Source organism: Cucumis melo, chromosome 11 (assembly GCF_025177605.1).
Source record: "Cucumis melo cultivar AY chromosome 11, USDA_Cmelo_AY_1.0, whole genome shotgun sequence".
Taxonomy (NCBI): Eukaryota; Viridiplantae; Streptophyta; class Magnoliopsida; order Cucurbitales; family Cucurbitaceae; genus Cucumis; species Cucumis melo.
The window spans coordinates 18,862,392-18,934,480 of record NC_066867.1 but is presented as its reverse complement, the minus strand read 5'-3'; the positions used below and the strand labels follow the sequence as shown (position 1 = coordinate 18,934,480).

The 72,089-nt window shown below is 32.9% G+C and overlaps 4 protein-coding genes across 12 annotated transcripts; all 4 read right to left on the bottom strand.

The window, feature by feature from the left end:
- Window positions 1-5,335: 5,335 nt before the first annotated feature.
- Window positions 5,336-13,832, bottom strand: LOC103490538 (meiosis-specific protein ASY3). Of its 4 annotated transcripts, none has more exons than XM_017045034.2 (11): window positions 13,584-13,831; window positions 12,877-12,939; window positions 10,817-12,331; window positions 10,548-10,674; window positions 9,398-9,520; window positions 8,840-8,903; window positions 8,543-8,692; window positions 8,408-8,466; window positions 7,676-7,810; window positions 6,132-6,223; window positions 5,336-5,602 (listed from the first exon to the last, which is right to left on the bottom strand). In XM_017045034.2, the coding sequence occupies exons 2-11, from the start codon at window positions 12,889-12,891 to the stop codon at window positions 5,546-5,548; spliced, it is 2,337 nt and encodes a 778-aa protein (XP_016900523.2). In that variant the 5' UTR covers window positions 12,892-12,939; window positions 13,584-13,831; the 3' UTR covers window positions 5,336-5,545. The 4 variants fall into 4 exon arrangements, with proteins under 4 accessions (XP_016900523.2, XP_008448304.2, XP_016900522.2 ...); XM_008450082.3 differs by having other exon boundaries at window positions 12,850-12,939; window positions 13,584-13,830; XM_017045033.2 differs by lacking the exon at window positions 13,584-13,831 and adding an exon at window positions 13,053-13,324 and having other exon boundaries at window positions 12,850-12,939.
- A 25,743-nt stretch (window positions 13,833-39,575) lies between these two features.
- On the bottom strand, window positions 39,576-40,852 carry LOC103490536 (uncharacterized). The gene is made up of 3 exons (XM_008450080.3): window positions 40,530-40,852; window positions 40,233-40,461; window positions 39,576-40,147 (listed from the first exon to the last, which is right to left on the bottom strand). The coding sequence occupies exons 1-3, from the start codon at window positions 40,692-40,694 to the stop codon at window positions 39,726-39,728; spliced, it is 816 nt and encodes a 271-aa protein (XP_008448302.2). The 5' UTR covers window positions 40,695-40,852; the 3' UTR covers window positions 39,576-39,725.
- Window positions 40,853-42,343: 1,491 nt separating this feature from the next.
- On the bottom strand, window positions 42,344-46,450 carry LOC103490535 (probable serine/threonine-protein kinase At1g54610). Of its 6 annotated transcripts, none has more exons than XM_008450076.3 (9): window positions 46,161-46,447; window positions 45,243-45,998; window positions 44,827-45,111; window positions 44,361-44,678; window positions 43,962-44,189; window positions 43,767-43,861; window positions 43,478-43,589; window positions 42,916-43,380; window positions 42,344-42,821 (listed from the first exon to the last, which is right to left on the bottom strand). In XM_008450076.3, the coding sequence occupies exons 2-9, from the start codon at window positions 45,705-45,707 to the stop codon at window positions 42,615-42,617; spliced, it is 2,175 nt and encodes a 724-aa protein (XP_008448298.2). In that variant the 5' UTR covers window positions 45,708-45,998; window positions 46,161-46,447; the 3' UTR covers window positions 42,344-42,614. The 6 variants fall into 6 exon arrangements, with proteins under 6 accessions (XP_008448298.2, XP_008448299.2, XP_016900553.2 ...); XM_008450077.3 differs by having other exon boundaries at window positions 46,229-46,447; XM_017045064.2 differs by having other exon boundaries at window positions 45,243-45,993; window positions 46,229-46,447.
- A 7,990-nt stretch (window positions 46,451-54,440) lies between these two features.
- LOC103490534 (probable serine/threonine-protein kinase At1g54610) lies at window positions 54,441-57,586 on the bottom strand. The gene is made up of 7 exons (XM_008450073.3): window positions 56,687-57,586; window positions 56,318-56,602; window positions 55,920-56,237; window positions 55,601-55,828; window positions 55,332-55,432; window positions 55,132-55,249; window positions 54,441-55,028 (listed from the first exon to the last, which is right to left on the bottom strand). Exons 1-7 carry the CDS (start codon window positions 57,107-57,109, stop codon window positions 54,738-54,740), a joined length of 1,764 nt encoding a protein of 587 aa, XP_008448295.2. The 5' UTR covers window positions 57,110-57,586; the 3' UTR covers window positions 54,441-54,737.
- Window positions 57,587-72,089: the final 14,503 nt, after the last annotated feature.

Sequence of the window (72,089 nt, the reverse complement as noted above, 5' to 3'; positions counted from 1 at the left end):
ATCATTTTGGTAGTGGCCACTGTCATCTCGAGTTAGTATAAAAACTAGGCGAGACGAGTTTAAACGTTGCTAAATTGCATTTTGTTCTCTAAAGAGAAACTTTGTATTAATACCAAATGTACTCTTATTTTGAAAATCAATGAACTTATCTCATTTCACACATGTTTGCATTCTGCGTTTTAAACTTTATTGGTGGTACTTATCTCCCCTTACTAGACACTCAACAATTACCTCAAGGGAGTTATGGGTTTAGGGTCTAGGCGGCCTACCTCCCCTTAGCCATAGAGAGTGACCTTGTGACGGGGCGTGAGAAAATGATACACGATCGTGTAGTTCTTTTTAACAATGGAAAAAAAAGTTTCGTGTAATTCTTCTTATAAACAATCATGATAAGCTATAGTGTAGGAAATGATACACGATTGTTAGTTTTTTTAACGATGGAAAAAATGTTTCGTGTAACTCTTCTTCTAAATGACCATGATACACGATTGCGTAGGAAATTATACACGATTGTGTAGAAGATGATACACAATCGTGTAATTCTTTTTAATGATGATAAAAATACTTCATGTAGTTCTTCTAAACGATTATGATATGCAATCATGTAGAAAATGATACAGAATCGTGTAGGAAATGCTTCAAATCTAAACGACTGTTTAAATCATATTAAAGACCTCCATCCTCATAAGACCTCTCCCTCGTACGGGATCTTCCCCCTTTCTTGCTTTTTCTCTGAATCTGGATAGGAAAGCATATGAGATCCTATTAAGGTGGAGCAGGTCCTTCCTAGCTTCCCGGGAAAAAAAAAAGATCTTTCTTACCGAAGAAGACAGGAAAACATAGACGATAAAGAAAAGCTCTCTGTATTTCTTGCTTCGCCCCGAGACAGAATCCGGTCAGTAAACGACCTTAATATTCTAGAAGAGCGACTGTAAGAAAAAAAAAAGAAAAAAGGAAGAAAAAAGGAAGATGAACAAAAATAGAAGAAAGAAAATCTTAGAAGAAATCTATATTTTATTTACCCAAAAGAAGATGAATAAAGTAGTTGAAGAAATCTTGAATAAAAATAAAAATAGAAGAAGAAAGAGCTGAAGAAATTTGGTTGAGAAGATGAATAAATTGCAAAAAAGAAGAAGAAAGAAAAGTGACGAATCATTCGCAATATCAAGAGCAAATATGAAATTTATGAAAATTTTCGACCGATTTCATGGGCTTTTTGATTTTATTACACTGACCGTAAAATTTTTTTGTGTTTTGTTATATTTAAAAAAACTAACCATAAAAAAATGTTGAAATCAAAAACAATAAACTCTTGTTGTTTCAATTGTGGATCATTGGGACCTAAGCCTACATACACCTCCTACTAACTTAGAGTTTTACTTGTATGTTGGATTTTTGGTATTGTAGAGAGCTTTTGGAGAAAGATGAAGTTTCAGGGGTTTGTTAGAAGAGAAAACATAATGGGATTTGTAGATCTTTTGTTTTTTTTTTTTTTTCCAAGAAGAGATGAAGGCTAAGAAAAGTAGTGGCTATGGAGGTTAGAGGTTTGGATGAAGAAGAGGGAGTGTGAAGGTTGTAAAAATCTTTAGGACTTTTTTTTGTGTGGCTTTTTTTTTTTTTGTTTTTTTTTCCTGTGTTGTGCCCCATGGATGAAGAAGAATAAATTATTTGAGGCAAAAAAGCTGCTTCAAATTGCTAAAAATTCAAAATGGCTAGTTTTTTTAATTTGAAAATAATACTAACCATTAACATTTATCTCAAAATGGCATGGAACATCTAACAACCAACACAAATTTTAAAAAATTACCACATTTAGTAATTCCCCCATTTATCCTAATTTGTCTAACTAATTGATTTAGTTGTTCTAACTAAAGTAGCCAACAGAACTTTAGAAGGTTAAATAACTTTTTTTTTACAAAAGTTGGTTAATCACAAAATTAAAAAATAGCTAAATTAAGGCAAAAATTAATCTATCAATTGAATTAATTTTAAATAAAGTCGAACAAAATTAGGTGGCTACAGGTGTATCTTTGTATTCTATCGTATTTGTATAAGTGTTTGTATTTTATAGTTAATTTCCCTTGTATATATATCTAAAATTGACATAAAAGTGAAAATTGTAGGACCAGAGAAAAACACCCATTGAATAGCTCAAAACTTGAGTTTAGTATAATTAAAGTTTCATTGGTATATCAACCACACGTGACACATCGGATTGAATTTGATTTAGTTTAAAATTAGGGGTCTTTTAAAAAATATAACAAAGTGGCAAAATATTTACACTCTATAGAACAATTCCAAAAATAGAAAAAGCTCACAGGCTCATAATGGAAAATACTAAAAATTCTCTGTCAACAACACGCGTAATATATTTGGTACACTATTTTTTAGATTTGACTGTTGTTTGGTACACGATCGTTTGATACACGATCGTTTAGATTTAACTATTATTTGGTACAGGATTGTTTAGATTTGGTTACACTATCGTTTATTTTGGTTACACTATCGTTTAATTTGGTTACACGATCATTTAGATTTGGATAGCCAAATCTAAACGATTTTTTTAAAAAAAAAATTGGTACTCGATTGTTTAGATTTGACTTAACAAATTTTTTCAAGATTCTTTTAGTACACGATTGTTTAGAATTGCCTAAACGATTTTTTAAAAAAAAATTTTGGTACACAATCGTTTATATTTGTCTACACGATCGCTTATTTTCACGGCCATTTTTTTTTGTACACGATCGTTTATCGTTTACATTTGATTACTCCAATCTAAACGATTTTTTCAAGATTCTTTATATACGATCTTTTAGATTTTGCTATTTTTCGTACACGATCGCTTAGATTTGATTACCCAAATTTAAACGACGTAAAAAAAGGAGAGGAAAAGAAGAAAGATGATAGGAAGAAATCATAGCAAAAAAAAAAAAGAAAAGGAAAAGAAGAAAGACGATGGAAAGAAATCGCAGTGGAAAAAAAGAAGAAGAAAAGAAGAAAGATGATGGAAAAAAATCGTAGCGAAAGAAAAAGAATAGGAAAGAAGAAAGATAATAGAAAGAAATCGCAACGAAGAGGAGAAGAAAGATGGAAGGGCAAACCTAAAATATTTAAAAAATGGCTAACTTCATGGGATTTGTTACACAGGTCGTAAATACTTGAGTGGTTTGTTATATTTATGAAAATTAATCTTAAAATTATCAAGCTTCCATGACATTAATTCCTTTCGATCTCCAAAGTCATAGTGTGGGAAAACTTACGGTATTCTACCTTTATTAATTTATTTATAGGGAAGTTTTCATAAACATAACAAACTACTAAAATATTTACGGTCCATGTAACAAAATCTATAAAGTTAGTCATTTTTTAAATATTTCAGGTTTGCCCGTCCGTCTTTTTATTCCTTTTTGCTGTGATTTTTTTCAATCATCTTTCTTTTTTTCTCTTCTTTTTTTCCGTTGAAATTTCTTTCCATCGTCTTTCTTCTTTTCCTCTTCTTTTTTTTACGTCGTTTAGATTTGCATAACCAAATCTGATTTCTTTCCATCGTCTTTCTTCTTTTCCTCTTCTTTTTTTTACGTCGTTTAAATTTACGTAACCAAATCTGATTTCTTTCTATTGTCTTTCTTTTTTTTCTCTTCTTTTTTTTTTTACTGCGATTTCGTTCCAACGTCTTTCTTCTTTTCATCCTCTTTTTTTTACGTCGTTTAGATCAGGGTATAAAAAATCTTGGAAAAATTCATTTAGATTGATTTAGACTGAAGTAACCAAATCTAAACGATCGTGTAAAAAAAAGTAAACAATCGTGTACCAAAAAATCTTAAAAAAATAAACAAGCATGTAAACAAATCTAAATGATCGTATACCAAAACAATCCTGAAAAAATTCGTTTAGTCAAATCTAAGCGATCGTGTACCAAATTTTGAAAAGAAAATCGTTTAGGTTTGAAGTAACCAAATCTAAACAACCATGTTACGAAATCTAAACGACCAAATTTAAACGATCGTGTAACCAAATCTAAACAATTGTGTAATAAAATATAAGCGATTGTATAACCAAATTAAACGATAGAATTGAAAAAATAAATCGTTTAGATTGGCTATCCAATAAACGATCGTGTACCAAATAATAGTCAAATCTAAACAATCATGTACCAAATGTATTACGTACATGGTTGACGAAACATTTTTAGTATTTTCCATTGTGGGCCTGTGGACTTTTTCCGTTTTCGAAACTGTTCTATACAGTTTAAATATTTAGTCACTTTGTTATATTTTTTAAAATACCCCTTATTTATATTTCATTAAATAATTTATTAACTAATTATTTTATGAATCCCACGTAATCCTCAAAATGGTTTATTTGGCAAGCATAGATTGATGTAGTATGAAAAAACTTCCAACTACTGTTATACTAGAAATTTCCTTGTGGCAATGATAGTGTATATTATGTTGAAGTTGAAAGGAACTTTGAGATTGAGTTAAGGGTATGTTGATGTCATTGAGGAAAGAAAATAGAAAGAACTCAAATTGTTATTATCCAAAATTGATTGGATTAGTTTAAACACACTTCGGATGATAATGTTATAAGAAAATGTTCTTTTGTTTGAACCTAAAACATATAAGTATCAAATAATATTCAAATGATTTCAAATTCATCTTGTATCTTCCATATCATATTCACAATTCTTTATTTATAGTCCACATAATGATCACTAGGATACTTTGACAAATTGGCCAGCTCTATTTTTAGGTTAGGAGCTATTATGCTGAATTGTGGCTTCCGAATACCAAGTTTTCACGTTCAACAAAATTTTGGATTTCCTTTTTCTAGACTAAACATATTTTAAGTTCAATTTTTCATGTTAGCTTATGGTCCATTTAGGGTTTCTTAGAACAAACTAGGCTAGAAAAGAAAGTGGGGTTTGTACATCTCCCTCTAATCTCTTTCTCACACATAAAAAGTCCCCTGAAAAACTATAATTAGGTAATTAGGTGTGATACATGTGTAGCTCCTAATGGGTTATTTGTTTCTTGAGAATCAAAGATAGTCAAAATGTACAAGCCTTAACTATAAATGTCTAGCATGCTTTAAATAACTATATTTTTCAGAAAATAATAATTATAAGGATGTACAAGAAACCAGCTGCAGCGACATAATCCAACTACTCATCCCATGAAAAACTTATATTCCCACAAAATAAACGGCCCCTTAATATTTTCCTTTCAATAGTTATAAAACTATGCATGAATTAGTGTAGTAAACAAGAATCAAAATAACTAGTTTCAGAATAATCTAGGCTGCACTGATGCGTGTAAAGAATTAAGAATGCAGATGATGTTAAACAAGGATTGTAAACAAAATACAATTTTAGAACATTTAAGAAATTAGGTTAAGAGTAGAGCTAGAACAAAGAAAACGTAAATAAAAAGCTAAATCGCTAGCTGAAAAAAGATGAGGAATAGTATAATATGGGAGAAATGGCTCTCTAGGCCATACACAAACTCACTAACTGTGCAAAGTAGAATAGGTCAGTTTAAACATACTATTTCAAGCACATTTCTATTACTTGTTTCAGCTGCAGTATCTTTCCTCTTCCCGACTGCAATAAAATTGAAGGTAATGAAGGTATATGAACTTCTCCGTCATGATTAAAACAAAAGTTTTATTCAACAAAGTACCATCATAATAAAACAAGACTTTGTCGAGAATATTTGAAACCAAAAAAGATGGGCAACAATTCTTAACTATACACATGAAGTATTATTATGATCACCCAACGTATCTATACACTCAACATGCAGAAAGTTATAAAAATCAAGTTAAATTTTTATGTATGATCTTTACACACTTAAAGTAGATCGATAGTATATTTGGATTTGAATTTCAATATCTTGAAACTATCAACCTTTTAAGATTTTCACAATGGCGGGGGCAAAACACCCTGAACCATATTAACCCAGTGAAATTGTTTCATTCAAAAGTATTTTCCTTAATCATAGTTTCAAATACGTTCTAAATAGCCAATTTTTCTAACATAATGTGAACAAGGGACGCATATGGCAATGATTTGCCACCCCAGCATGAAGCCAGAAATTTTCTTGAGGGCTAAATTGAAAATGAAAACATACCTTCTGGATAGCTTCAACTCTCTTTTGTGCATCCTTGAGTTGCAAGTCAACTTCTTCTTCCACTTGCATGAGATTATTACGATGTGATGCTTCTATGAATTTAAAACACTGTTAGAAATGTGCCCAGAACCTTCAAATTTATCTAATTTTATATATAATGATCCAAAGGAGGACAACTATTTTGTTTCCATCTGAAAAACAATGGTCCACATAATTTCCAATAGAATACTTTACTTCCACCACATTGAGCTTCCATTTAGTTATAATTTACCATGTTCCAATACATGTTATTGAATTAAATATGTCAAAGACCAAGAATAACTAATCCAATGAAAGTGCTGCACATTGCAGCCGCAAAAGGAAAGAACCTTCTGATAAGCTCTATTCTCGTAAACTATTATTCAGTTTTGTATTGCATATTTTATATTTCTCCATACATCCTCGTGGAATCCAATCGCAACATTTAAATTTTGAATTGATTCTATTGAAAATTTAAAGAATTCAAGACTACAATAAATTAATCTCAAATAATTCAAATACAATACCCTTTTCTAAATCAACGAAAATCCAACTACAGAATTTGTTGCCTTGTATTTTCTCACTCTAATTATCAATTACTAAATTTTAACCACCCCATCAACAAACTCAATTAAAAACTAATTAGCCGGTCCATGGTCCAACCTATCACAATCCTATAGTCCACCAAGATGGAGCAATGGAGCTTTGATGCTTTGATGCTTTCCTTCCCAAATAACTTCTATGTAATCCAAAAAACAAAATTCCAAAACGAATAATTCCTTGATGAAGACCGGAAATGGAAGTAATTGGAACTCCTTCAACTTCAATGTGACCATCCATATTTCGAATACTAGATTATCCATAATTCAAATACCAGATTTATCTAATACAATGAAATGGATATTACTTAAGACTTTTCCATGATCCTAACACATCCTGAGGTCAGGGGAATATAATTTAGTCCCCAGCCTTCAGCATTTCAATGTCAAAGAATGGACATCATAATCCAAAAGGAGAGGGAGAGCTCCCAGAGTGAAAAGAAAATAGAACTATCACTGTATGATTCCTCAGTGAGGAAGCGTGATTCCCCAACTTTAATCCTTCCAAAAGCAATTGTCCCTCCCGTCACCCACTAAGTAATCAACGACTTGAGAAAAGAAAGGGACCTTCTCAAAGATTTCCTTTGATCCCACTCATGATCCATTCAACAGGGCATGGTCTATAGTTGCTCATAATGACCTTATATCAAAACATGCGAGGAAACTGCTACAACTATTTAACTAACAAGGCCTCATTTCATCCTTAAGCTGCCTATGTTTAAGACCAAGATCCATTGGCATCATCACCACCTCCTACCTCACGAAATGAGAGTTTTTCCCTCACCTCTCTTTCAGGACCCCAAGAACCAAGAAAGTGTCAGAGCCCTAAATCATAGATAGTGAATAGAGGCAGAAACAAATAGGTTAAGCATATGCAATGCAGTTTCATGTAATTGCAAAAATCTAAAGCAACATAATAGATCATACTTTTCTTTTCCATAATTCCCTTGAACTCTATCTGTTGTGCTTCCAATTCTTGTAGTGCGTTCCTACAATCCTGGAGATGCTGATTCACCTCTTCCTTGAATTTTTTATTAATACGCTTCAATTGTTGTTGTTGTTCTGTGAACATATAGATAGAAAATGGTTGATCTACCAAAAAAATATAAAAATTACAAAATTTTTGATGCTCAAAGATGGAACCATGCAAAAGATAGCAAAATTACTCTACACAACAAGATGTAAAATTGATCTCTAAAAGATTTTTAAACATCATAATGCACAGCCACTAACTGTAGCAGAGTTTATAGAAAAATTTAGGTCAAACATGCCGAATATACAGATGTCTCATTTCAATTACCATCTTATACGTTTGGAGAGTTAGAGATAAACAGAATACTTGATAACATTAATTTGTGTAGCTGGTAAGTTCATTTATGAGCAAGAGGAGTTCATGATTTATAAATTTAGATTTTGAAGTCAACGCTCGAGTTTGAATATGTTTGAGTTGGTTATCCAAGCAAGGGGGAAACCAACAAATCTCATTAGTAATATTTAGTCCAAGTGATGAGCATTCGCCCCAATAAATGTCAAGTCCTGAACAAGATTCAGTTCAGAAAAAGCTTCGAAACACAGTTAAATAGAACTATTTCATAAATCTAATTCTACCAAGAAAGAGATTGACATATGAGTTAAAAACCCATAATATGATTTTGCTACCTTCAAATTTTTTTTCTAGATCTTTTCGTCTTGATTTACCAAAGCTCAACAGCTTTACCCTGAAATACAGTCACAAATCATTGAAAAAATTGTTATCTTGTAAAGAAAAACCAGAAATATGAACTGATGACTTACATGTCCATTTGAACTTGAGACTGTACATTCTGCAACTGCAAATGAATACTCTCGGCAACTGACAGTAGCACCTTCGAAGACTTTTCAATTGATATTGACAATATTTTACTTTTCAGCTTCTCAAGCTCTGAGAGAAACAGTTTTGCCACCCTAAATAGAAACAGAGGAGAATACATATAGGATTTCACTTGATACATTTCGTGTTCTGATTTTAGAACCCCCCCCCCCCCCAAAAAAAAAAAAGAAAAAAGAAAGAAAGAAGAAATAAAAAAAAGAAACTACCAGCGGTGAAATTACCTTGCAAGCCCATCCTCTTCATTTGGGACTACAATTTCATCAGGCCAACTACTTTCTCCAGGCCCTGCCCATTCAGACAGTTTAATTGATTGTTAGTTTTCTTTTGTGCGCTTGTGTCTACATTTCTAGACAAAGATCTTTAAGCATAAATATGCAAACACAATGCTGAAACAATTAAACATGATTGTGATAGAACATCAAGAATTTGTGTTCGTTTATAAATGATATAAACTTCAACGATTACAAGACAGAATTGATAATCTCAATTCTGGAATGAACTGGCAGAAAAAAAAATAAGAACTGAAGTATAATAAAACTACCAGGCCTTTCCTCTCTCTCAAGGAAGTTTTGCAGAAAACCCTCACCAAAATGATCTCCCCTCCTTTCCTCCCGCAACTTCCCTATTTCACTCATTTTTCTCTAACTGTGGTCCCAGTCCTTAGTGGTCACTCCCCCACTCACAAGTGTGCTAATCCTTCTTCTCTCTCCTACTATATTTAAATTCAATTGAAGGTCTAACAGATTGATAACCAAAAATCACGTATAGCAAGAACATACCCCTGAAATCAAATTCATGGTTTTCTACATTACGAGCCCTCTTTGTTGGATGAAACATAGACTTGAATTTCTTTATGTCACCGATTTCTGGAAATGGTGTATCTCTTTGACTTGAATCAGCATCTATAAATGAAAGTTTATATGAATGAAAAAAAATGGAGATAAAATGGAAAAAACAAGCATCATTTCCCGAATATACAAAGTCTTTGCACATAAAGAAGAATGATTGGTACACAAGCTGAACCTATTAACTAGACATAATGTTGTTTTAATATTATACGTTGATGTTCAGATAAGTTTGTATATATGGATCCTATCAAGGATGCAAGATATATGCACAGTGAACTACGAGAACTAAGACGTGGGGGCATACAAGCCAGGTCTCCAAAGAAGTTAATAAAAACAAAATATTTGTTACTTGAGCAAAAGCTTGCTGAATTAACTACACATACAAATCTCTCTTTTTCTTTTCCTCCCTCTTTTCAGTTAGAAACGGAGCTTTTCAATTACACGTGAATATCAGAAGAGTCGAAGGCTCTAAAGTTCATGCTTTCTTTCTGCCATGTGTGATCCTTGTATCTTTGAATGGTGGATTTTGTGATCCCTTAGGTTGAAGAAAGAATAGCTGCTGGTTTCAAAGTAGATGCCTAATCTGTCAAATTTTATTTGAACCTCTGATTTCAAAGAAAGTGTTAGATGCCTTAACCATAAAGTTATGCTAATGTTGCTTGTATTGTTCTTTTTTAGAATATTGTAAAATACCTAATTATCCTTTACATCAAATGGAGAAAATACACTTGGAGTTTCAAATCTCTCATTACTCCCATTTTGTCTTTCATTGCCTCAGAAGAACCAAACAATTTAAGTTCTTATATACAGCTCTGGAACTTGGAAACCTCACACTTACAGGTTTGTTACATCAACTTGCCAACGGAACCAAACACAACTTATGAAATTACCTGTATCTGTATGAGCAAAGCTAATTCCGATTTCAGAATAGGAAAATCCATGAAACCAAAGCATCAGTAAGTAATGTTTATCAAGCAGGATATAGTGTAGTGCAGATGAATTTCAATATAGAACCAAGTAACAATGACATTGAAAGTAAGCTGTATAGTAATTTCAAAGTATAACTAAGAAATAGAAAAACCTTCTGCAGAGCTTTCACAGCTGGCATCCTCAGATGATGAATCAGACAACCCATAATCTGCTACTCCTTCGGTTAAATCAACTGATGCTTTCTTGAGTGGAGATTGGCCAATCTCTTTATCATCTTTCTGAAGGCCAACAAGGAAAGAAAAAATATAGAGACATGACAATGAGGCTCAAAGATTAATGCTAACAAGAGACTTGCAAGGAGATGATAGTTGATAATAGACATAAACCAGTAACCAAGAATACTGAAAACTTTGGTTTTACATCTGATCTGTCACAATCATCTTCTGAAGCCCGCAGCTTCCTGAAGCTAGAAATATTTCTTGTAGAAAGTATTCCCTCTGCTGACCCAGGACTTGAAGATTCACAAACTACTTTATCTGCTTTTGGAGTTGAACTAGGTGAACTGCAGACAGGCGTTTTCATTCTAAATGTTGGACTTTCTGTATGACTCTGCAGGTCTACACCCTTATTCAGCAGTGCATTGTCAATGCCTCCTTGTTGACCATGACCTGGTGGGCTATGAATATTCTGTAGTGACACCGTTTTGTCCATCTGTGGCAATTGATTGAATCCCTTCCGTTTGTCTAATTCAACGATTACATGGTTAACCGGGGAGCTATGAAAACCCTGAATTTCTCTAAAAGAAGAGAGCTTTTCTTGAGGCATCAATTCTTCAATCCCAATCGGTTTAGGAAAAATTCCTATCTTCTCTTCCTTCCGTGGAAAGAAAATTTTTCGTGGCTGAAGTTTGGAACTCTTTTCACCACTCTTCTTTCTAGGACACTTTGATGAAGCTCTGTTGGTAGCAACATGAATTCCTTCAGACACTCCTTCAAAGACAAAAACATTTCCTTCTTGATGTTTCCCTTTCTTGCCCAAAGGGGTCTTAGATTTTCGGGACTGCACAAAAATGTGAGATCTTTTCCGTGCTATAGAACGAACTATTGGCCTCTTCAAAGTCTGGCCCGAATTTTCAGAATCAGTTTCAATTGTATCTGAATTATGTTTGACTCCGACAACTCTATCCTGCTTCTGCACAACGATTTCTTTGGTTATTAATTGATCGACATTTTGCTCATGGTTTTCACATTCAGAGCGTTGTTGATTAGGTACAGAAACAGTTCCAAGTATCTCCCATAGCTTCATTTTCAAAGTTTCAGTTCTATTTTCTGATTTATTTGGTTGATCCTCAATCACCATTTTATCTGACCGAACGTCTGCCATGGTTGTTGCAAATGCAAACTCATGCAACTTCTCATTGGTTGTATCCCTCACTCCTTCCATTTGACAGTTGGCCTCACCAAAGTTCTTCTCCTTGCTATTTCCAGACATGAACATTGAGCTTTGGTTTGCAACCGAAATAACAGAATATGTAGCTGGAGGCTCCTTTAGTCCATGACCCTTGTTCTGCCTCCCACAAGTCATCGGAGAATGGAACACTTGTTTTGCTCCACTTGGAGTCTCCATGTGGGGTGCATTTCGTCTAAGGGATTGAGTAGAAACCCATGGTGAACTCAATTTTTGAGGAGCTTCTGATGATTTTGATTTAACATCAGTACCCAAGGTTCTTGTGTCTTTCTCCTTGCAGCTCCCCTGCATGGATTTTTCTAAACAGGAAAAAACAACTTCTGCATTTGGCACCATGGATTTTTGTTCTTTTTTGCCTCTTGATCTCCCATTGGCTGGTGACTCTACCATAACACCAATTGAGATCTTCCTTGATTGGCTTGAAGGATGAAAATTGCTACCAAAACTCCGACAATCGCTTAGTTGATCCTGCAGTGTATGTATGACAGCATGAGGAGATGAGATTGCAATCAGTCCCAGTAATTAATCCTCATAAGTCTTAATGTCTTTACATTTATCGTTTTACACAATCCCTAAGTGAACTCAAAATTGATGAACTTAAAAGTTGCCAAAAACTAAAACCATAAGCAATGATGTTTAGGATCAAATAACTATTTGATCAACATTTACCACAAAAGTAATATGGATACCTACTGCTTTGCTTACAAGATTCCACAAGTAAAACCTAATATTTTCTGACGACAGAAATACTTGAGTTTGCTTTAATCAATGACCAAAAAACATCCGATGGGCAAAAAGAAAAGAAAAGAACTCTCTGAAATAAAAAGACAGCGCAATCTTAATTCTAGAATCGATACCCAGTAAACGTATAGAAAATAACAAGTCGGTAACATGAATGAGCGAAATTTTGTAATCTAAAAGGATTATGAAAATTGAGTCCGCAAAAGAATTGAATACAGAATACAACTAAGGATTTCACCGCTTACATCTCGTAAATTCGGCTGCCTACCAACCTTCGTTTCCGTCATTTATTTCTTCTGGGACAAAACCAAACAGACAATAATTGCTGACACAATCTGTAAAATATCAGCGAGAATGAATTTTAGACAAAAGAAATAAACATCAAATATAAGATATGAATGCCTCCATTAGGTTTTCAAGGAGTGATATATAGTTCGAGATTCACAACCTTCGAAGGTCGTAAAATTTATTCGATTTCCAAAAAAAAAAATAGCCACATCCATCAGTTCTAATTATCGGTTTCACAAGAGAAAATGGTGCCAATCTCGTTTACAAGCGGAATAAGGTGGAGGAAGATGGTGGAAACAGTGGTTATGTGGGGGGAACAGAACGGCTTACTATCAACATACACAAGAATTTTCCACCAAGAACGTTGCAGTTATGACCAACATCTTAAATCGAAATAGCTCTCAAGGACTTTACTAAAAACAAAAAATAAAAGCACTGCAAACCAACATGTACATTCGCGAATATATTAAGATCACTCTCCGTGGTGCATACAACATGGAGATTGTTAATTTTAAAATCAAGTAAAGTAAAATGATGAATGGAAATCTGAAGTAGTGCTTTGAACTTAACATCTTATAATGATAGGTCGATCATCGGAACTTCTAGCTTAAGAATCGAAATTAAAAAGACGTAATAAAATGGTGGTGGTCTGAAGTAAGAAGGGGACTCTGAAGAATAGCAAATTGCTTACAGCTTGATCGATGCTGATTAGTTGATTACTGGAAATCGTTGAGCTATGATGAGAAGAAATGAGGATGAAGAATCACCGCATTCGGTGGGAAGGGGCGGAGAGATTATAGTGATACGAAGAAAATGGTGAAGGGGCGGGAAAGGTGAGCAGGAGGAGGCGCGAGTTTGGATGATGGAATCTGGGTTTTCCAGTGGGCCCTCGAATCGTTTATATATGTTTGTGTAGTTCAAATAATGGACAGTAGTTGGAATAAATTGTAAAAGAGATGAGCCATCGAATTGCTACGTATTAAATATCATGCCCATTATATGGTTATAAATTTAAGTGTTATTTGCTTGTGATTTGTCATTTTCTTCCCCATCCAACTCCCATGCCATGCAACGTGTCTTGAAGACAAATTGGGGAAAGAAACTATAAAACAATTGATATGGTCATTAGCTTGTTGGAGTTGGATTGAGATTTCCAAGATTACTGGCAGTTTTTCTCCATTGATGCATATAATTTATTTGTAGCTTCAATCCAAAGAAAACGAAAGAAAGGGCATGGAGAGAGTTGAATTCACACTTTATCGTCATAAAAGTTCAATAGCGCTATTTATAAAACTGTACAAGGAGCAAAATGTAACCAATGTAACCAAGTATATTAATTATTAAAAGAAAAAGCAAAGTTTGTGATTCCCTCTCTCAATATATATATTCTCCTTTCTTCATCGATATATCTTTTCTTCTCTTCTTTTTCTTTTTAAATTTTTTCCACTATTTTTATAAAAGAATCTGAAATACAATTTCTCTTCAATCTATCAGAAGGATGAAGTAGAAACGAGAAAAATTCTGAGGAAACAATGTTCCTATGTTTGATCTGATTTTTTTTTTTTTAAGGTATGTTTCCTGTAAATTCATTTTTGTTGTAGATATTATATCACCTGATGGTGAAATTGTAGATATTATCGATTGTTCAATTCACTCTAGTATTTTAAGAATTTTTTACTTTCCAAAGTTAATGAAATATTAAATATAAGGATGAACTTAGGAAGGGTGTAGTTTAGCAAATGCTCCGAGGTGAAAAAACACAAGGAAAAGGTTTTAAAACTTGGGGCAAAGTTGCCCCAAGATCACCACAAGTTTTAAAAGTTGGGGCAAAGTTTCTTTGAGATCGGGGCAACTTTACCCCGAGTTTCAAAATCTAAATCCTTCTATTTTTCATCTCGGGACATCTTGAGGTAACTTTGTCTCGAGTTTCAAAATCTAAATCCTTTTTGTTTTCATTAGAGGGCATTCTCTTGACAACTTTACCCGAGTTTTAAAACATTTTCCTTCTGTTTTTTCATTTTAGTGCATCGCGAGCAAACATTGCATTACTTATTCCTTGGAAAAGCTAATAACATTTCCTTCCTGCAAAACCAAACAATAGTTAGGTTTTCCCCATTATTGATCAAATCTCAATTTTATTTTATTGTACCAAATATCTAATAGGCTTTGGTAGCATATTTAATAATATAAGAGAGTAAAGCCCCTTTGGTTTTTATGTGGGATTCACAACATACCCAACTATATATATAGTTTGACACGTGAAACTATTTCTATCATTTTTCTAAAAAAAATGAATAGTTGCAAATATAACAATTAGACAAAATATTAATATATATAACAATATTTTTTAAAATTTATAAATATAGCAAAGTTTGGAAAAACCTATCACTTATAAACCATGATACAAATATTGGTCTATCAGTGTGATTAGACCATAAAAGTCATGGATATATTTTGCTATATATTTTCACTTTTTCTAAAATGTTGTTATATATTTAACTATTATTTTTAAAATTGATACTCATTGTAATTACAATAATATAATATATATCGCTTTTTTTTTAATGATATGATTCAACAAAAATAAATTAAATTGAAGATTGAACTCAAATATTGCTTAATATAATATAAAGGGAAACCTAAAAGGAAAGGAGAAGGAAAATGTAAACATGAATTTGGAGTTTAATGCATGAGATAGTGGCTATATTGAATATTCTCCGATACTTCCACGGCGTTTGTAAATTGTAATATATAGGTTTCCTTAAGCTACAAAGCATGGAGTGGAGAATATAGTGGCACTGAGAAAAAAAAAAAAAAAAAAAAAAAAAGGTGGTCACATGCATGAATATAATAATAATAATAATTAAAAGTACTTGGGTTCAAAATTTAGTTGGGGGGGTGGTCGGAATCGGAAGGTCGGGCGGAGGATGGGTTCAGGCCTGACTGCTGCCCGAAACTCCCATTTCTGCTTCATTCTTGGGTTCGTACACCAATTGGTTTAGCCTCTCTATTAGTTTCCTTCCTCCAAAGTCGTACACCACATCTTCAATCTACTCCATTAATTATAACCCAAAAAATAATAGTTCCATTTTTGTTAAATTCATTCATAATTCAAAATTCTTTTTGCAAATAAAATTCCAAATTGCAGTATCAAATTATGGTGGAAAACAACTACAATTTGATAACTATTTACTTTCTAGGGTTTTAGCTTTTCAACATAATTAAACTTACAAAAATAAGTTCAATTAACAATTTGTTTGTTTTATTATTTACTTTGCCAAAATTTTTAACACTAAAAAACAATGTAGTTTTTGAATTAAGACTACATTTTGTTATTAGAATTACATTATTGTGTTTAATTTAGTATGGTAGAAGACCAACATAAATTTAAAGTAGAAACCTCAGTACAAAATCATATATTGCTAAAGAAGATATGAGGCTTTGTTGGATATGGATTTGGTTTCCGAAGAATTAACTTGTTTCCTAGCAACGAAGGTTCGTTTTAAAAATTAGGCTATTTTGAAAAAAATTAGAATATTTGATGACTACTCAAAATATATTTATTTTGACTTGTCTTTTAAACAATTTTTATCAATAGAGTTTAATTAAAAGCGAGTTTTTTGAAAAATATTTTTTAAGTATCAATCCAAACCAGCCCTTAGTTTGGGTTATAATGATATACATCGAAAGTGTAAACTATTTTAGTTTTAGAAGGAAATAGTAGAATAGAAGATAGTATTAAAAATATTGTAAGAATATATACCTCAGCATGGAGTGAATATAGGATTGTGTCATCAAGAAGAGAATAACTGACATTGATGATCTCAGCTCGTTCCTCATTAAGGATACGAATAGTCTCATAAAACATTGAGCGATCCTCCAACCCAGTCTTTAAAACAACCTCCACAGCAGAGCCCATCTCTTTAATTTTCAATTCAGGTACATTCCTATTCTGGCTTATCGACAATGCCGAGTATGACGAAGAGGATGCCGTCGAGGACGATGCAATTTTGGATCTTCTTAAATATCTCTCCTTCTTCTCCTCATCCTGTTTCAGCTTAATCTCTAATGATTTGATGTAATTTATTGCTGCCTCTATCTGGTCTGTAACTGTCCGTGGCAACTGATCCTACAAAAGGTTTAGTGAAGAAGGACCAATAGATAATGTAATAATATATGGAGAAAAGAAAAGAAAAGAAAAGAAAAGAAAAGAAAAGAAAAGAGAAAGAGAGAGAAAAAGAATAATATGAACAAACATTTGAGTGATGGGATGGGAGAAGGGAATTCAATTTGGAGTAGAGAGATTTCATTTTGTTTCTGCGATTTTTCTCAATGACCTTTCTTTCCATGATCATAATATTTAATGATAATATGATTAATTAAAGAATGAAATTTAAGAGAGAAAGAAATGGAAATGAAGGGGAAGATGAAGGGGGGGGGGGGGGGGGCAGCGTGACATTTAAAGAAAATATGGATCTGGGAATAATTGCCCTTTTGGTGAAACTAGTGAACACACACATCACGTGGTCGGCCATAATGGTTGAAAAATCACAATGACCCAACAGTGAAAATCTAGGCCGTTTTCTGGGCAGAAATTACTGGACACTTTCTTTCTTTCAATTCCACCTAGTCCCATTCATTATTTCGTTTTTCTTTTTGTGCTTTATTTCCTTTTTTATGTTTTGTATGTGTTTTTCAGGGTTGTTTTCAAAATATATTAAATATGTATTTACAAATAAAAATTAGAAACTTATGATGCAATTAGTTATGGAAGACTTATTTTTCAAAAAAAAAAAAAAACCAATATTATATGGGACCCAATGCTTAAGCATTAATTCGACTCACAGTACGTGCAATTTTCAAAAAGGGGTATATTGGGGTGGTCAAGTCAACGTTAAAACTATAGGTTGAGTATTTCAATCTTGTGTTTAATATTTCTTTCATTAATTGGATATTTATTAAAAGTTTAAATCTACATCTATTATGATATTATACCTAAAATTCAATTTTATATTTTATATCATTTATTTTTAAATAAAAATAAAATTATTTATAAAATATAGTAACAAAATCTTAAAGTCAATTAAAGAATGTGACTAATTTTATTATAATAATTTGTATATAAATATTTTTAATATTTTAGTATTTTTAAAAATGCTTAAAAGAATATGTTATTAAACTAAAATCAAAATTTCCACCTTTCAAATACAAAAGGGAGAGTATTTAGAAATTCAAATTTTAATTTCCCATGCAACCGGGCCACAAAATTAATTATTTTTTTAAATATTTCAGGTTTACTTCTCTGTCTTTCTTTTTCTTTTAGTGCAATTTTTAATTTTTTATCTCTCTTTCTTCATTTTCTCTTCTTTTTTATTTTCGCTATGATTTTTTTTCATCGTGTTTCTTTTTTTCCTACGTCTTATATTTGGGCAACGATTTATTTTTATTGTCTTTCTTATTTTTCTCTTTTTTTTTCGTAACAATTTCTTTTCGTCGTCTTTCTTCCTTTCTTCCTCTTTTTTTTATGTTGTTAAATTAAAGTAATCAAATCTAAAACATCTTGTAAAAAAAGTAAACGATCATGTACCAAAATTTTTTTTAAAAAAATCGTTTAGCCAAATCTAAATGATCATGTACCAAGAATTTTGAAAAAATAAACGATCATGTAATCAAATCTCGATCGTGTACCAAAAGAATTTTGAAAAAATTCATTTAGCCAAATTTAAACAATTGTGTACCAAATTTTTTTAAAAAAATCGTTGTGTAACCAAATCTAAACAATCGTTTAACCAAATTAAACGACAGAATTAAAAAAAACAAATTGTCTAGATTTGGCTATCCACATCTAAATAATCGTCCACCAACAATAGCTAAATCTAAACGATCGTGTACCAAAAATATTAGACACGCGGTTGACGGGGTATTTTTTGTACTTTTTTTTATTGTGGGCATGTAGACTTTTCTTTTTCGAAACTATCCTATACAATATAAATATTTTTTTGTTTTATTATATTTTTGAAAAGAACTCATTATTAATTTAATATATGACATAAAAATAAATTAAAATTTCAAAAACCGATCGTTATGTTCCCTAACCTTGAAGACATAATCAACTTTAAAATATGGATTATACCGGTAATTTAATTACAATATGAATACAACCAATACTATTTTTTCTTTACATATGGTTTGATGAATGATGAAAATATACATATAAGTGATAAATTACAAAAACCTACAGATTTTTTTGTTAATTCGATTGGAGGAGTGACATTTGAGATGGGTAATTTCTACCAAGATTTTATCAAACCCAACTATAGAACTAAATTAATCTTTTAAAAATAAATTATACTTTTTACTCTTTAAGTTTGGATGAATATGTACAATTAATCTTTGAGCTTTTAAAGTATACCATCTTAATTTTCAGATTTATAAGAATAGATTCATTTGATCAACGATCTTTTTAAATGTACGTTTATAGCCATTTTAAAACTAGGTTTGAAAGTTCTAGAATTGTTTGACTTTTAAAAATAGTTATACAATATTTAAAATTAAAAAGAAAATGTTTTTGAGAGGAAATAAAAATTATTATTCTATAAAACATTTTCGAATATAATAAAATAAATAAAAAAAATTTAAAAAACATAAAAAAAATTTAAAAAAAAAAAGTGAGAATAATTAATTGGATAAATTTAGGAGTAAAATAGTAGATCTAAGGCATGGGAGTTATTTTACTTGGGATGTGTGTTTTGCGAGAGCTAAAGGCGTTCCCATGCAAAATTCCACGTGCTTGATAAATTCCCAAAACGGCGCAATTGTTTGTTAGGACACGACCGGTTCGTTCATTGAAGTGGCCGTTATTTCTTTATTTTTGTTTATCTTAAACTTGAAAACGCCACATGTTTCAGATGTGGTTGTGATAATAATTATCTTTCCCCTTTCCATCATATTTGTTCACAACATTTTTCTTATTTTGTTGTAAATAATTACGAGTATGCCAATTTTGTTGACTTCAATTCCCAAACTGACAACCTTCTCGTTTTCATAGAGACGTAGACATGATGGACGCATTCTTCTTACATTTTATTTTGGAGATCTCATTGCAACAAAATTTCGTAAATTATACTCCTTCCTATTCTATATCATTTCTAGATTAAATACTCGTTCATTTAATTTTTTTCCTTTTTTCCTACATTATTTTAATCCATATCGTGTTCGTTTTGTTAGAAAATAATTCCATAAGCATCTATTGATTAAAAAAAATTTACCACAACCAATGGCAAGCTGGCAATCCCATTCCCCTACGTACTTTAATTTCTCAAGTTCCGTTGGACTTAGATGAGATTTATAATCCAATGATTGTTATTATTTAAGAAAAATCTGATATCTCTTGACTCGATATGCAGTTTGAGTTTTTGATTTTTTATAAACATCTTGAACATTAAAACCATATAAAAATACTAGAAATATTGTTCATAACACTGTTGTGAATATTGCACCAAGCAAAAATCAAAATGAACCACAATCATCTGGAAACCAGTTCCATGGCAATCGACAAAATTTTTCGGGCCATTAGGGAGGAAATAAATTCAGTGGATCATAAAATCATAAAATCTATCAATCATCAACTACAACACATTATGCATCTTAGCTACATTAATGCATAATAGTAAATACATGCAAACTCTTAATTTCACACGTTCGAGGTCCAATAGTAAAATCTCTTACCTCGATATTAGCTAAAATATTTGGTTGACAGTCAAAACCCAAATAAATCAATCCTAAACATAAAGAAAATTAAGTTAATAATTTTATCAACCATAATCATACTATTATATACTTAGGCTTCCAAACTTACCCAAAGCTGAGGTTGAAACAAAATCAACCTTGGTTGGGAAAAATTTCACAATTAGTTCCTTCCAAAAACCGCCAACAAAACCTTCAAGGAAAAATCCAACCTTAATAAAAATTCAATCTACTTAGGACCAAAAATAATATTTGACGGGCTCAAATGGCTCGGATGCCAAAGTGACTTAAATGGCTTGAAAGGGAAGTCCTTGGCTTGGCTAAACAAAAAAGAAAGGAAAAGGGTGGCTTGCGACAAGAAAACGAAGTTGGGATTCGACTTCTGAACAAGGATGGGTTGGCTCGAAAAGGGAGATGCCTCGATGATTAAGGGATGGAGAGAGATTGGTGTGGACGATTAAAAAATGGCTCGCAAACAGAGACAATCAACAGAGAGGAGGAGAAAGCTTCGTTGTTCGGCTCGGAGCGTGATGAAGATGGAAAAAGAACAGCTTGTGAACCAACGCCTCGAGAACAGGACGGCTAGACTTTGATAAACGATGAAGGAGATTGTAGCGATGAACGTCGAGTGAGAGGCTTCAACGCTCGAAGAACACTATTGGCGATGGCGAGCTAGGGTAAACGAGGAAAAAGATGAAGATCTGGGTTGCATGCTTCTCGAGACAAAGATGGGTTGTCAAGAATGTAAAGGAGGCAGGATGGACAATTGGTTAGATATAGTATGCATCCCAACCACTACATCACATGGTATTCCCTTTATGCAAACGATCCCAACCGTTCCATCTCCATCACATGGTATTTCGTTCATGTCTCCATTGTATAATGACAATGTATCATGTGACTTGAGTGACGATAGGAATGCATTCTAGGGCAGTCACAATGCATAGGAGACTTTCGACTCATGGTGTGAACTTAAATATGGTCAGTCACAAACACCTCTACTTCTTGAAACCTTACCTGTTTCATTTGTGAATGCACCACCATCATCAGATGGGTCATCGTATGATGACATCATCACGATCTTTCATGATTGTTTAAATGATGATGATATATAGTTGGTCAAATTTTTATTAGTGACACTTAAGGAGCAAGAGGTAGTCACGAGAGTAAAACAGTATTTTGACCTAGTTAAGATTATAAACAACCTGTGAAAAATTAACTTACTAATCATGATTATATTAGATGGTCACAAATACATCTATAGTGAGGTATGTGCAACTACAGGACTTTAGTGGAATGACCTGTTAGTTAACAAATGTTAATTACCTCGGTCTAAATATGACATTTTCTCATCGTTTAAAAAGAACTACACAATTGTGTGGATATAATCTAACGATCACTTACATAGTCAACACAATCGTTTAGTATGTCAACACGCGTATGCTGCCGAGTATGGAAAGAAAAAAAATTGCCATTAATTTAGGTGATTTAGATTTTCATGGTCTTTTTTGGTATTTCACCCTTTGTTTTTTGCTTCTACATAAAGTGTTAATTTCTTTGGGATGTAAATATTTTACCTAATTATTCTATTTTAAAAAATCTTTTAATTAAATTAATAATTAATTAAATCATATTTAATTAATATTTCATTTAAATTATATTTAAATGAAAATATGTCACATAACCTATAGTTTTAATTTAGTTAATTTAATCAAATCAAATTTAATTAAATAGAATTAAGTTAAATTATTAATTAATGAAAAATGATAAAAAAAAATGGCATATTTGACAAAATAATTACAAAATATAACAAAATTTCATATTATATCAATGATAGACATTGATATGGTAATCATATTGATAGATAGTAATAGAAGTCTATCAGTGCTTATCTTTGATAAAATCCAAAATTTTGTATATATTGTAAATATTTTAGTTTATTTTACTGTATTTAAAAATGTCACTTAATTAATTCTATAATTAATTAATCACTAAATTAAATATCTTATATTTAGTTTAATCCAAATATAAACCATATTCATATATAAATTTCTCTCATAGTCTATAGTTTTAATATATATAGTATACACATACATTACTTTTAAATTTATAGCTTTAATATGAATCAAATTCACATTAAAATAATATTTGAACTGATTCAAATATTTTATTTTTTCATACATTAATTTTGAAGCATATCTAAAATTAAATTATATAACAAATTTTAATTAAAAAAGTAATCTTTTTATATTATAATGTAACACCATACATTATATTAATTTCCAAATTAAATTTAAACATTTCAGATTACAATCAATATGTAATAACCTCATTATCCTTTACAAGTTAGAAAGGTGACCTAATGGACCTAAAGATCATAACCTACAATGATATGAGATTAATTGTGTAAACTTATTAACCACATTAACCAATATTTGTTAATTGTGTGTACACTCCACTAAAGACTCATAGTTGAACTCTTCTCACTGTAGATGTATTTCTGTGTCCATGGATATAGACCAATAATAGTAAGTTTTTTACAAGTGTTAATAACGCCCGCTGGGTCAAAGTACAATTTTACCTCAAGGTTACTTCTAGTCCTTAAATATCAGTGCTCCTCTAATGAACAACTTGTTTATAGTCCAACTAGTAAACAAAAACTCATCTCGTGCCATAGAGAGAGTAGAGCCATTTGTTCAAGTCCTAGAGAACCATTTAAGAGAACACTCGTCCACTTACCCTAAAGTCGGGAAGGAGTGAATTTCATCTTGTGTGATTATGTTTCTAGCTTCTCACTTGGTCTTATCCAAAAACTGATAAGCATATTGAGTCGACAAACTGGCCACTCTCACCAGTACAAATCAAAGGACAATTCCTTGCAAGCAGAAGTTTATAATACACTCAGGATTAAGACGAAGTTATCTGGGTCATCTTGATGAAATAGAAACCTAACTAGTTAACGGACTTACTTCTAGTAGTTACTATTTCATGGTCTGGACTTATGCAAACTCATTGCATAAGATACTCTTACTCGAACATCATATATACGAATGTGTTGGATCATTGCATTTGTATCAAATACAAAGTGAGTCATATCCATAATGTTACTAGAATAAAGTACCCAACCTTATCCCTATACTATAGACCCTTTAAGTTGTAACTCAAACATTGATCCCTTTATGTCTCTACATATAGTTCAAGACTGATCAAACAACTTATGATGTTAGTTTATTGATTTAAGTTATTAAGACAAAAACTAATGATCAATAACACTTTATTGAATTTACAAAAATAACACTTATTAATGACGGTCAACGAATTACATTTACTATCTATGAGTTTTAGGACATAAAACCCAACAGAAGGTTCGAAAACTAGTTGGGTTAAATTATCGTTTTACCTCTAGGTTACATCTAAATTCTTAAATATCAATGTTTCTCTAATTAATAGCATGTTTATGGTTCAACCATTAAACATAAACCCCTCTCAAGCCAATGAGAGGGTAGATCCCTTTGTTTAAGTTCTAAAGTCACCATTTAAGAGAACACTCATATACTTACTCTAAAACTGGAATGAGTGAATTTCATTTTGGTAGTATTATGTTTTTAGCTTCTTACTTGGTCTTGTCCTCAACATGGTAGGCTTATTGAGTCAACGAAATGACAACTCTCACCCATGCAAATCAAAGGATAATCTCTCCTGAAGAAGATTCCATAATATAGGATTAAAACTAAGTTGCCTAGGTCATTCTATTGAAATAGAAAGCTAACTAGGCAACAGAGTTACATTCAGTGGTTACTGTTTCATAGTCTAGTTTTATGCAAACTCATTATATAGGATATCCCACTTGTATGTCATCTACACGACGTGTTGGATTAGTACATTTGTATCTAATACAAAGTGGGTAGTATTGTAACGCCCTGATCTGGAGGAAGGGAGTCGTGTTGAAGAGGAGCCATGTTGAGAAGTTATTTTTGGTTGTGTAAATAAGAGACATTCTGCGAAGAAGAATGCAATTAAGGAAAAGATGACGCGAGGAGAAAATGCTTGTGGTAAGTTCTCAATGTGTTAAGGTAAGGGTACACGATAGGATTAGCTAGCAAAGAAGAAGCATGCATTTAATGCGAAGAGCTATGTAGTAGGACGGGGAGAAGTGCATGCACCTAAGTATGGTTGCGATGAGGTAGTTGTTCTGTTGAAAAGTTAAGCATTCGTATAAGGTGTTTGGACAACTCTCTACGGAAAAGTAAATGTTTTGAGGCTTTCCGAAGAGAGAGTCAAGGGACAAAGAGTTGAGCATTCCAAGGAGATAAGATTAGCGTTTCAAAGGGAAATGTCTAATCTCAAATGAGAGCTGACAATGTGTTAAACTTAGATTGATTGAATGGTTTGATGAGTTGTAGCTTAACATGTGTAAAACATGGAAATGACCCACCTACGTGAAAGGTCACTATAAATAGGACTAACAAGGCCAGAAAAAAAAAAGAGAGGATATACTAAATGTTTTGATACTTTGTAAGAGAAAGTGTCGAGTGCTGCAAGGTCTGTTAGGGGAAACCATTAGGCGAGAAGAGAAAGTCGAAAGTAAAATAGGGAAGGAGTTGAGGCTAGGTTGTAACGACCCAACTTTCCAGACTAAACTGAGGTCACTACGTAGTACTAAGACTCGACAGTAAAAACACACAAACTCATAAAAGACCGGTTACGATTCATTAAAAACGTTTAAAATATCACAAAAGCAATTTTGGGCCCTATTTTAAATCACGTTCCCAAGAGTTCCAAAATATTGTGCTCAAATCATCAAAACACAAAACCACCAATCAAATGTTCTAACCATGGCTCGATCTGACAATGAAAAAAAACATAACAAGTAACAAAATACATCAGCGGAAGCATAAAGAAAACCAGACGCGTCCATATGGCCTTCACGCATCCTTCTTGCCCCTCGCCATACCCTTACCTGAAAAGTTAAAGAGCAAAAGGGTGAGTATAAAGTATACCCAGTAAGGGACCCACTACTGGGCCCATTAGGGTGATAACAGTTAGCTTCCTATTAAAGGGTACCCTACGTAAACAATCTAGTGGTTCCGTAGAATGCACACATCAATCAGTCTAGTGATTTCGTCAGATGCACATATCAGTCTAGTGATCCCGAAGGATGCACATATCAGTCTCGTGATCCCGAAGGATGCACATATTAGTCTCGTGATCCTGAAGGATACACATAACAGTCTAGTGATCCCGAAGGATGCACATATCAGTCTAGTGATTCCGAAAGATGCACATATCAGTCTCATGATCCCGAAGGATACCGTGCCTATAAGGTACGCTACCCCATAGATAAAGCTAACTGTTACCCCTCAGTCCATACTAAACCGTCTACAATAGTCACATCACAATAACATTCAAGTTAACGTTTCAGTTTATAAGCTTAACCAGTCCGAGAGTTTAAGTTTAATCAACAGTCTCCTCGGTCGCTATATGTATGTCCAACCCATACTTCATCGTGACATTCCCTAAATTCAGTCTAATAGTCAAATCACCACTTTGTAAATCCTCCTGAAGGTACTTCGTCTCAAATCAAACCCTAGCTCATCTACAGGTAATCTATTTTATGCATAACGTCCATATTAGGCATAACAGTCGTATTAAGTTTACAGCACCACTCAACCGCGTATACATAATCTACCCAAGAGATATCCAAACCCTTGGTACCTCCACGACATAATTCATAACCAGTATCTTGATAACAGACTTCAACTTTATATAACATTAAGATTTTCATAATCCATCGACATTACTATTCCAATTGACAGCACAGCCCATCAACATAACCACAATACACAGAACATCAGGCCATCAGTACCCATCAACAGAACAACTCATTACATATATAATAGTACATAGGCTACAACTAACGGTCACGTTACCTTTAATCAGTCAAGAGCATATAAGTGATATGTACTAGTCAAACATGCGTCAATCAATTCAATACAGTTACTATTGTATAATTCCCATATGGGTTACTACGTTTCCAGTCTCGGTCCGAGGTCCAGTAGTAAGAAATCCCTTACCTGAGATTTGGCTAAACTCCTTGATCGAGTCCACGTCCAACGAATCCACCTAAACGAAATCACAAGGATTTAAACGATGACACAAGTAAAAGTCGCCTTTAAATCGTTCTAAACAATATCCGTCGACTTACCCGAGTAACGGAGAGCTATCTCCAATTAAGCCTGTCGTGAAACCCAAGAACTCGAACGTCACTTCTCTAACACCTTCAAGGAACAAAAAGGAAATTCAGCCGATAAGTCCAACATTTATTTCAACATTTACACTCGAACCGACTATAGCAACGTTAGGAAACTCACTAAATAATCCTTATTGAAGACTCACCGGGACACGACGTGGAAAGAAAATGGCTTAGATGGCTCGGTGAACAGGGAGTTTAGCTTGGCTTGGGAGGTGGCTTGGCTCAGCTCGGCTCGGCTCAATTCTCGGTTTACGGCTCGGCTCAATTCCGCTCGCGGCTCGAGTCGGCTCAGTTTTTAGCTCGCGGCTCGCGGCTCGGCTCAATCCTCAGCTCGCGGCTCAGCTCGGCTCGGCTTGCTCGATGTAGTTGGCGTACACGCGAATAACTAGTTTTCTCTACTTCACTCGACAACGACTGAAAGAGAAACGTACGACGGTGAAAGTGAGCAGCTTAAATCGGTTCTTCTGGGCTGCGTCAGGTGGCATACGAAAGAGAAGGAAGTTGGTGGAGGCGGTGATTGGACCGAAGAAGAACGCGCGATTGAAGGTAGAGATGGTCGGCAGTCGACTGGTTGCGTGAGACAGAGAGGAGGATCGGAAATGGGGCGACCGCGAATGGCTGTACGTTGGCGTTGTGATGCAAATGACGATGGAGACAGAGAGACTACCACAGTGACAGAGACGAGGGCTGCGTGTGTGAAATTAAGAGAAATGGATGAAGGGGAGCGGTGTCGTCGGCTATCGGGTGAAGAAAATGAAGAAGAAGAAGAAGAAGAAGAAGAAGAAAGTCGGAGGGAGAGGAGGGGCGGCACGCGGGAGGGGCTTAGGGTTTATTTTTTTAAATATATATATATATATAATAATAATAATATAATTAATAATAATAATATAATAATATAATTTATATCATATTATATTATTAAAATTCATACCCTTTCTTTTCTTTTTCTTTTCTCTTCTAAACCAAACAAAATTAACATCAAAATTTTAAATTCTTGAAAATTAACATAAAATGTTAAAACTTACCTCGAAATTTTGGGGCGTTACTGTAACGACCCAACTCTTTATACTAAGCTGAGGTCGTTACTAAAAGGGAACGATGACAAGAGACACTTTTTTTTGAAACGAGGGAAGAATAAATTTTCATTAAAAATGGAATATTAAAACACTGAAACATAAACGCGGAAGCAAAACTGAGTCCCCATATGGCATGCCACGGATCCTTCTCTGTCGCTCGCCAGCTTTCCTCTACCTTTACCTTCGCCTGAAATGTTAAACATAGAAAGAGTGAGTATAAACATATACTCAGTAAGGGACCTACTACTAGTCCCACTAGGTGTCTGTTAACTTCCCATTAGAGTCCTGAAAATGGTACCCAATCTCTGGCACGTTCCCGAACACGTGCAACATGCGCTCCCGTAGGAACGAAAATCTGGTCTTCGGTGTCCCGGGGGAGCACCTAGGACATGCTGGTCTGTAGTGAACCCGGGGGTAACACTAAGACAATCGGGATGCGAGGACCCCGTCGAATCACTCGAATCATATCTATATACATGCTAGACTGGCGTCCCGTCGAACCACACAGTCCTAAATAGGTGGTGATCCCGAAGGACACCCATGCAGGTACGACTCTAATAGACAAAGTTAACAGAACACCCTATCCATAGCATGTAGCATAACATAACATCATAACATGGCATGAGTATTAATCTTAACGTCCTTAATCATGTGATTAATATATCATGCATTAACAATCATCAACATCAATCTATCAGTCCTTAACATAACATCAGTCATCATCATCAACCATCAACATAATAATCTCAGTCATCATCATCAACATCAACTATCATCATCAATCATCAACATAATAATCTCAGTCATCATCATCAACATCAACTATCATCATAATCTCAGTATAATCATTATCATCAAATTATGCATTTTAGCTACCATCAATGCATAATCATAATTACATGCGGTCTCTTGAATTCAGTTCGAAGGTCTAGTAGGAGAATCTCTTACCTGGAGATTTTAGCCAAACAAAGGTAGTTCCTAGTTGACAGTAAAAATTCTCCAATTAACTTGATCCTAATCATAAAAGGAACACTTAGTATCTTAATTAATGAAATTGGCAATTGACTAACACCCAAAAATTCTCCCAAATTAACTTTCTAAAAATTGGGTTGAAACCAATTCAACCTTGATTGGGAAAAATCCAAGATTTAGATCTTAAAAAGTTTAGCCAATTGAACCTTTTACAGAAAACCCAAATAGATCCAAAATTAAATTAATAAAATATTAATTTAATTTTATTGGCTTACCAAGGTTACTCAGATGGAGGTTGAAAAATTCTCTTATCCTTGCTGAAAAATTCATCACTTTAAATCCTCAAGCTTCCAAAGAGACCAATCTTAACTTCAACTGAGGCGGCGACAACAGAGGGTTATCTTAGAGAAGAAGATAAAGAACCTTTTTCTTTTTCCTTTATTTCCATCTTAAGCATTCTAATGCTATTTATAGACTCACATAATAACAATAATAATAATAATTATTATTTCCTTTTCCTTTTCCTTTTAGGATATATATAATAACAATAATATTTATTATTATTATTTTCTTTTCCTTTTCCTTTTAGGATATATATATAATACCAAAAAATATACATATATCTTTATTCCCATTATCTTTCCTAAATCAATGCCTTAATCTTAGGCATTTATAACTATTAATAATAATAATAATACTTCTTTATTATTATTATTTTTCTCTCACCAAAATCTACAATAAATATATATTTATTTAAACTATTATCCTCTCTTATAAATAAATATATATCTTTTTCGTCCAATCAAATCAATCTATCTCTTTCCTTATGGATTATCTTCTTTTCCAAACAAATATAATTATATTCCATCATATAATTAACTTCACTTTTCCATATTATTAATTAAATATATATATCCATATATATATACTCAATTAATTACAATTCCACCAAACTAACTTTTCCCTCCAAAATCTCAAATTAACTTAAGTCCTCAATTAATTTAATCAATCAAATCTTTTCCAATAAATCACTTATAACTTCCACAACATGAATTGTCTTAAACCAACCATAACAACTTCACTCCATAATCAAGATTTATCTTTCTGCAGAATAATTAATTATCATCCACAATAATTAATTATTATTTACCTTTCTTCCAAAATAATTAATTATCTTCTACAATAATTAATTATTATTTATCTTTCTCCAAAATAATTAATTATCTTCCACAAAAAAAATTAATTATTATTTATCTTTCTCCAAAATAATTAATTATCTTCCACCATAATTAATTATTATTTATCTTTCTCCAAAATAATTAATTATCTTCCACAATAATTAATTATTGTTTATCTTTCTCCAAAGTAATTAATTATCCTTTTACAAATAATTATATTTTCCCAAAATATAATTATTTTACTTTTTCTCCTTTAATAAATATCCTTTCTCCAAAACACAACTATTTTTTCCTTAAATAATTATATTTCAACAAATATAATTATCGTTTCCTTTAACATAATAATTATATATATATTTCCACATATACATATAATTATTCAATCTCCAACAAACTTTCCACCCCACAATTTAATTAAATAACATCCATAATTATTTAATTAAATTCAACTTCAACAACACTAAAAATCCACAACTTTACTTAATTCTCTTAACCTACCATTTAAACAAAAACTTAACAAACACCACGTGCCAAAACCTCTAATTAATTAAATATTCATCCAAGAAATATTTAATTAATTTCAATTCCCACATAAATCAAATAATTTTCATTAAATGGATTCAAAATAACGCCCAATAAATTATCTTAATTAAACAAAATTAAGATAACTAACTCCAAAATTTTCTTAATTTTTGGGGCGTTACAATCTTCCCTCCTTTTTGAAACTTTCGTCCTCGAAAGTTCTAATCTTTGAACAACTTGGGATACTTGGCTCTCACGTCTTAATTAATAACAAATTCTACCAAATTCCAAAATCTTTAATTAAATATACACACCCATGTATATATATTTAATTAATCCAACACAAAACACCAAATACATTCCTTAACTTCTAATTCCACTTAATGTAACACCCATAATAAGTTCCTTAAAATTATGAGGTGTTACAATCTTCCCTCGCTAAGAAACTTTCGTCCTCGAAAGTTTTAGTCCTTGAACAATTTCGAGTATCGAGCTCCCTCGCATACTCTTGTTCCTAAGTAGCCTTCTCAACTTGGTAACTCTGCCATGAAATTTTCCTAAGTGCAACTCTCATGTTGCGCAACGCTTTACTTCACTTGACAAAATATTACTTTTCTCAAACACTTTTCTTCTCTTTGCACTTATCCAAGTAAAACTTAATTCATAAACCTTCAAAAACTACGTTCTATTTTCCAACTTCGAACTTCCAACCTTAATAAGGTATTCTCCACCATTTAGCAATCTTTAGAACTCACTAATTTCTCTTTTCTTGTTTGATAAAGTTCAAACTCTTGTCCAACTATTGACTTTCTTTAATGACATCAACTTAGCTAGTTTATTCTAAAGAAGTTCGTTATTTCATCACTTGTACTTTAAACTAGCTATAACTTATCCTTCATGGTAAACTCAAAAACAGTTTCTCGAAGTCTCCCCAAAATAACTATGCACTAAAGTTTGCTTTGTTCCTTCTCCAGCAACTCAATTCTAAACATCATCAAATGTGTTTGATATACTTGAACTTAACCATGCCTTTAGTTTCCTTTAAAACCACCAACATAACTAATGTCTTAGATATCCAGTCACAAAGCAGTTCATCACGCTGAACACGTCCAACTTTTTTTGCCTACTCAATCACCCCTTTGAGCACCTCTACGTGGCAACATTTTTCTTAAACTTCAACACCAAAACCATCACCATTTAAATCATAGCATCCATGCAGTTCTAGTTTAATACAGGCAAGGTCACGTGCATATTCATAATCATGTATCATAAAATACATACCTGGCGAGTGACGAAGGACCGTAATAGCCATAGGGACAAAAATCAAAGACTCACATCGTAAGTTAGTCTACAGAACCTAAAAGCTGACGCTCTGATACCAACTGTAACGACCCAACTCTTTATACTAAGCTGAGGTCGTTACTAAAAGGGAACGATGACAAGAGACACTTTTTTTTGAAACGAGGGAAGAATAAATTTTCATTAAAAATGGAATATTAAAACACTGAAACATAAACGCGGAAGCAAAACTGAGTCCCCATATGGCATGCCACGGATCCTTCTCTGTCGCTCGCCAGCTTTCCTCTACCTTTACCTTCGCCTGAAATGTTAAACATAGAAAGAGTGAGTATAAACATATACTCAGTAAGGGACCTACTACTAGTCCCACTAGGTGTCTGTTAACTTCCCATTAGAGTCCTGAAAATGGTACCCAATCTCTGGCACGTTCCCGAACACGTGCAACATGCGCTCCCGTAGGAACGAAAATCTGGTCTTCGGTGTCCCGGGGGAGCACCTAGGACATGCTGGTCTGTAGTGAACCCGGGGGTAACACTAAGACAATCGGGATGCGAGGACCCCGTCGAATCACTCGAATCATATCTATATACATGCTAGACTGGCGTCCCGTCGAACCACACAGTCCTAAATAGGTGGTGATCCCGAAGGACACCCATGCAGGTACGACTCTAATAGACAAAGTTAACAGAACACCCTATCCATAGCATGTAGCATAACATAACATCATAACATGGCATGAGTATTAATCTTAACGTCCTTAATCATGTGATTAATATATCATGCATTAACAATCATCAACATCAATCTATCAGTCCTTAACATAACATCAGTCATCATCATCAACCATCAACATAATAATCTCAGTCATCATCATCAACATCAACTATCATCATCAATCATCAACATAATAATCTCAGTCATCATCATCAACATCAACTATCATCATAATCTCAGTATAATCATTATCATCAAATTATGCATTTTAGCTACCATCAATGCATAATCATAATTACATGCGGTCTCTTGAATTCAGTTCGAAGGTCTAGTAGGAGAATCTCTTACCTGGAGATTTTAGCCAAACAAAGGTAGTTCCTAGTTGACAGTAAAAATTCTCCAATTAACTTGATCCTAATCATAAAAGGAACACTTAGTATCTTAATTAATGAAATTGGCAATTGACTAACACCCAAAAATTCTCCCAAATTAACTTTCTAAAAATTGGGTTGAAACCAATTCAACCTTGATTGGGAAAAATCCAAGATTTAGATCTTAAAAAGTTTAGCCAATTGAACCTTTTACAGAAAACCCAAATAGATCCAAAATTAAATTAATAAAATATTAATTTAATTTTATTGGCTTACCAAGGTTACTCAGATGGAGGTTGAAAAATTCTCTTATCCTTGCTGAAAAATTCATCACTTTAAATCCTCAAGCTTCCAAAGAGACCAATCTTAACTTCAACTGAGGCGGCGACAACAGAGGGTTATCTTAGAGAAGAAGATAAAGAACCTTTTTCTTTTTCCTTTATTTCCATCTTAAGCATTCTAATGCTATTTATAGACTCACATAATAACAATAATAATAATAATTATTATTTCCTTTTCCTTTTCCTTTTAGGATATATATAATAACAATAATATTTATTATTATTATTTTCTTTTCCTTTTCCTTTTAGGATATATATATAATACCAAAAAATATACATATATCTTTATTCCCATTATCTTTCCTAAATCAATGCCTTAATCTTAGGCATTTATAACTATTAATAATAATAATAATACTTCTTTATTATTATTATTTTTCTCTCACCAAAATCTACAATAAATATATATTTATTTAAACTATTATCCTCTCTTATAAATAAATATATATCTTTTTCGTCCAATCAAATCAATCTATCTCTTTCCTTATGGATTATCTTCTTTTCCAAACAAATATAATTATATTCCATCATATAATTAACTTCACTTTTCCATATTATTAATTAAATATATATATCCATATATATATACTCAATTAATTACAATTCCACCAAACTAACTTTTCCCTCCAAAATCTCAAATTAACTTAAGTCCTCAATTAATTTAATCAATCAAATCTTTTCCAATAAATCACTTATAACTTCCACAACATGAATTGTCTTAAACCAACCATAACAACTTCACTCCATAATCAAGATTTATCTTTCTGCAGAATAATTAATTATCATCCACAATAATTAATTATTATTTACCTTTCTTCCAAAATAATTAATTATCTTCTACAATAATTAATTATTATTTATCTTTCTCCAAAATAATTAATTATCTTCCACAAAAAAAATTAATTATTATTTATCTTTCTCCAAAATAATTAATTATCTTCCACCATAATTAATTATTATTTATCTTTCTCCAAAATAATTAATTATCTTCCACAATAATTAATTATTGTTTATCTTTCTCCAAAGTAATTAATTATCCTTTTACAAATAATTATATTTTCCCAAAATATAATTATTTTACTTTTTCTCCTTTAATAAATATCCTTTCTCCAAAACACAACTATTTTTTCCTTAAATAATTATATTTCAACAAATATAATTATCGTTTCCTTTAACATAATAATTATATATATATTTCCACATATACATATAATTATTCAATCTCCAACAAACTTTCCACCCCACAATTTAATTAAATAACATCCATAATTATTTAATTAAATTCAACTTCAACAACACTAAAAATCCACAACTTTACTTAATTCTCTTAACCTACCATTTAAACAAAAACTTAACAAACACCACGTGCCAAAACCTCTAATTAATTAAATATTCATCCAAGAAATATTTAATTAATTTCAATTCCCACATAAATCAAATAATTTTCATTAAATGGATTCAAAATAACGCCCAATAAATTATCTTAATTAAACAAAATTAAGATAACTAACTCCAAAATTTTCTTAATTTTTGGGGCGTTACAATCTTCCCTCCTTTTTGAAACTTTCGTCCTCGAAAGTTCTAATCTTTGAACAACTTGGGATACTTGGCTCTCACGTCTTAATTAATAACAAATTCTACCAAATTCCAAAATCTTTAATTAAATATACACACCCATGTATATATATTTAATTAATCCAACACAAAACACCAAATACATTCCTTAACTTCTAATTCCACTTAATGTAACACCCATAATAAGTTCCTTAAAATTATGAGGTGTTACAGTTACATAGGTATTTTGTAAGTGAACCCTTTGAATAAATGAATAATCTTTTATCAATGAAAGAAATGTCTTGTGAATGATTGTAATTTTTATAATCTTATGCTTGATGATTATTGCTTGAAACTGTTACTAATGTGCTACGATGTGTAGTATGAAAAACTTTTCAGCTAATATTCTTTTATTGTTGGTCATGATGATTGTACGATGTATGGTGTGGTATGACCTATTGCAAGATGCTAGTGGAAATCTTAGGTTTAACGCGAGATGCTGGTAGAAGTAAATCCCAAGTCTGAGCGAGAATGAGTTGTGTTCTTCGTGGCTAGATGCTGGTAAAGTGAATCCCAGGTTTGAGAAAGGATTAAGTATTATGAGACATTAGTGAAGTGGATCCCAGGTCTGAGAAATGATTGAGTATTGCGAGACACTAGTGAAAGAGAATCCCAGGTCTATGACGAGACTCTGGTGGAAGTGAATCCCTGGTTTAGGCAATGGGAAGCTGGTGAAAGCGAATCCCAGGTCTGAAGAAAGATTGATTATTGCGAGACGCTAGTATAAATTCCAAGCATCACGAGATATTGGTGAAGTGAATCTCAAGTCTAGGCGATTAAATAAGGATGAGATAATCCCAGGTCTTGGTGTTGAGTGGTGATTGTCTTAATGAATGAAAAGTGTGAAATTTATTACGATTGTTGCGATTATAATCTAATGCGATAAGAATTTATGATTACAAAAATAAGATTGTTAACTTATTGAAAATGTTGTATTCCCCAAAAGGTATTTCCTAAACCAATCATTCACTAAGTCTTTGACTTACGCTTTAAGTTTCCCTTCCCCAGGTTGTCAGGCGTTGAAGCTAAGTAAAGAAAGAATTTCAGATATTAAAGCCAAGTAAAGGAGGATAAGGTGAGTTGTTATGTAAACTTGTGCAGCGAGCAAGCCGTGTCATTCTACCTCAGGTTTAAGGAGTTTATAGGCAATGCTTATACTCCTAAACGTCAAGGACTGCAGCTCAATTTTAAAGAGAGGTCGAGTGCTGCATCACAGTTTTATGAGACCGAAAATGATGAGTGAAAGAGCTAAGCCAAGCATGAAGAGCCTAAAAGTCTAAGTTTTAAGTCTTATTGTAATTTTTAAGTTTGAATTTCCTTTTGTACTTGGATGTAAGGTGTTAAGTTAATAAAGAGAAGTTACATTTTTTTTGTTGCATTATCAATCATGTTTATCGCCTAGTAGTTGAAAAGTTACTTTGCGCTAAGTGTGAGGACTAGGCGATAGAGCTAAGTCTAAAAGCTATTATTTTGCTGTGATAAAGGCCTCTAAAGTCTAAAGTAAGGACTTTTCAATGAGACAAGTTTAAGAAGTTATTCCGCTTATTCTGCCATGATAGGTGTCTAGACGGTATGCACACATCTAGTCGCATAGAGTGGCAGTTGAGGCGGGGCGTAACAAATATCCACAGTGTTTCCAAGATAAGATACTATACATTACCTTTATACTATAGACTCTTTAGATTGTATCTTGAACATTAATCTTTGTATGTCTTACATAATATTCAAAATTTATCAGACAATCCAAGATGTTAGTTTATTGAATTCAAGGTTATTAAGACAAGACTAATACTAAGTATTCAATAAATCTTATTGAAATGATAACAATAACACATTATTGATAATGGTTAATTATTTGTATTTATAATCTACAAGTTTTAGGACATAATTAAAATCCAATAAATTTTGACTTCCAACAATTAGTCTTCTTAATAAATCGGTGAGAAACTCTAGCAAACATGTTAAATCTAACAAAAGTATCTCTAAGAAAGAAGAGAAGAAAGCACTTTTCTAGCTTTTTTTAGCAGTTTCACGACACCTTCGTTTGCACCATCATTCTTGATTGCCAAATTTTGTAATCCTATGAGAATCTAGCCTTATTTTTGCAATTCTAGCCACAACTCTTACTTTGTTTTTGTATCATCTTTTAGATGATTTTGTACCTCTTTCAGTAAATAATCAACAACAATATAACCTCATTCAAGTTTGTCGGGGTGTGTTTCATGGTTTTGCTAACCAAGAAAAATAGCCAAATATGGGGATATTGCAGTCACATGTGTTTATATATATTCAATATATATTAAAGATAAAATAAGATATGATAAGATTTTATCCTAACTTATAGAGGATTGAAAAATTCATATTCTAATCCTAGTAGTGCTAAGGTTACACTTACATCAAAATTTCTATAAGTATTATCGCTTCATATAAAATATCTAATAACTTTTTAACTTTTTTAACTTTTTGTCTATTATTCAGTTGTCCTCATTTCTCTTTACTTATTGAGAGTCAAATATGTTTTCTCCTTTCTAAATTTGGAATCCACGATGATGGCTTCATTTCAACTACAATTTCAAATATTAAACATGATTGAACTTTCAAACTTTAACAAAATTAGACGGCAAATGATAAAAAAAAAAAAAGAACCTCAAACTTATATTATTGAATTTCCATGTATGGACTCGAGAATTACCAATTTAAATTTTAGGGAAAATAGCAAATTTGAGGATAGAAAAAAAAATAGCAAACTGTTATATTATTTTGATTTATGGCAAAACTAACTGTCATAAATATTTTTCTATTTTTTTGGTCCGAAATTACCCCTCCACGGATAACAATTGTCCATATACAAATACAGTGTATTTGTTGAGATCCAAAAATCAAACAAAATATCACATATCACGAATACATTGTATTTGTAAACATACTTTCTAAATCAAAAAATGAATGATCTTTCTAATTGAATGCATGTTGTTTATCACAGAAACGTTGCAAGTATGATCTTTACAAACGAAAGGAAATATTTTATGAATGTTTGTATGGAAAGCTTTCTAATGAAATCCTTTTGTTATTGCTTGTTGTGTGCCATCGGTATTATGTGTGATCAATTGATCTTATAATGTCCCTCATTTTGATGTTGGTGTTGTGTGTGTAACGAGTAGTGGTGATTGACCTATCGCAAGACGCTGGGGAAGTGAATCTCAGGTCTGAGCGAGTTTGAGTTGTGTTTTTTATGCTAGATGCTGGTGAATGTGAATCCCAGATCTAGGCGATGAATGAAATAAGATATGCTAGTGAGAAAGTGAATCTCAAGTCTATCGTGTGTGTTGGTGAAGTGAATCTTAGGTCTAGGTAATGAGACGTTGGTGAAAGCGAATCTCAAGTCTAAGATGAGATTGAGATTGCTACGAGACGCAGGTAGAAATTTCGATTCAATCGCGTGATGCTGGTGAAAATAAATCTCAGGTCTATCGCGTGATGTTGGTGAAAGTAAATCTCATGTCTAGGCGATGAAATGCTGGTGAAAGTGAATCCCAAGTCTAGGTGATTAGATGTGAATGGGAGAATCTCAGGTTCCAGCAGTGATTAGTGACTATTCGTTGAAATGAGCTTGTAGTGTTGTTGCACTCACCGTGTTTGTATCTGAGTTGAGAATTTGCGATGATGCATTGAAATACTTGTGTTCTTGAGATTAAGATTACTACTGTTAATTTTGTTGTATTCCCAGAAAGGTATTTCCTAAACTCATAACTCACTAAATCTTTGACTTATACTTTAAGTTTCCCCTCCCTAGGTTGTCAGACGTTGAAGCCAAGTAAGGAAGGGATGTCAAGCATAGAAACCAAGCAAAGGAGGAAAATACAAGTTGTTATGTAAACTTGTGTGGCGTGCAAGTCGATTCAATCTCGCTTTTAAGGAGTCGGTAGGTAAGAACTTCACTCCTTAACGCCAATAGCTATAACTCAGATCAAAGAAAGGTTGGTGAGGCCAAAGATGATGAGTATGAAAGGACTAACCTAAGGAAAGGAAACCCTAAAAGTTGTCCTGAAACAGTTGTTAGGCAACCAAGGAGAAGGATGAAAACGAGGTCCTTACACCTCTAAATAGCTTGTCGTAAGGTGCAGCATTTCAATGGATGAAGGAAGATGTTTAGATCAAACTTAGGTTTATTGATGTACCCTACCAGAAAAGGAATGTAATTGTTAAGTGTGGACTTCATGTGAAGTGTTAAGTTAATAAAGAAAGAAATTATGTTTATTCCGCTACATTATTGTTTGTATTTTTACCGCACAACATTCCAATGCATTATTTTGCTGCTCAATTGAATAAAAATGAACTTTTCATGTAGACAAAAAAAAAAAAAAAAAATCCATATTATAATAGTCTCCACCTAAAACACATGTTAAACAATAATAACTCAGACTATAATGATGTATCCAAATATAAATTATAATAAGAAACTATTAGACTATAATAACATGGAGGGTAAACAAACTATTATAATAACATGGAGGGTAAACAAACTATTATAAACATTAAACTTTTATAATATCCATATGCTTTTAGATTATTCTAAATCACTACCTCAAACGGCCCATGAGATTTTAATTATACAAATATTATTGGCATTGAGGCTCAAAGGCAACGATACATAATAGAAAAAAGAGCAAAATCACAAAGCAACGATCAAAATTCCTTTCACTCTCATCTCTCACACTCACACTCACACTCACACTCACACTCACACTCACACCACTTCAACCGCAGAAGCAGAGCGAACCATGACCGCCGGCAAGCTCTGCAGCAGATCATAAGTAAGCATTGAAGCCCTTGCCTTAGGCGGCGGGCCGGAAAATCCCACCGGCAACGGCGCCGGTGCCGTTCTCTCGCACTTCCCTAACCACTTGGCTTGCATGTATCTGTACTTCCTCCATGGCCCTAAGTGCACCTTCTTTTCCTTCATGCACTTCTCCGCCGCATTGCACATAATTCTTGTCAATTCTCTAAGCTTCTCCTCTTTTCCGATGAATACTTCCGGCAACCGTCTCACCAACCGCTTGTATTTCTCACTCGCTATCGCTATTTCAAATTCCGCTCGGAAATTCAGCTCGATTATGACTCTATCATTCGGATTACAATCGTCTACCACTTCCAAATAACAGTGTTCCCCTGCACTAACAAAATCCCCAATTGTCAAAAACACTAAAATTCAGGACCATAAGAATTAATATTAGGTTTAGGGCTTTCTATTTACCTGATGGAATTTCAGGTGAGCTCTTCCATTTAGACTTACAAACGGCGCAATTGTAACCGGCGTTTCTCAAATTATTACATACTTCTCTCTGTACGCACTCTCGACACACCGCAACCTCCGCCGGTCTCGGGCAACCGCATTGAATTGACTTAAAGTCCGTTTCTCTTATGGCATCCTTCGTTGCTTGGCGGGTTTTTAACTCGATCGAATTCGTCCTTTTCAAAGTGGCCTGTTGAAAAATGAAAGAATTAGAATAGAAGCAACCAGGAATTCAAGATCCAACATCCGTTTCGCTACCTGAAGAACTTCTTTCTGCGATTTCCAGAAGGCTCTGTTTTGTTTGACGATGGAAGAGGTTTCTCCGTTCTGATCTCCTTCTTGGGTAGAATCATATGAACTTGCAGGCGGGATGTGAGATTGTTGAGGGAATACGTCGATGAAGCTGGCTGATAGGTCGGACATTTCAAAATAATCGGTCGGAGGTGGGATTTCCGACGAGTAGCTTAAGATTTTGTGGGGGTGGATTTAAGGGTCTGGTTGGTCTTGGAACACGTCGGTAAAAATTTTATAGTCCCAGAAATTTGAAGTTGAATTGACCTCATAATTTGGGACCCATTCTAATGCCAACGAGGATGTATCATGTATGGACTTACATCTAATACATAGAGATATTATTATCAGATAGATTTTTTAAATATATATATATATATATATATATATATATATATATTCAAAAAATTCGTTTATAAAACTATTATTGAGAACCGATTCATTTTGATTTTCTGTTCATAGTTAGGAATAACCATATTCTGATAATATATATTTTTAGTACAACTTTTTGGGTGTGGGGACTGAAAAAAGAAAAAAAGAAAGTAATTTATTTGTAAAATCTTATTTGAGCCTGCTCAACTTAGTATGTTAAATTTAGAATTTATAGTGTTGAATTGAAATAAATGGTTTTTTTTTTTTTTTTTTTTTTAATTAATGAATATTAAAATTGGGAGATGGAGATGGAGATGGAGATGGAGATGGAGATGGAGATTCTTCTTAGCAATAAAATATTAAATATCCGATTGGTAGCCTCGAATATTCCAGATGAGAGGAGATGGTGTGGCGCTGGGGTGGGTGCTACCATTTTCTAGAATCCAAATTTAAATACCCCTATCAATTCAAATATATCTCCTCCTTTTCCTAACTAAATTATCCATTACTTTTACATTCACTCTATTTGATGTATTAGACAATGATAACTATGCCACATTCTATTCATTTACAACCACTTAATGAAAGTTAGTATTGGGTGGGTGATCCTTGAGTCCTTTGGATCACATAGATGTTATTTTCAAAAGATCTCTCAATTAGATCATTTCTCCATCAAATAATTGGAAGTTGATCAGGCTATCATTGAGGGTCTTAAACATCTTAGCTCCTTTGTATTCTCCTTTTTCCAGGCCATCGTGATTGAATCTAATTCTTGGAAGATGGTGAATTTTGATCACCAACTACTCATAAGACTATACGATTATTGATTATTGGAGGTGTAACACTTTCCTTTCCCTCCATGAGTTATGGATATTATTTATGTTGCTCCCTTCAATTTGGAGTCTAATATCTAATGAATTTTTCTTGAATTGAAAGAAAAAAATTTGATTAAATAAATAAGAAGGTAGGAGAGTTGACTTCAGGACAAATTGTCATTATTAACCAAAAAAAAAAAAAAAAAAAAAAAACCATCTAAAACTCAACCACAACAATATAATCTGTATTTTGTATCACTTTCAAGTGTGGCCTATATCAAGATTTTTGTGTGTTCTATACCCAAATATAGTCCTTAAACTATCTCTATTCCATACAATCTTTATTTGCAACTTTTCACCCTTTGATAGAACTTTCCATCCACAGCACCTGAAAACACACCTCAAACCAAATCTGTGTAGGATTCTTTTTTCTTTTTTCTGAAGAGTACCAAATTTGTATAAGATTAAGATCTAATAAACTTGTCCACAAGGTTAAACTTAAAACACCGACGATATGGAACTGATTTTCATCCAATATTTGAATCCCTTTACTTCAAAAACCAAATATATTTTCCAAGTAAATGAAAAAGTATCTAAATAATAATCTATGGATGCTATTATGTACACATCATCAGAGTCTAAGAACAAGAAGAATGGAGAACAATTGCCAAACACCACGGCAGTATCGGGTGCCCTCAAAAATCAAAAGTAGTAGTGCTTTACAACCACCTTTTTATACAATACTTTATCCAAAATTCTACACGACCAAATCACTTTTGATTATACAACTCAAGCCATTTCAGACCTTAGGTCTCTCTCAACTCTCGGTTCTGTTGCCGGGTGCAAGCAATTTCTGTAATCTTTCTCACATTCCATGGCTCAACATCAGATGTTTTCCAGTTGTTGCTCTTGAACCCTTTAACTGATTGTCACCAGCTTTACTGTGTCGTGCTTGTCGAGCATATTCTTGAATCTGACGGTCTCGTTCTTTTAGAATTCTATCCAAGTTGTTTGATGGACCAAGGATTGGGCCAGAAGTATAAAGCTTATTCATGTCTGTCCCATAAGCAAGCTGAACCACATAATGAACAAAGATCAGCATTTCAACTATTCACTAGAAAACAGCTCAAGATAGCACTAAGATTTGTATTTTTCGTTCATGTTACCACAAGAGGAAAGATGGAACCAACCAGGGACTGTTCTTTAGCACATGCCTTTTCATTCTCTACTCGATATGAATCTGCAACTCGGTGTGTATAAAATATCCGGTCCTGCTTTCTCGTTGACTCTGAATCCCTAACGAAGTCGGGCAATCTGCCTACTTCTGATCGTGATGGACCTGGTCTATCATGGGGATGATCAGATATATTAGACCTCGTTGCTACTAAACGAGATAATACTGAGAGATTGGATCCGTCAAGTGCCATCGAATGGTCATTGAGTTGCTTTCTAGATTTCATCCAATCTGGTTTGCTAATTAGCGGTCCTGAATGTGAAATCCTGCCTGTATCTGAGCAAATTTCTGTGGCAGATTGTTTGGGCGGAGCATTCAATAAACCAGAAACTGTTTCATCCCCACGAGGATACAACACACCACTCCGGCCCTTTAAACTTGAATGGCCTTGCCTTTTCTGTAAGAAAATGCAAAGAGCTAAATTAGTTCAAAAAATCTTTCAGAAAGAACTGTAAAACCCAAAAAGTTTTAACAGATATGTAAAATTTCAATACCTGCATAATGTTTATTTCATCCTTAGCATTCAGAGAAAGATTAAGGTGAGCTTCTTTTGGTCGCCTCCCTTCCCCATAATCTTTAGGGTCTTTGCCCTCAACTCTCGACTGCCTGCAACGGGAGATGAGCAGTTTAAGAAGGAAGCCATATATCCAAGGAGAGCATTTCCTTACTGAAAATATTCTCAGCCCCAAATACTTTCTTTTTTTACTTTGAACAAGAATATAACTATGTTCTTGAGATACCTTGTCCTCACACCAATTAATGATACATAACTTAACAACTTACCTTCTGCAGCTGTGGAACTTTGCATCGATCTCTTTGCTGGGAGGATATTTGGGCAAACTTGTAGGCTCGCATGCAAGTGGTTTAGTTGTAAAGAACTGAAACATTAAGAATGTACAATTCTGTTAATTAATCATAACTATGAGAAACAAAGCATCAGAGCAACTCTCTAATGATTCCGTGGAAAGGCTGCAATACCTCGCTCTTTAGAGCAGCAGCTGCTGTTCCCCGATGAGCAGGATCTATGGAAAGCAACTTATCCACAAGAGCCACCACAGAAGATGGGAAGTCCTTCAACATTTCCCCAATACAACGTCGGTATGGCTGAGCTGTCTTGAATCCAGTTGAATGAGGTAACTGCAATTTCTTCCAATAATTCTCCGGCGGTGAACCACAAAGTTTAAATATCTTATGCAACTGTTCGACCTGCAGAAAAATAGCCTCAAAGATTTCATATACATTGAAAGATTGTGGTTTCACCATTTTTAATCTTGTTCCTTTTATCACTAGTAGCTTTAGCTAGATCATGGATAAGAAGACGGATCTCTTATCTGGAATATTAAATGCTGCAGCAGAGTACATATAACAATGTTCTACCTCAGTTTTTCCAGGTAAGATAGGTTTCCCGGCATATAGCTCAGCTAGTATGCAGCCCGTACTCCACAGGTCCACTGCAACCCCATAATGAGAAGCTCCAAGCAGAAGTTCTGGTGGTCGGTACCATAGAGTCACTACACGACTTGTTAAGGGAACTTGATTATGCGGGTCAAAAGGACTTGCTAATCCAAAATCTGCAATCTTCAAGATCCCATTGTCGTCAATTAGGAGATTTGAACCCTTTATATCACGGTGGAGGACACCATGACTGTGGCAATAATCAAGTCCCCTTAGAAGTTGTTGCATATAGCATTTGACCTAAGCATGGCCACACGTATATAGTTAGGTTCTTGAGGATTCATTTTATCAGTAATGAATTCCTATCAAAATTGCATGCTCACAATATTCAAAAACCTCAAGATAAGAAGCAAAACATGGCATTCCAAAGACAGCAAATATGATTTACCTGTGGTTCACTGAACTTGACACCAGGCCGAGATGCGAGCCCAGTAAGGTCATGCTCCATATACTCAAAAACGAGGTACAAGCTACATGATCGCTGTGATGTAATCAAGCCTTCCAATTTTATAACATTTGGATGATCAAGCCTACGCAGGATAAGGATTTCCCGGGCCATAAACTTCACACTCTCCACATCAAGATTATCAAATCGAACTCGTTTTAGAGCGACTAGTTTATTGTGAATGATATCACGAGCCTTGTAAACACTACTATATGTGCCCTGTCCTATCTGTGAAAACAAAACAACCACCAAACAAAACAAAACAACAGGAAACTCAGATAAAAACACATTTAGATCTTCAGACTCACAATCACATCATCAAACTTCATTCAACTGTCAGTTTCACAACCCCTACATACCTTGTCAAGTTTCTCGAAAGTTTCAGCTTTCCGTGGCAGCCATCCCTCAAGCGCCTCACCAGCCACAGTGGAGAGCCAGCTTGGCCAACCAGCTGCAACTTGCTCTGCTTCCATAGCCTTTGGAATGCTTCCTTTACCAGGATAATTAACAGAAATGGCAACTTCCAACCTCTCCCTCTTCTTTTTCTCAATTTGATCATCGTGTACTCTGTTAGAGCCGTTGACCCTCTTATCCAAATAAGCAAGTTTAATGTCACCTCCATCTGTTTTCACCTTTGATCGAATACTATCTGATCTCTGTGAGGAATTTATTCGAACATCTTCATCTCTTTTCAAAGAATTCAATCCCAAATCATCTCCTTTTCTTAATAAATTAACTCGTGAAGCCTTTCGTGAAGGAAATTTCTCAGTCGCTCTGTTTTTGCCATCTTCATCAACAGAAGGCTTGGAACATTGACAACCCATTTTTTCAGCCCAGAAACTAATAAAGAAACTCCAACTTTCTTCAGAAATTACAACCCCCTCTTAAAACAAACGCTAGATATTCCACAAAACCACCTTCTCCACACTAATCCCATAAATTACAAATCAAAATTCAATCCAGTTACAATCAAATTTTGTTTAAACATTCCTAAACCTCCCTATATACCCAACCAATTCAAAGAAGACCGTAGAAAGGAATGTCAACCCACGCGATTTTGAACCCAAGGAAAACACAAGAACGAATTTCTAAAGTCCAATCTTCCGGAATCTGAACTGACCCAACAAGGAAAATCACAGAATCAATGAAAAGAGAAAACAAAAAACCGAATAAGAAAGCGACTTTATATGAAAACCCGAAAAACCCAGAAAGTTTTTTCGAATCCCTTTTCACTAATCAGACGAATATTTCAGAGGAAACAAAGTAGTGATCAATACCTCGAGAAAAGAAGAAGAAAAAACGAAAACCCAGATGGATAATCACAGAAGTAGAGAGGATTAATTACCAAGAAAGAACATTAGGTTGGCCTTTTGAAGTCCAAACGCGTATTCATACATACATGTAATTTGGTGATAGTTTAAAAGGATTATGATATTCAGACGGCCTGTGCCGGCTGTTGGAGGAGTCAAAAAAAAAAAAAAAAAAAAAAGGAAAGAAAAACAAATTCTCTTTCAACCCATGTCGACGACTAGAATCATGATTGATAGATAAAAGGAGTTAAGGATTTAGTTTGCATTTGAATGCTAAATTAGGGAAATTTAAACAGGTTTAATTACGTGGGAGGTGGGGTTTTAGTTCTTCAAAGTCAACGAAAGTGAAATGGCAGAAACCAGTAATAGGAATAAGCCTTGTTTGAAATTCAAACTCTGTTTTGTTTTTCATTTTATCTTTTAATCTTTCTTTTCCAGTTAAACATGGGTTGTTTCAAGTTTCATCCTTTAACCTTAAATCTCTCTCTGTCCATCTATGTATACAGATATATATATACACTTTTCTATATTTATTTAACGACACACAGCTACTTATGTTGGTTGATAACTGTAAATTTAACTTCAACCAAACAAATTTAAACTTCAGTCTTGGTAGTGATTAAAATTTGATTTAAATATTTTCAAAAGGTAGCATACTACAAACTTTATATCTTTGATTGACTGTTATAGATTTTAAGAATAGACATGGATAAAGGTTTATTTAGATAGATTAAATAAATTTTAATTTTAAGATAAGGTAGATTACGAATATCTTAGATATTTATCAAATTATGAGGTAGGTAGTTGATTTGATTTTCCCGAAAAAAAAAAGAGTTAATTAGTTAATTTAGAGTGATAAAGAGATATGTATGAGTTGATAAGAAATGTATTAATTAAAAAGTATATTTAGTTGAATTAAGACTAAGTTAAGAGTTGGTCGGATGCACATGAGTTGAGATGAGAAGGGTCGGAGTGGCTCACACTATCTGCTGTTTAATACAAATTTTGTTGTACTACATTTAACAAAGGAATTTGGAAAATAAAAAGGACTAAAATTCAAGATTGGGTGCAAAGGAAAATTCAATAATTCAAAGTGAGGAAAAGAAAGGGGAAAAGATGGGGGAAAGGATTATACTAATAATAATAATTCTTATTATTCTACGTTTTTGTTCAAAAGCATTGTTATTAACTCCAAATTTGTAAGCAAACAGTCAAGGACTGGATAGAACTGTTAAAAGAAAGAAAGAAAGAAAGAAAGAAAGAAAGGTTGCACTTTTAATATTTTTCTTTTTGGTTTTTTTCCATTAGCTAATTGAGTACTTCCACTAATTCCACTTTGCCCTCTTAATGTTAAGCAGCTTCTATTCCAAGTTGTTCTTTCTTTCTTTCTTCCTTTCTTTCTTTCTTGGAACTTCTTAAAGGAATTAATTATATCTTCAAAGAAAAGAACAGAGAGGTTCACAAACTTTTGTCTTTAATTTTGTTGGCAATATTAGTGGGTTTTGTTAGGGTTTATTATTCATATACAATACTATCTATCGTTCATAAATTGCAACACCATAAATTTAGGAAGATACATGAATGATCTGATATCATATTTAAGGACGTGAAGGACATGAAAAATGTGTTCAATGTATGAATATATGAATATGATTAAAAACCATTTTAATTTTGTTTGAGCAGGATTTGATGTTCCATTCCAATTTTGATCACTTACGTCTCAATTCTTCAAAACATATAAATATCCATTTGTTTTTTCTTTATTTTTATTTTTTTAAAATTAAACTTTGTAATTATAAATTGTAAACATACATTTTTGTTATCTACTATACCTTTTAACTAATATGGGGTAAAACTGGAATGGAACATCAAATTTTCATTTCTAGTTTTCTAATCAAGTCTTTCTAAATGCGAAGAAAAAAAGATTTTTTTAATAATGTATTTTTAAAAAATAATAATTAAGATAAGGTGGCAGAGAAGAAATATAAAAAATAGAATAGTGAAATTGCGTACTCGGTTCCACAATTATGCTAAATCATAGATTAGATACACGTCTACATGCCAAAATTATGGACCCAATCCACAACGTATTGAAGTTGTGTACCAGGTATACGACTTCATCACTTCAAAACTTAGTCACTGTGCCTCTACCTTCCATCTTCAATCACTTTAGGATTCTGCCTTGCATCTTATGAAAACTCTTCCTTCCTTTGCGATTCGGCCTTTCATCCTTCACGAAAAATTAACAACCAAGAGTCTCCCTCGAAGTCGGTCTTCACAAAAGCAGTCTCCCTCCCCTCCCATTTTGCCTTCTGATTTCGTTGTCACGAGGTATGTTTATATCCTGTATGATTTTACTATATTATATTTTGATTTGGTGATTTTAACTAAGTCGTAGACTGGATACACAACTTTGCTGTAAAAATAATTTAATCTAGGATCGTTATTCGATTTTACGATTTATTTGTAAAAATTATTTGAATTTAGGTTATTTGATTTTAGTTATATTATTTGATTTTAGGAAAATTATTTGATTTTGGGGGAATTATTTAAATATGTTACTTGATTTTAAGTATGTTATTTAATTTGACTTTAAAGAAATTATTTAAATTTAGCTATGTTATTTGATTTTAGAAAAATTATTTAACTTTAGGTGTACTGTTTGATTTTAGGAAAATTGTTTGATTTTAGGTATGTTATTTGATTTTAAGAAAATTATTTGAAATTATTTTATTTTAAGTATCTTATAAAAAAAACAATTTGATTTGAGCAACTTTAAATATTGAGGATTAGAGATATTTTAAATGTTTTAGAAAATAATTTGATTTTAGGTACTTTGAATTTTGAGGATAAAAGATATTTTAAATGTTAATATATGTGGGGTATTGTTTATGGTGAGTTCACGAATAAAGAGTGTGGATAATTTACAATCTCATGTTTGAATAATCTATTTTAGGACTTGAATTCATATAATAATGACTGCATTTTTGTAAAATTTAGGAGTTCAATTCATGTATTGATTAGGCATTATAGAGCTTAAATGTAATTTAGACATATGTAGAGTTTGAATTTGGGTATTCAACTATTAGGCTTTGTTAAATTACATTGATATATCTCTAATGGTGGTCCTGATATTTAACAGCCGATTAAATATGTCGATGTGGCATTCACGTCACGATCAAAATGACTATTTTCATGCAGACTATTCATATTTAATTGATTTAAGAGGCAAATATGATCAAGATTGACGTAGGATTCATGCATAGTATATCACAATGTGGTATTCACAAAATGGTCTTTGTATACAAGAATAAGCAACACACGAGCCAACTGTATCAAATGACTACCTAGTACACACAAATTACAAAAAGACTCATCACATATGATGACACTTACTATTATTGCATGTTAAGAATTTTAATATGATTTATTTTAGAATTTATAACAAGCACATTATTTCATTATATTATTTGTAATTGTTCAAAATTATTTTGTTCAAGACATACGTGCTTACTTGATGGACACAATTTATAAGATTTGAGTTCAATGCATGATCAAACTTTGGAAAATATAGAACATATAATTTAGCAGACCAGATGTCTCAATGTTGCCGAGACGGATCAAAGACACATTCGACATAGACGACGACAGGACGATGATGTCGTAGAAGGAGATTAAGATAATGCTTAGTTTGTAAATAAAAATTTTAATTCATATACGCATATAAATTTCAATTTTAAATGTAGAATTACATGAAAATGCATTTTTATTTGCACCAAAACCATGGTCATACTAGAAACTTAAGGTAAAAAATAATCCTTCAAAGCTTAAAGAAAAATGTTACCTAAAAATATACATTTTTTTTAAAACTTAAAATTTTTATAACAAAACTCATAACACTCTTCTAAATCACTGTTTCCAAGTTTTAAGACACATCTTTCAACTATGCATTAAGTTGTCTGTATGGTTTTAAAATTTAGGCTATAAAAATCTTTCTAATTAATTACTTTAAATTGTCAGTATGGTTTCAAAAGTAAGTAATGCAAGCGAATTAGGTGGAGAAGGAACTTTAAATGTTCGTGTTAAAAAGAAAAATGTGTGGAGGAATTTCTAATGCAAGTGAACATAGAAACTGAAGTTCGCTGTAAATGAGCATAATAATCATAATAATTTTGGCTAGATTAGGACAAAAATAAGGGCATGATTAATTAAGTTTTTAAGAAATTAAACTATCCAATTTTCGATAATAGTTTGAATTTCTACCTTATTTTTATTATTTCTTTACATCCATCCTATTTTTGTTATTATTTTTTAAAAAAACTCATATTTCTAAAAATAGTCCCAAAAAAACAAATTTAAACTTTTTTTAAAAAAAACAAAATATTGTAAATATTATTAATATAAGTAGATCTCCATTAGTGTGCTTGGTAGCCATAGTCACATGTCAACTTATTAGTCATCCAACATACATATATCATGTGTCTATCAAATACTCAATCTTAGTGATCATCTGATACATGCTTGCCAAATTGCATATAAATAGGGTTTTTGGTGGAGTTGTAAGACATGCCAAAATCGGAGAGTTTTCCAAATAATTTGGAGAAAGTGGATTTTTTTTGAGATTTTCAATTTCTTCTTTATTTTCTTATTAATTTATTTATATATTATATATTATATAGGGATCTTTTAAAAGATATAAAAAAGCGGCAAAATATTTATACTGTATAGAATAATTTCAAAAACGAAAAAAGCCTAGAGGCCCACCGTGTAAAATACCCAAAATGCCTCGTCAACCACGCTGTCAATAACGGACACGTAATATATTTGCGATCGTTTAGATATGGTTCAATATATACACGATCATTTAGATATGACTACAAGACGATTGTTTAGATATGGTTATAATTTATATGCGATCGTTTAGATATGACTACAATTTATCTTTTTAATTCCATCATTTAATTTTGTTACACGATCGTTTAGATTTGGGGACCCAAATCTAAATGATTTTTTTTTAAATTTGGTACACGATTTTTTTAATTCTTTTGCTACACGATCGTGTAGATTTATTTAGACGGTCGTTTACATTTGGCTACTCCAATCTAAATGATTTTTTTTAAGATTCTTTATACACGATCTTTTAGATTTTGCTTTTTTTTGTACACAATTTTATACACAGTCGTTTAGATTTGATTACTCAAATGTAAATGCGTAATAAGTAAATAAATAAATAAAGACGACGGAAAGAAATTGCAGCGAAAAAAAGAAGAGGAAAAGTAGAAAGACGATGGAAAGAAATCGAAGTGAAAAAAAAAAAAGAGGAAAAGTAGAAAAACGATGAGAAAATTAAACGACATAAATAAAGAATTGAAAAATAAGAAAGATGATGGAAAGAAATCGTAGAAAAGAAAAAGAGAAAAGAAGAAAGACGAAATCGTAGGGAAAGATGAATCACGAGGAAGAAAAGAAAGATGGAAGGGCAAACCTCGAATATTTAAAAAATGATTAACCTTATGGACTTTGTTACACGAGACGTAAATAGTTTTTAATTATGTTATATGTATGTAAGCTTCCCTATTATATATTATTTTATTTTATTATTTTAATATTATAATTTTTTGATTTTCGTATTCTAGATGCGACTCATTTTCACAAAAAAGGAATATGAATGTAATGATTAGACAAAAAAATTTTGTAATTAAAATTTTAAAAGTATTGTAAACATAATTATAAATATTCATAACACCAATTTTTATATAACCCTCCTTCAATTTTATATGTTATAACATTTATCCTATTGAATTTTATAACGTAACATATACCATGATAGATTTTAAAATAGAAGTATGTGGTGTCTTTTGTAAGATATACCACAATTGAGTTCAATTATTCTCTATTTTCACTCTTCTCTATTCATCTTTTATGTTGGTTGATTTTAGTTTCTTGGTTGTTTATTTCATAAAAAAGAAGATACAGTTTTATTACTAAATTAAAATATATGGCTCACAAAGGAATGAAATTGGGTTTGTCAAACAAAATTAATTAAACTTATTTGTGAGTTTATTTTCTACGGAAATTTTTTAAAAAAATATATATATTAATAATAAGATAGTAAAATTGAGTATTAAAAAAAAGGAAAAAGATTAGATAAAAAAAATTAGAAAAAAAGAAAGGAAGTAATTGTTAAATAACCCCGTAATGGTTGATTTACATTTTAAAATATCAAACAGAAATTGAAGTCGCTTTTATTTCTTACTAATACTTTCCCATCCATCCTTTTCATTTTAATCAATAATTCCTTCTCTTTTTTTTTTTTTTTTTTTTTTAAAAAAAAAACAAAACTTTATCTTTGAATTATAATAGCTATTATTCTATAATTTGAATTTTCAATTCCTAAAACCTAAGTACGTAAACAAACACCAAAACTCTCCATTTTCCCCTATTACTTCCAATCTACATCCTTTTTTCATCTTTTCCTTTTTTCTTTTTTAGGATCCTTTTTCAACTAATTCTTTACTTCTAAATTGAATTTTCTTCAATTCTACCTCTTTTTTTTTTTTTTTTTAATTCTAACAAAAAAAAAAAAAAAGAGGAAATAAACCCATCTTCATATTTCAAAATTTTTATTTTTACCCTAAACTTTTTTTCTTTTTAACTAAATATTCATATCAATCTTTTATGTAATCTCTATGAATTAATTTTAAAAAATACGTAATGAAACAAGATATTTTTAAATATAGTAAAATAAACTAAAAAATTTACGACATATAACAAAATTTTGGATTCTATCCATGATAAACGTCGATAGATTTCTATTATTGTCTATCAGTGTCTACCATTGATATAATCTAAATTTTTTCCATATTTTATAAATATTTTGTTAAATTTGCTATTTTTGACAATTCTCCAATTGAAATATTAAAATTAACATAAATAGTGATGGAAAACTAGTGAAACTTAATTCATTATAATGTTTTTTTAACTATTTTAAATTAGGTTAATTTTCATAAAGATAACAAAACACTAAAATATTTACGATAGCCCATGAAGCCGGTAAATTTCTTTTATAAATTCCAGATTTGTCTTTGATATTGCGGACACTTGGTCACTTCTTTTTTTTTTTCTTCTTTACGGTTTTTCCATCTTCTCTTCCAAAATTTTCCATCTTCTTTTTCTTTCTTTCTTACTGCTATTCTTTTTCTTTCTTTCTTTCTTCATCGTCATGAATATCAAGATCGTTTAAATATCACTTTGTCTAAACAATAGCTTACCTAGCCAATATGATTGTTTAGCATGGTCAACACGATCATTTAAATTTGAAGCACTTTTTTATCATTAAAAAAAGAACTACACAATCGAATGGATATAATTTAAACGATTGTTTAGCATAGTCAACACGATCATTCAGATTTGAAGCTTTTTTTTCCATTGTTAAAAAAGAGAACTACATGATCAGGCGGATATGATCTAAACGATCGTTTAGCATGGTCACGATCGTTTAACATGGTCAACACGATCGTTTAAATTTGAAACTCTTTTCCCATCGTTAAAAAGAACTAAACGATGGTGCTGATACTACCTATACGACTGTGTATCATTATCTACACAATTATGTATCATGATCGTTTAAAAAACGATTACATGCGTGCGTGTGGCCTATTAATCGTGCGTTGACTGTGACATTTTTTTTTTGTATTTCCACCGTGGGTTTGTGGGCATTTTCTGTTTTTAAGCTTGTTCTATACGGTATAATTATTTTGTCGATTTGTTATATTTTTTAAAAAACCCCTTTAAATTAATTACTATAAATTAACAAAAAAAAAATTTTTAGTTTAGAATTTAAGTTAAAAGTATGACTCTTAAAACTTTAGAACCAACCAAAGTGAAACAATGCTCCAAATTCAAGAATAAAATTGTAATATTTTATAATGTATAGGAAGCTCTAAATTTAGATAAAACAATTGCAAATATAACATTTAAATTTAAAATATTAGCATAATGTATAGCAAAGTTTTTAAAAAAAATTATAAATAGAGTAAAGTGTAGTGACATAAATTATATTTGCATTTTTTCCCAAAATGTTAGTCGTATTATCTCTAAAATTGGTATATTTATTTGAGCTCTTATTTACATATATTTCTTAATTTATTTTAGTTTCATACATCGACGGGGGATGGCTGCGTGATTTATCCACGCTCACTGCATTTTTCTTTTTTAATTTTCTTAGCCAAAAAATTAGAACTCATGTATTTATAATGGTATATATATATATATATGTACAATACTGTGATACATAACCTAAGGCCTTTTTTCCTTCCTACTTAATTACATACAAAGCCGAGATTGACATCTTTTACATTCCTATCTCTCAATCAACAAATACATCTTATATAAGGCCTTGCAAAATGGGTCATCCTACGAAGCCCCTCCCCCCCCTTGAAATTTAGCAACCTATCACACCTGATGCCTTTCAATCTTCCAAGTGACAACTCTTTCTAACTTTCTTCATATCAACCTCCCCTCTTCCTTCTTCTTTTTGATGGATCACACTTCACTACAACTGGATAGAGGAGGAAGACTTTTGTCTTCCCTCATTGATTCCGGCCTTGAAACTCCTTTTGATCTTTCCCTTATGTATTTATAAGAAACAAATTCCATTGGACCAGATGATGTTAAACACTCACTCGAAATCGAAGTATTTTTCGGTTCCTTTTTCGAGTTTGTATGTCTTGGTCCCTGAGTCATTATAGGTCCTGAGTTTGAGTTTCTCTTGGATACCAAATCGTAGGAACACGTTTCATTCCGGTATTTTGCAGTCCAACGACTTTGTTTTCTCTATATAATTCGAAACCAAATGGGATTAGAAAATAAAGAGACGAGATAACAACTTAATTATATATATGGAACAAAATTACAACTCATCATTTAAGAAGTTTACCAATAATGAAATAACCAATTCAGCATTAGTCTTTGCAGCAGGAACAACTCTAGATTGCTTCAATCCTTTTACTTCTTGGTAGACTATTTGGCTTCTCTCACCACCTACTCCTTGTTGCCTGTGTAAAACATGCAACTAAGAAACTCCAAATAATGAATTCTAGTTTGTTTGTTCTCTTCAAGGAATTCTATATATTTTACCTCCTTGCTTCTTCTTCACGCAGTTTTGTATTGATCTCTTTGCTTGGAGGGTATTTTGGCAAGCTTGAAGGATCACTTGGTAAGGGCCTTGTGGTAAAGAACTGTTCAAAAAAGACCCCCTTTAAGAATATGAATGTCTTCACTTTCTAGTTTCAACTGAATTGAATTGTTGGTAACTAAGAAGTCACGATATGGATATACAACTAGTGTCTATAGCCAATACATATGTTGCTTATCAGTACAAACACGTTAATCGATATGTGGTGTACCTCACTGTCGAGAGCGGAAGCTGCAGTTCCTCGCCCTGCAGGATCTATAGATAACAAAGTGTCCATAAGATCGACAGCGCTATGAGGAATATCGTTATATCTTTCTCGAAGACATCTTTCGTATGACGGTGGAGGTTTCATGCTTGTTGACTGCTTCAAATGCAATTTTTTCCAATAGTCCTTGGAAGGAGAACCACATAGCTTATATATTTTATGTAGTTGTTCAACCTGATTAATTTTGACAAACGATAACATTTAAATAATGTATTTTTGAAGATACGAAGGTGATCTCAGCAAGTTTTGTAAAGCTATATTGTACCTCTGTTTTTCCAGGCAAGATGGGTTTGCCACTATATAACTCTCCTAGAATGCAACCAGCACTCCACAAATCAACTTCCACTCCATATTTAGACGCTCCAAGTAAAAGTTCTGGTGGTCGATACCAGAGAGTTATTACACGGCTTGTCATCGGAACTGTTGAATGTGAATCAAAGAAAACAGCCAACCCAAAATCTGCTATCTTCAAAATGCCATTATTGTCAATAAGAAGATTTGAGCTCTTGATGTCTCTATGTAGAACCCCGTTACTGTGACAATGATCAAGTCCACTCAAAAGTTGCTTCATGTAACACTTCATCTGAAATAGGAAGGAAAAGGGGCTTGATATAATATAGAGTTATGGATGAATCAGTGCTACTTGTGAGATACAAATATTACCTGTGGTTCGGTGAACGATGCACCAGGCCGTGATGTGAGTCCGGTAAGATCATGTTCCATATATTCAAAAACAAGGTACATGGTACAAGATGTTTGTGATGTGATCAAACCTTCCAACTTAACTATATTTGGATGATCAAGCCTTCTCAAAACAAGGATTTCCCTTGCCATAAACTTGATACTCTCAGCATCTTGATTGTCAAATCTGATCCTTTTCAAAGCCACAACTTTATCTTGAATAATATCACGAGCTTTATACACACTGCTATAAGTTCCTTGGCCAATCTGCAAGAATGAGATATATGTATAAAAAAGAAGAACATCATAGATGTAGCAAGTTAAATCAGCTGCAAATTTATGAGCATATACTTTCTCTAACTTGACGAAGTTACTGGCACGTTTTGGCAACCAGTCTTTGATAGCTTCACAAGCCACAACAGCCAGCCAACTCGGCCACCCGGCAGCGACTTGCTCGGCCTCGATAGAGTTTGGAATCTTTCTGATACGTGGATGGTCGATAATGGTGACATCAAGGAAATCTGTCTTCTTCTTCTCATTAGGAGGTTGCTTGTATGAACGTAGAGAACCGTTTGGCTTCGTATCGAACAACATAACCGTAACATCACTACAATCCAGTCTATCCTTCTCCCAAATCTGAGAAGAATTGGGAGAACCAGCTCTTGGTATTTTCAATTCAGAGAGGTGTTTAATAGAGGAATGGGGTCTTTCGGAGCCATCATGCTCATTGTCACTACACTCGTCAGCTAAAACCTTAGAACAGATGCAGCCCATTTTGTAAGAACAGAACAGAACACAAAACAAATCAAGATTATATATTATATTCTGACACGTATATATACAAATCCACCTTGTTTTCTCCAATATGAAAGAACCCACCAGTTAGACTTGAGAACAAAAAAACAAACAAAAATTCAACCCAATGTCATGTGTTCTTATTGAAGTAGGAATGTAGAAGGAAAAGCAAGATTAAGCAGTCCCCATCCGTACCATTCAAAACATTGGAAAAGTAAGAGGATGAGGATAAAAGTAGTTTCAAGAAGAGAGAAAATAAAAGGGATAAACTCAAGATGTATTGAGAGGACATCATAAACAGTGGAATAAATGGATCATGGACTCGTTCAAAAGCAGCAGATGAAGGTTATTAAAAGTTGAAGTTGAGTATTGAAAAGCGACTGGAAGAAGAAAAAACAGAGGGAGAAGGGCGTGAAGAAAGGGGAAAAAAGAATTCCAAAAACGTCAATCAGATAAACCAATCGACAATCAGCCCAGAAACTCTCGACATGTTAAAAGGATTTTATATGGTTATTAATTTTTTCACCTCAAGGACAGTGTTTTTTTAAGTTCATCAATCAATTCTCAATTTTTATTTATTTGCAGAGCAAATGATCGTTGAGCTTCCTCTAGCTTTCAATTCAAAACCAATAAGCATTGAGAATTTGAGAGTTGAGAAGTCCATCAAACCCAAAAAAGTTGAACTTCGTGGGGCCTACCACTAAAAAGCGCATTAATATAATTTTTTTTTTTTTTTTTAGTTTTTAAGTGGATGGAAATATTGAGATCAAAAGTGTTAAGTAGTTATATGTGTTGGATTAATGAGTGAAGACAAATATTTTTCTTGATAGAAAATCTTTAATTGTGAGCCTCCATTGGATTAACTTCTTATAAACAAGGAATGAAATTGAAATAGAAGAGAAGGTTGAGAAATGGGGGCAAAAAGAGAAAAGAAAAAAAAAAGAAGTGGGAATAATGAATGAGAAGATGTGAGGAAACAGTTGGGGAATGGATAATTTCAAAGAAGTTGTTGAGAATTATTAATGAATACAGCATCAAACATATTAGAAGGGATTGAAATAACATTAACCCCACACTCTTAATTCATTTTTCAACTTTCTTTCTTTCTTCATCATAATTAAAAGTACAACTTGTATTCCAAAGCCGCCATTAATCACCGTCTTTTTCCTTTTTAGATACTTATTATTAATGTAATAATATCTTTTGTAATTAAGAATATATTATTTGTTTCCTTGTTTATCATACAGATCCTTGTATTTATTTCCTTGTTCTTTGGTATATTATACCCAAGATATTTTATCACTAAAATATTTATTCCACATGGTATCAGAGCTTTAACCTAGGTTACTATTCAGCGTTGCTTTATCTTGCAGTGTTCTATTCGCACGCGGTTCTCCGACGACCGATCTCTGTCCGCGTTTCTTTGGTGACAATACGCATCTCTCCAGCGTTCGATCTCTGTCCGTAGCAAGTGACCCAGCACACCCATCCGCGTTTTTGTACACCCACCCGTTCGCGTCTCTCCAGCATTTATCTCTCTGGCGTCCGATCTCTGTCTGCAACAAGTGACCCAGTGCCCGCGTTTTTGCACCCGCTCGCATTTTTGTACCCTAGCTTGGTGAACGCCGCCCGCGTTTTTGTACCCCTGACGTTCGCAACAAGTTCGATCTCTGTCTGCACTTTTCTCCATCTGTTCGCATGCCTCGCACGCCGTCGTCCGCAGCTGCGATCTCCGACTTCCAATCCTAGTTATCTATTCTCTGGCCTCCGTGAAACCCAGTCAAAGCCGTGGTTTTCTATTCGATCCCGTTGTTTATTGCCGCTCTCTGAATTTTATTTCTTGTGCTAAATGACTATTTAGATCTATTGACCAATATTGTGTTTTGCTGACTTATTTCTTTATTGTGAATAGATGGAGAAAAGTGAAATTGCTCGCCCAATAACCACGATTCTTGATGGTTCTAATTACATTACATGGACAAATCAAATGAAAAGTTTTTTAATTGGACGGAGATTATGGCGTATTGTTATCGGCGATATTACCAAACCGACCAAACAAGATAAGGAAGACGATAGCAAATTTATTGAACGTCTTGTAGAATGAGATAGTAAAAATCATCAGATTATTACCGGGCTTAGTAACACATCGATCTCGGCTATCCATACACAATTTGACGCTTTTGAAAATGCTAAGGAATTATGGGTTTTTCTATCTACACGGTTTAAATCCGTCGGATTAGCTCATTACTATCAGTTGCAAAATAGCCTTGTCAATCTTAATCAAGAAGTTGGGCAATCGGTGAATGAATATCTAGCAGCGTTTCAACCCATCTGGACTCAAATCGATCAAGCTAAAATCAGTAAAGAACATCTTCGTCTTATTAAAGTCCTTATGGGACTTCGTCCAGAATATGAATCTGTTAGGGCCGACTTACTACACCGCAGTCCCTTGCCCTCATTGGATGTAGCTATCCAAGAGATATTATTTGAAGAAAAACGCCTTGGCATCAATCTCTCCAAACATTCCGATGTTGTTCTTGCAGGCACTTATTCATCATCTGGAGCATCAAGCACATTTTGTAAGAATTGTAAGCTCACTGGTCACAAATTTATTGATTGTCCTAAAATAGAATGCAGGTACTGCCATAAGCCATGACATATTATGGATAACTGTCCCTAAAATCGTCTCGACCTCGAAGCTATCCTGCAAAAGCAAAGAACTTTACTAAACCTGGTACCTCCTTTATTGCTGTTGCTGCTTCAGATAATTCCACCACCCCCCATTTTCAGATAAGTGATCTTCAAAGTCTGCTAAATCAGTTAATTTCATCATCTTCCTCTGCATTTGCCGTCATACCAGGTAATCGATGGCTTCTTAACTCTGCTTGTTGCAATCATATGACATCTAATTATTCTCTTATGAACACTCCTGGTCCTGCTAAATCTTTACTACCCATTTACACTGCTGATGGCAATTGTATGAACATCACTCACATTGGTACCATCAATACCCCCAGTTTAAATCTTCCTCATACTTACTGTGTCCCAAACTTAACCTTTAATCTAGTGTCTGTTGGTCAACTGTGTGATCTTGGCTTAACTGTCTCTTTTTCTCTCAATGGTTGTCAGGTCCAGGATCCGCAGACGGGAAAGACGATTGGGACGGGTCGCAAAGTGGAAAGATTGTTTGAGCTCCTATCACTTCAGGTTCCTTCTCCTTCATCCATCTCTGCTCCTATCACTGATTCTGATACATATCAGTGGCATCTCCGCCTTGGTCATGCTTCTCCTGAAAAACTACGTCATTTAATTTCTGTCAACAATTTAAATAATGTTACCAAGTTTATCCCTTTTAATTGTTTAAACTATAAACTTGCTAAGCAACCTGCTTTATCTTTTTCTCCATCTACTTCTATATGTGATAAACCTTTTGACTTAATCCATTCAGACATTTGGGGTCCTGCCCCTACTACCACTGTCCATGGTTATCGCTATTATGTCTTATTTATTGATGATTTCTCTCGATTTACATGGATCTATTTTCTCAAACACCGCTCTGAACTATCTCGCACCTATATTGAGTTTGCTAACATGATTCACACCCAATTCTCTTGTCCGTTCAAAACCCTTCGCACTGACAATGCCTTGGAGTATAAAGACTTCACTCTTCTATCTTTTCTCTCCCAACAGGGCACTCTTGTTCAGCGCTCCTTCCCTCACACTTCTCAACAAAATGGGCGTGCTGAGCACAAACATTGTCACATTCTCTTGACTCAGTACGTGCCCTCCTTCTTTCTACCTCATGCCCTGAGAAATTTTGGGTTGAAGCAACTTTTACATCAGTCTATACCATCAACTGTCTTCCTTCTTCTGTTCTTCAGAACATCTCTCCATTCGAAAGATTATATGGTACTTCTCCCAACTACTCTAACCTTAAAGTCTTTGGTTGTGCGTGCTTTGTTCTCCTATATCCTCATGAACACACTAAACTTCAACCACGTGCCCGTCTCTGTTGTTTCCTTGGCTATGGCACTGAATATAAAGGTTTTCGTTGTTGGGATCCTCTTTCCAATAGACTTCGTATATCTCGCCATGTCACATTTTGGGAGCATACTGTGTTCTCTCGCTTGTCCTCCTTCCATTCCTCCTTCTTTAGTCTTCAACCTTTCTTCACCGATACCTCTGATGAACTTTTTCCTCTCTCTGAATCCACTCTTGATACTGAGCTTGCTCAATCTGCACCTACTTCTGCAAACTCAAACCAATCGTCCGTCTCTGATGATGGTCCTGAACCTACTCCAGACACCCATCCTCGTCGTTCTACTCGGTTAAGAGAACCTCCAATCTATCTCCAAAATTATCACTATTTTTCCACTATTGTTTCTCTTGTTGAACCCACCTCTTATCAAGAGGCTAGTACTGACTTTTTATGGCAGAAAGCAATGAATGATGAATTACAGGCTCTTGACAAGACACACACTTGGGACTATGTTGACTTACCTCCCAGCAAAAGACCCATTGGTTGCAAGTGGATCTACAAGATCAAGACTCACTCTGATGGCACTATTGAGTGTTATAAAGCTTGTCTTGTTGCAAAAGGATATTCGCAAGAATATGGTATTGACTATGAAGAAAAATTTGCTCCTATGGCTCGGATGACATCTGTTCGAAGTTTGTTAGCTGTTGCTACTGCCAAGCAATGACCTCTCCTTCAGATGGATGTCAAAAATGCTTTCCTTAATGGGACTCTTTCTGAAGAAATCTATATGCAACCTCTTCCTGGTACTTCTCCTCCCCCTCACAAGGTGTGCCTCTGCGTCGAGCATTATATGGACTGAAACAGGCTCCATGGGCTTGGTTTGCCACATTTAGCTCTACCATCACTCAACTTGGATTTTCTTCTAGTTCTCATGATACTGCACTCTTTACTCGTCACACACCCCAGGGTATTGTCCTTCTTCTCCTTTATGTTGATGACATGATTATCACTAGTAATGATCCACAGACCATGTCTGATCTCCAACATTATCTTGATCAACATTTTGAGATGAAGGACCTTGGGTCTCTCGACGCTCAGACAGGTATTGCTTATCTCAAGCCAAATATGCCTCAGATCTCTTAGTTCGCTTAGGAATTACTGACTCCAACACAGCTTCGACACCATTAGATCCCAATGTTCATCTAACCCCCTATGATGGTGTTCCTCTTGAAGATGTGAGTCTATATCGACAACTTGTTGGTAGTCTCATCTATCTAATAATGAGTCGCCCAGACATTGCATATGCTGTTCATATTGTCAGTCAATTTATGGCTGCTCCTAGAACCATTCATTTTACTGCTGTGTTACGTATTCTTTGCTACATTAAGGGAACCTTGGGACATGGACTTCAGTTTTCCTCTCAATCATCTCTCATATTATCTGGCTACCCTGATGTAGATAGGGCTGGGGATCCCACTGATCGGCACTCTACAACAGGTTACTGTTTTTACTTAGGCGATTCTCTCATTTCTTGGCGTAGTAAGAAACAAAGTGTTGTCTCTCGTTCTAGCACTGAATCGAAATACCGTGCCCTTGCTGATGCTACTACTGAACTTCTATGGCTTCGCTGGCTTCTTGCTGACATGGGTGTTCCCCAACAGGGACTCACTCTCCTCCATTGTTATAATCGTAGTGCCATCCAAATTGCCCACAATGATGTTTTTCATGAAAGTACAAAGCACATCGAAAATGACTATCACTTCATTCGTCATCATCTCTTGAGCAATACTCTTCTCTTACAACCTCTCTCCACCACTGAGCAACCAGCAAATATCTTCACCAAAGCTTTACCATCTACCCGCTTCAATCAATTGCTTACCAAACTCAAGCTGATAGATACTCTACCACCTTGAGTTTGAGGGAGGGTACGTATTAATGTAATAATATCTTTTGTAATTAAGAATATATTATTTGTTTCCTTGTTTATCATACATACCCTTGTATTTATCCCCTTGTTCCTTGGTGTATTATACACAAGATATTTTATCAATAAAATATTTATTCCACACTTATAAACACTTCCCTAATTAATTCCCATTCCTATTCACAACCTATATATATATTGATCGTTTTTATTTCTCAACTTCAAAATGCTAGCTACTTGTTTTGGGCCCCTGACCGACCTGTTGCGTTCCATGGGATATATATGTTTATTACATTATATAATTGAATGGAGGTATGCTTAAGTTGCCTTATTATTACTGTTAGGTTAATCCAATATTAGATTGATATTCTTTTAATATATTTTTATCAACTTTATAGGTTATAGTGAAAATGTTATCACCTTTTGAACTCATTATATATATTTATTGTGAATCTCAATAGTATGTAGAAGTTTATGCATGATATGTTTGGGCAATTTACTCTTTTAAATTGCTGTTATTATTATAATTATCTGATATAAGAGGAACATGAGATTCAAAATCTCAGATACATTGGTAAAACTTGGTCATACGTTTAATATATAATTGAGGAATAGCCAATTATTATACTCTAATTTATCATTAAATGAATTCTCAATAATCTAAATGATTATAAGATATAGTAAATATTAAAGAGAGATAGAGATAGAGATAGAGATAGAGATAGAGATAGAGATAGAGATAGAGATAGCGATAGAGATAGATCAGAGAAATATTCAAATTTTATTTGAAAAAAGAAACCAACATATCCCTTCATTTTCATTTTATGTTGCCCCTCCAATTATAGATTATTTGATTTTAGTTTCTGGCCTTTTGAAGAAGTATATATCTCTTTTAGCCCTTAATTTGTTTCATTTTTAATTCCAAAAGTTCCAAAGTAAAAATATATACATGGAAAATTAATGTACTTCATATTCTTATGAGTATTATTATTAATCTAGCTAGAAGAAAATTGGGTACACCAAATTAATTGCCATTGTACAAATAAATACGCATTCTAACGTTTAATTAATAATAATATTAGAAATAATAATAAAAACTAAACTAACTAACTAACTAAATTTTGAAAGCTTCAAAAGTAGTTTTTCTAGAACTTTATTTATTTTTGGAATTTTGACCAACTCTTTACCGTAACCAATAATTGAGACAAAATTGAATTAAATTTTAAATCTCCTTCACTTTTTGTTCGGTTCCTACCTATTTATTTATTTAGTTGTTGGTTTTTTTTTTCTTTTCTAAATTAAATTTATAAATATCACTTTCATCTATTACTTTCTAAGTTTTATTTCTCTTAAGAATGTTGAAAGGAAAAGTTAAAATTTTAAAATTAAGGAGGTATTTGAATTGCATTTTCAAGTGATTAAGTTGTTTTTTTTTAAAAAAATCATATGTTTGACAACCACGTAAAATAAATTAAAAAAAATAAATTTATAAAATAATGTAGTTTAGGATAAATACCTAAAAGAAATTGTGTAGCCACAGGAAGTGTTGTTATTGCCAAGATTTCGTATGAAATGGGAGAAATCACCTTGAGTGAGAGAGAGAGAGAGAGAGAGAGAGAGAGAGAGAGAGAGAGAGAGAGAGAGAGAGAGAGAGAGAGAGAGAGAGAGAGAGAGAGAGAGAGAGAGAGAGAGAGAGAGAGAAATAAAAGAAAAGAGAAAGTCAGAAATCATAATTGATGGAGAAATATATATGTAGTAGATGGCCTACCCTCATATTGGTTGAAATATTCTAATATGTAGGACTATAGAAATAAATGAGTATAGTTTGGGCCAATTTTATAATTATAATTATACTGTCACATTTTACAATTTTTAATTTACAAACACTCCTTTTCTCATACTTGTCTTTTTAATTCTTTTTTAATTTAATTAACTAATTAATTTATTATTTATTTCATTATTGAAGTGATTTACCTAAAAAATTATTTATTTTCCCCTTCTAATTTAATAATGTTGCTTGGATTCCATGTAAAGCCTTTTATTTAAATCCACCATTTATGTTATCTTTCATCAAAATCCCTCAATAATTAAACCATTGCTCAATCTATATATTACTTTAACAATTTACTTGTTTAACTTCCATCAATAACAATTTAACCTCCCCTATTTTATAATTTATAATCATTTAGTCACTATTATTAAAACTCTATAATTATTTTATTGAAATTTTTTTATCCACGTACATCAAATAAATAATCAATAATCAAATTCTAAACGAAGGTGAGAGTTTTAAGGCACGAACGTTTTGATCTTCAATGAATACAGGTGCCAACTAAGTTAAGTTTGTATAGTTAGTAGTAATTAAGTGTATAGAGTGACATTCTTTTAAAGAAAATGTAAAATGTACATGCAGTAGAGTATACAAATGATAGATACCGTTGATAGACTTCTATTAGTGATATGATCCATTATTGATAGCTAGATAGATTCCTATTAAGTGATATGGTTTTTCACTAACAAAATTAAACTCCAAAAGCTAGATATCTAAATTTTGTTATATTTGCAAATTCTTTTGTATCGTGTCAAAATTGTTTATATATATATATATATATATATATATATATATATATATATATATATATATATATATATATATATATATATATATATATTGGTTCAAATTGCAATATTTGCAACTTCTTCTTTTATAATAGCTAGGGGGTGTATTGATTCAAATTTTAAAGTATATTGTCTAAATTGTTATAAACTTTTGAAAGTAGGAAAACTAAAACCTTACTAACTAAAGCTAAGATGTAAAAAGAAGTTATTTTGAATGAAAGTTGAGGAGTATAAGTACTTTTAGCCTAAAGTTTAAATTGGGAGCAAAATTATTTTTGGATATGCTTTTATTTTGTTTGAGAAAGTAGCATTTGACAATGTGTAATGCTTAGAGTGGGAACTCGAAAAGTACCTGATAGGCTACACTATTTTGTATATTAAAAAAATTATGATTATTGAATTTGCACCCATCTCATTCATTCATTGTAGGCCAAACTTCAAAATATATTGCTTGTCATCCTAAATAATATGGTGTATTTCAAGATAGTTTATATTGGAAACCAACATGCGTTATGTTTGGAGAGTGGAGCATGCAAGAAATTGGATCTATCGTGACAGTTGATTCCATCCCAAATTAAAAAGAGAGAAGAAATAAATGTCATCAAATGTCAAAAAGCACGTTTTTGGCAGGAAAAAATATAATTTTTTGGATTTGAATTTTTTTTGACAATTTTTAAGTGTCATGAATCTCTTGAATATAAATAATTAAATTATAAGTATTTATTTTAAGTTACATAAGCTTCTACGTCTCTAAACTTAACATTCTCATTTGGAATATTTTTGCTTATGTCTCAGTTTGGGTATTGTTGCATGTTTTCTCAAAGACATGCATAGTAAGATGGTCTAAGACTTACTTTTTCAAGATTTTCTGTTGCAATTTGGTAATTGCTTGTATTGTTTTTTTTTCTTTTTCTAAACTTGTTCTATTTCTTTAGATTTAAAGTTTTGATGTGGCTCAATTTACATTGTTTCCTCCAAAACCAAACATAGTATATATCTTTTTGGTTTTACATAAAGGTAACATAGAGATATTGGTGAGTAAAACAGACAAGAAAAACTTATTATGGTGTCATGGTTACTGCGTTTTAAATAGGAAAAACGTGTTACAATGCCTCTCCACCACTCCATTTTTTTCATACCATCTGATGTTATCTTATTCAGGTTGCTTCAAAACGTTGGAGATTGGATATAAATTATAGCCAAGATGCAGTTTTGATGCTTCTTCGACGAACTAGCCTGATGGTATTTAGGTATTGGAGTATTCCCTTTTGTTATGGAAATAATGGTGCTTACTGTTGCACCAGATTGTGAATTAGCTATGCTTTCTGAAAAAATTATGCTGCAACTGATTCTCTTTCTCTCTCTGTCTAAGAATGGTTGTGTGTTTGTTGTAACCCCAGGTTAATTGTATTATTTTATTTCTATAGGAGGCAAATTGTTATTGATGGACTCAACATGCAGAGTATTTTTGAAGAAGTAGAAGCAGTTTTGTAAGGAAGGTTTTGAGATGGTCTTCCAATGATGTGATGCGTTCATGCTCTCTTGCTGGGAACTGTGGTCTTGCAGAGCAGGTAATGCAATAGGTCTTACTTCTTTCCTTCGAGATCATTTTTATTTAATGATACAGCCAATTGGTACAAGAAATCTGGTCTTTCATAATGTTATCTCTTGTTATCAAAAACTTTTACTTTTATGAACACGTAGTATATATATGTATATATATTCATTAAATAATGGGTTTCAAATGTTTTAAATAGTTGTGACTTTAAGTTATTTGGATTTTCTTGTTCTTGCTCAAATTGCATCATTGGTGAATAATTTTTGTTATTTTATACGTTGTACATCGTGTTTATACTTTTACACTTTATTTAATTCAGTATTTCATGTGTACTGACGAGACTAGGAACATGTCTTTGAAGATGCATAAACTTGGATTGCAATCGTTATCCCACACATTTGATGGTTTTGTTAGATTAGTTATCTCAGAGAGAGGGTTTCAGTACTAGCATGGAAATAGTAAATTATTTTGGCTTTGATTAGATCTTGATTATCATTACAAGCTAATCTTTTGCATTATTGGATTACATAACATTGATGTTGGAGTATGTCTTGCGTTAAAGCAAAACTAATCATCATTCTTTTTGGCTCTGCATTATTAGGATGTTTGAGAATAGCTGTTATGATAGAAGAGGTTCTTTATACAACAATGTTTTACCACTCTAATTGAAGTACTAAATATATATATGGTTTTAGGAGAAATATAGAGAGACTCAAACATTCTCTGTACTTCTAGATTTTATGATCATCATAAATTGTTGCGGTCTCTTGGATGTAGATTATGGCCTTGGCTATGTGAGGTTAAGTGTATTCCTGTTGAACAATAGAATGTCCATATGTCCAACTATGTTTAATTAATTTTCGTACTGTTTAATGTTGTCATCGTTGTTGAATAGAACCATTATTTATTGTTTCTCCAATTCGCAGTAAAATATGTTTCTGTTACTCATTTCCACTAATTTCTAAACAGGAGTTCAAGTATTGATTACCCAAATAGAAGACGACTAGATTCTTGTTGCAGATTTGGGTATCATAGACTTTAGTTGTCACTAATATAATCATGCCCTTACTCCGACCTACTAGATCTCTAGCAATCAAAACCAGATTTTCGGTGTTAAGTTTGCATAAGAGTCGTCTATTTTTCTTATATTCTTATATTGATGTGTAGAGTCATACTCTAAAATTTCATTTGTTTTTCTTATTAAGTTTTGCAAGAATCCATTGGAGCAGTGAAGCCACATTGGAGTAATTGATTGATTTATAGGCCTATTGTAGATTTGGTAGCAAAACTTTGGTTCAAATGTACTTATTTAAATAGCTTGTTGGTACCATTGTACAAACCCTTTACCAACAATTGTACAAATATTACAAAGTGTATGTTAACATGTATATATTAAAGCGTTAACAATTTGTTTACATATGAGTGTGTTGTATAGTTTTTTGTGCTTGAATTGGTCTGTGTAATATCAGGGTGACAAGAAAAATAGAGACTGAAAATAAAAAAATAAGGCAAGAAACAAATGTAATAATGGAGGAGTATATGACATTTGAATTAAAAAAAAATTGTCATGGAAAAAGTATTTTTGACAGTCAATTAAAGTCATGTTAGGTGAAATGATGACAATTAGTCATTGTCATAAAATATAAATAATGATAGTTATTATCTGTCATCAATAAGAGATTCGTGGTATTTATTTTCTGTCATGGAAAACATTTTTCATGATAGTTTTTTCGAACAGTCATAAAATACTTTCCATGACTGTTGGAACAATGATTGCAAATAATCGTCACGAAATCTAACTATGACAGTGCTTAACTGTCATCGTAAGCCCTTTTTTTTCTTGTAGTGATGTTTGTAATCCTTTAAGATCAATTTAAATGTTTGGTTTAATAACACGATTCTCCTTATACCATCCATGCAATAGCTTTTCTTATTTGGAAGGATTAAAAATCTATATTATTAGAATTATGAGGATGTTTAGATATATGGATATAGTTTAATGATTTTTAAAAATATGTTTCCTTAGGGTGAATCTTCCGTTCTTCATTATGCATTTGTTATTATTATTATGATTACTTTTTTAAAAAGAAAAACTCTATAATAGCCAGGTGAGTTTAATAAATATGGAATAATAATGACATTTTTATATGTATTACAAATAGGAAATTGAATTTGTGAATTAATTGTTGCCAAAAGTCATATGGGATGGAGGTATGAATTTATGATTTATATGTTAGTTGTTGTGGTGTGTGGACATGGATTTTGGTGACCATATATATATATATATTACATATATTCATAATTAGTTTAAGGAAAATGTTTGTATCACATTTGGTGGGAAAAAAATGGTCAAACTTAGGTGGGTTTTGTAGCAGACCCAAGAAGAAGAAGAAGAAGAAGAAGAAGAAGAAGAAGAATCTAGTAGGAGTATCTAAAGTATATTCTATCGTAATTTTTGGTAACTAATTTTTGGTGGGTTGCCATTGGTTAAAACTTTAAACCATGGGCGATACTATAGTCTGTGTACAATATAATTTGAATTTCCCTCACTTTGTTTTTTTCTTCTTCAAAAATTAAAGAAAATAATAATCTTGAAGTCAATGTTTGCTGCCCAGCTTGAAGAACATGGAAAATAATAATTCAGAATTATAGACAATATTTTAGAAAATTAAAAAGATGTGTCTGAGTTAAGTTGAATAAATTAAATTGAGGTCAAAATATAGGTTGAATTTTGAAGGAGTTTGTTGTGTGTTTGTCTGTCCTCGTAATCTCATGGAAGTCAGCATTTTGGTTGCACTTCTTTGGGACCATTATTACCCTTTTCTTTTTCTCTCTGATTTTCTAGAATTTATCTTTTTTTTTTCCTGGCATTTATAGAAAATAGTGACTTTGTTTTTTCTCCCTTTATTTCAATTCATTTTGTCTTCCAAATTCATTTTGAAAATAAGAAAGTACGAATTGTCTACTCCTAGTTTACTCTGTTACCTACAATATTACTACATTCTACGTAACAATTATTATTGAATAAGTATAAAGCGATAAATAATCACACAAAGATTGGTAGTATAAATTACTTATTTTGGGGTATAGTGTCTTGGAAAGACAACTCATTATTGTCAATGATAAGCAATTACAACGTACAATTGCTATGACTCATTAATATTTCTATCACTTTAATCAATCACCTACGTCCCATTAGTTGTGAGACTCTCTCTCACAATAACTTGGACTACCTTTAAACTTGCATATAAAATATTTACGAAAAGTGTCTTAGGCTCCCTTAAGACAAATACTCCCTCTTTGCAAACCTCGAGCTCCCCTCAAAGTGGAAGACTTCTTCTCACTTGAAATAAATATTTTCCTTCTATGAGCAAAATTCGCTTTTGCTCGAAATGGCTTAGTGTTGTAGAAAAATGATATTGGACCATCCTATATTGTATATGTTGCGATCTACTAAGTTTTCTTTTTGCTAAACTCTAAAAGCAAATTTAACACAAGATTTTGGTAAGAACCAAGGTAAAGCACTGAGATTTTTCTTTTGTTTCCAGCTGAGAAAGGAGAAAGTCATACAATACCCTTTTTGGTACCAAGTTACAGGTAATTTTTAGAAGATGAAGTTGTGAAAATAATAAAAAAGCATAGTGATTTTGGTAAGATGATAACAAATAATAGTAGAAAGGGGTGTTGGAAATCATGATCATCACTTGTGCAACTCCCACCTCTCGATGATATAGCCATTAGTAATATTTTTATGGTATGTGACTGCTTGCAAGAAGTTGAACTTAAGTTTTCATTTATTTCTAAACAAATTTCTTAATTTGTTTAATGAAAGAGATTAAAGGGTTTCCACTTTCTCTAAGTGTTATGTTAAACCACCAATATTATTCACATATAATAGGAGAAATAAGGGGAAGTGGGCACATGATATGTTAGTTAGAGAGGTGGAGGAGAATTCAGAGGGAGGAAACTGTACTGGTGGGCCAATCAGTTAGTTGGGATTGGAAAGGGATTTAAGTCAGGGAGATAGCAGAAACTGGTGTGCAGAAATTTGCTGAAATTAAGAGGGCTAACTCACTCCTTGAGAGACAGGAGGAGTAGTACATTGGTTCTGAATTTTCCTTGCTTTCTGGTTTCTTGTTCTGTCTTTTATTTTCTATTAAATTTGAATATTGTATCTTGGCTTCGGTTAGGGAAGGATAGAGATCCTAGTAGTTGCTGTTTTGCTTTCTGTTTTCATCAAATATTGTAATTACGTTTGGATATCAATAAAAGTAGAATCACCAAATCGGTGTTTTATCAAATTGGTATCAGAGCGGTAGAAACTGGGAAAGCGTAAGAAGATGGTTAAGAAAAGCGAAGAACGGTTGGATTTTGTGGAACAAAAAATTAGGGAAATGAGAATAGAGGTGAAGAAGCTGCCCGCGATGGAGGAGAATATGTCCTTGATTTCGAAGAGTATTGAAAATATGAATGTGCAGATAGAGAAACAACAAAAACAGCAGCAAGCGATCCTGAAGTACATCGAAGGAATCATTCGAGAAAAGGCAGTTGCATCGACTGATTTGGAGGGATCACCGAGTAAGGGAATAGGCAGCGACGTTACAGCAGAAGTGCTAGCTAGTGAATCGAGGGGATAAGGGAGGAGTGAGGAGGATAAGGCATTTGATAGGAGCAAATTCAAGAAGGTTGAAATGCCGATCTTCAATGGAACAGATCCTGATTCATAGTTGTTTCAAGCAGATCGATATTTCAAGATTCATAACTTAATCGAATCAGAGAAGATGTCAGTGGCTATTATAGCTTTGATGGACCGACCCTCAACTTGTATCGATCTCAAAATGAGCGGGAATCTTTCAAGAGCTGAGATGATTTAAAGCAA

Bases quoted from the DNA above. Each gene is read 5' to 3' on its own strand.
- LOC103490538 (XM_008450082.3), bottom strand. From the start codon at position 12,891: ATGACGGAAACGAAGGTTGGTAGGCAGCCGAATTTACGAGAT. The intron at 8,693-8,839 runs GTAATTTCACCG...GTTTCTATTTAG, and splicing joins GAAGAGGATGGGCTTGCAAG to GGTGGCAAAACTGTTTCTCT. The intron at 6,224-7,675 runs GTATGATCTATT...TTAAATTCATAG, and splicing joins GGGAATTATGGAAAAGAAAA to AAGCATCACATCGTAATAAT.
- LOC103490536 (XM_008450080.3), bottom strand. From the start codon at position 40,694: ATGTCCGACCTATCAGCCAGCTTCATCGACGTATTCCCTCAACAATCT. The intron at 40,462-40,529 runs GTAGCGAAACGG...ATTTTTCAACAG, and splicing joins CGCAGAAAGAAGTTCTTCAG to GCCACTTTGAAAAGGACGAA. The intron at 40,148-40,232 runs GTAAATAGAAAG...TTGTTAGTGCAG, and splicing joins CTCACCTGAAATTCCATCAG to GGGAACACTGTTATTTGGAA.
- LOC103490535 (XM_008450076.3), bottom strand. From the start codon at position 45,707: ATGGGTTGTCAATGTTCCAAGCCTTCTGTTGATGAAGATGGCAAAAAC. The intron at 45,112-45,242 runs GTATGTAGGGGT...TTGTTTTCACAG, and splicing joins CTTTCGAGAAACTTGACAAG to ATAGGACAGGGCACATATAG. The intron at 44,190-44,360 runs GTAGAACATTGT...ATTTTTCTGCAG, and splicing joins TCTTACCTGGAAAAACTGAG to GTCGAACAGTTGCATAAGAT.
- LOC103490534 (XM_008450073.3), bottom strand. From the start codon at position 57,109: ATGGGCTGCATCTGTTCTAAGGTTTTAGCTGACGAGTGTAGTGACAAT. The intron at 56,603-56,686 runs GTATATGCTCAT...TCATTCTTGCAG, and splicing joins ACTTCGTCAAGTTAGAGAAA to ATTGGCCAAGGAACTTATAG. The intron at 55,029-55,131 runs GTAAACTTCTTA...CGAATTATATAG, and splicing joins AATTGGTTATTTCATTATTG to AGAAAACAAAGTCGTTGGAC.